Genomic DNA, 71,291 nt, shown 5'->3' on the forward strand with positions numbered 1-71,291 from the left:
CACAATCAATTAGCTGAGAGATATACATGAATACTACTCGCACATACAGGCTTGGGCAGTCACGTACTGTACACGAATACACACGAGAATGGGGGAACCTACCTTTTGTGAGCTTATAAAGCAACCAGGTGTCTATCGTCCCAAAGCAGCAGGTGCCCTCTGCTACTGCTTGACTTAACTGTGAGGGGTGAGGACATAGAGGAGAAGAAATATCACCCCCTTGTGTTCTCTTGCTCCCAATCAGTTCCCAAATAATCACATGCAAGGCTCCTAAAAGAACTGGAGGCCAGTGACTGTTCTGTTCTATAAAGACCACAATATTTCTGTATTATGATCTTATTGAAAAGCCCAGCGTGCCTTTGGGCCATTAGTGTTTGAAGTGTTACCAGGTCGGCTTTCGCCACATCTGCCATCAGTAGCCTATATAGTTAGATTTAGGTCAACAACAACTCAATGTAGGGCGATCCTAGGAAAAGTTTCTCTCCACTATTGGCCGGTGTGCCAGTGATATTATTATAGCAGTACGTCCAATCAGAGTCCATGAAGGCCAGTCCTCATATGACGTGTGTCCTGAGTCAGGGAGAACTGGGGTAGAAGTCATGTTACACAGTAAGCTGAGGAGTCAAAGTATAATACCAAAGCCCATTCATAGAGGCCCATTATTGTGTCAGACATACCGTTGATAGAAACAGCAGAGGACTTTCTGACCACAGAACGTCGTTTCTGACTACAGAACGTCGTTTCTGACTACAGAACGTCATTTCTGACTACAGAACGTCATTTCTGACTACAGAATGTGGACAAAAACCTCCCAACCCACACATTCTCCCTCTCTGTCTCACACACACTAACACCTATTTGAACAGGTGCCAAGCTCTCACACATCACACCTACCCTCCAACACACACACTCCCCCGCCACCCCCCTCCAAACACTTGAACCTCTCTGCCTCACACACACCTGTTTCCAGTGTCGAAGGGCCCAGGCCAGGCGGAAGGTGACGTGTTGGGTGGAGAAGACTATGAGGCTGGCCGCCTGAAAGCGCTTATTTTTGGACAGGAAGTGCAGCACCATCATAACGCCGTGGATCGCCTGCCATTGTCACGGACACAACACAGCCACAGTTATCATTCCTATTTTGTTTAGTTTATTTTTTAGTATAAACAGTAAGCTAAAAGACAAATTGCATATACAAAAGTACAATCCAAATCCATGTTTTGATGTGATTTGCTTTGCTAGTAATAGCATTTTGTTTGGAATAGCAAAATGCAAGGCAAGTTATCATGACTAATAATAATAATAATCGGAGCCCAAAGATAGAGGCCCCTATACTATATTATCACAAGGTCAGCTGAACTATGACCTCTCGGTGACCCCAGACTAACCTTCATGGTGCAGGAGTTGTTCCAGGACCTCACCATCTCCACTGCCCTCAAGTCCTGCCAGCTGATGAAGTTGTGAAAGGGAACTCCTGTTTTCCTGTGTGTGTGTGTGTGTGTGTGTGTGTGTGTGTGTGTGTGTGTGTGTGTGTGTGTGTGTGTGTGTGGTGTGAGAGAGAGAGGTGTGAAGTAGGATATCAACACAGATACAAACATACTGTACTGTTGTTCCATCCTGGGGATCAACAGGGGCCTGTATGAGTGCAGGCTTTTGTTCTAGCTAAGCAGTAGCAAGCTTGATTCTACTAAATCAACTAACCATAGTCTAACCACGTGTTGTTACTCCGCTGAAACAAAAGCCTGCGACCACATAGTCCCTCACAGGGTGACACTGCTGACCCCTGCTGTGTGTATTATCCTTGAATGTTCTGTGTACTCCCTAGACTGTACATTGTGATTTTAGCCTATGTGAAAATGCACCTGTCCCACGTGGTGAAGGTGCCTCTCTGAGTGGAGATGCCCAGGGTCTCCATCTGACGCATCTGTAAACCTGAGTCTAAACACCCAGGTGAGAGACAAAGAACATACACATCATTCATCAACGCTATCAGTATGTGAACATTTGTATGTTTGTGGCAGAAGTGAGGCCGTGCTAAAAACAGCTTGCCATCAAAACTACATTAGCATCAGACCTCCTTTTCTTTAAAAAAAATATGGCAGAAGAGAGAGATTCCCAGAACAAAATCCCCCTCTGGACTACCCATGGACCACCCCTGGACCACCCCTGGCCCAGCAACCTGAGCAGAAGCCAGCAGACCCTGCATCTCTACCCCAGGACCAGAATGCGTTACCACAGACAGAACAATGAGCCAGATATTTCACCGGCTGTATAAATGTGAAGCATCCGGTTGGCGTTTCCACTCACTACCAAATATGGTGATGCGAGGAAGCGAACTGGCCAATGCAATCTGGATGAAGATGGAGCGAGATGGAATTTGGGGTCGACATTCTGCTCATTTTCTCATCAATGAAACATTCGATCTCCATACAGTTTTCCGTTTCCAAAATTACAATCTGTAACAAACAGAGGGGACTGCGTTTTGAAGACTTCACCCTTTTTGTCAAAGTGTCAACAACAAAAAATGTCTTGTTTAGAAGGAGTGCATGGGAGAATTTAGTTGTTGCACACGAGCACTTCAGAGTCTGCGTTCCTGAACGTAAATAAGCAAATAAATGCTAGAACACGCCAATAGGATCTCACTAGCTCATACTTGGCTCTGCCCACCTCCTTGCTTGTTCTGCTCACTATCATTAATTTGCTTCCATTGGAAACATCTGGTGATCTATCTTGGGTTAGTTATAAAAAATCTTTGACGCTACCCTGCCTTAGCCCAATCCCCCACAGACCCTGTAGCTTTACTCCAGGAGCAGAATGTGTCACCCTGCCTTAGCCCAATCCCCCACAGACCCTGTAGCTTTACTCCAGGAGCAGAATATGTCACCCTGCCTTAGCACAAACTCCACAGAAACACGTTAACACCCCGAAGGGTTTGGAAGCCAGAGTCAGCCACAGTGCGGTGCCCCTGGAGCAGTTTTAGCTCAAGGGTACAACAAGGATACAGCATCTTGGATCTCTAGAACGCCACAAGATTGGTTTTCTGTCGGACATGATGAACTGATTCCTGTTACATCAAAACCAGTGACCCTGCCGATAAGTCTACCAATCCGTTTCCTGTGATATCCAAACCAGTGAGCCTATCTATAGATCTACCAATCTGGTTCCTTGTCAACACCAAAAGTTTATAGAACCAAGAGTTATTTTAGGACCAGGCCGTCTATACATAAGATTAGGAATATCGTCCCCATCAGGAGTGCTTGACTTCCGGGCCACACAGAAACTTAGTTCTGGAAACTAAATATAAACAGTACCAGGACCCAAAGTAAGTGACAGCACCTATTTCAGTCCACTTCATGCCCATCAGTCCGTATGTGTGATAGACAGACATAGTGTGTCAAATGTATTGAAGATAAAGGGCTCATAAAAGGGTAAATAATTTATCACAAAATTGTACAATTTAGTTACATGTTTCTTCCTCACTCTTATACCTGACTCACACTCTAGTGCCTACCCAAACCATACTGTCATTTCTAACATTATTCCAGCAACTACAGTGGATGCCTAACCTGGCCAGCCCAGTACAGCTCGACTTGGCTCGGCCTAGCAGTGTAAAAAAATATATAATAATAATAATAATAAGGTATTTGCTTATTAGTTAATGACAATGATTGACTAGAGAGATCTCCAACACCTCAGTCTCTGATTCACCTATAAGGCAAGGATGAAAACCAGAGGCGGTGCAAACCCTAGAGGACTGGAACTATATGAGAAGGGGGTTAAACATGCCATGGTGGGCCTATCAATATGGAGAGGGAAATGGTACAAACCTTGCACAGCACCATTCACCACCTTAACGAATCCTCTCCACAGCTCTTCGGGGTCCAACTCGACCAAGCCCGGTTCAGGATACAAGAGATTCACCTATAAACATATACCAGTCAAATTGACAATGTGAAGATTATGCGTGTCAGAAACAAACATTAACCAGGGTCCATAATTCATTAAATAATTATAATTCATATTATTTAGCATGCCTAATTCAGATAAACGTCATTTCAATGTATCATAGCTCTATTGAATCTAGCCTATCCAATACCTTGGTGGTGCATGATCCTCGAATCTGGGCTTCCTTGTCGAAAACGTGACATCTGATCGATGTTGTCCCCACGTCCACAGAGAGAATGTAACTTTCTCTTTTGAATCCGTTCCTCTGAATCTCCATAGTAACACGAGCTTTGTGTTCAGCAACAGTTTGACCGATTCCTCCTTCGGACCTTTGCCTCACATATCGTGAAAGCGATTGTCACAACTGTCTCCTCACCCTCTAGGCAATAGCACAGGGTGGGCTGGAGAAGGCACCTGTCCTAGTTGAAGCCTTTCGTCAATGTAGATATGTGAAAAACTGAAAGCATTTTTAGTCTTTTTGTTCGTGGAGAAAGGTGACTTTTTTTTTTTTAAATCGCGTGACTCATTGTTCAAATTCCAGTTATTCCGGTAACCATCCAATCCACGGAATATTGCGAAATACAGCATACATGACAATTTCACAACAATTTAAAAGACGCCCACCCAACCAATTCCGTTCAACCTACCAAGGTTTTGGAGAAATTATATCTTAATTAGTTCACAGCACTTTTATAATTTCATAATGGTGTAGGCCTAATAAAACAATGTTGTGGGTGTGTGTGTTTCTCAAACTCAGTAGCACAGATTTCAAACCGAGAGGCGCAACATCACAATAATTCCGGAAACAAGTCGAGAAGCAGATTCGAGAGACCAGACCGGGGTTTGGGGAGGGAAAAGTCAATATGTGTGTTCGAGCGGAACACTTTTGTCAAATCGGTGACCATCGTTGTTCACATGCTTTTCAAAGTGTGTTGCATTATAAAAAATAATCAAATTTACACCTACAAATCGACTGCATGAACTTTACAGAAATCATGTGATCAAAGGTCATGAAGTTTTGACTGCAAATTTTCTGCAACTGCCCTTCACCAACTTCATCCTGCAGCCATCGCATGCATCGGGCTCCCGACTGGCGCAGCGGTCGAAGGCACTGCATTTCGGTGCTAAACGCGTCACTACAGACATCCAAGTTCGACTCCAGGCTGTATCACAACCGGCCTTGATTGGGAGACCCATAGGGTGGCGCACAATTGGCCAAGCGTCGTCTGGGTTTGACCGGTGTAGACTGTCATTGTAAATAAGAATATGTTCTTAACTGACTTACCTAGGTTAAATAAATAAAAATATATTAAAAAACAAATTGTGGTATGCTCTATTGTCAACCGATCATTAGAGTATTTTTGTTTGGCCCACCCCACGCGAATGTGACCAGACATGAATGAAATAGGAACCGACATCATGTAGGCTATACAGTGGATAGCCTATATACAAATTAATGTTATATTTGAGGCTCTCTCTCAGTAATTGATTGTACAATGAACACACGTATGATTTCAGTGTGAAAAAAAATATATATATTAATATCGAAGGAGTGCCTATCATTTGACGGACTGCAGTCCGGAGCCACACGTCCGTTAGACCCGATGATGTATTTTGCGCATGCGCTATGCTAGCTAAATCGCATACAAGTGTGTTGGGGGATTTCTATCGAAGAAGCAGTTTCGGCATATCTTTATGCTGTACTGTCTTTGCAAGTCGTATAAACAGCTACGTCACACATCAGTCGAGAAGAAGGAGTGGACTTTAATTTAAAGGGACAGTATTACGAATTCCCATAGAACATGACCAGGACTGATATTTATCTGATATCATTCTGACTATGTATCTATTTACAAAACACAGACAGCCAGACCATAACACAAAAGGCAGTACACATTACTCCATGACTCAGTGTAGTAACAAAGCTTGTTGAGAAGAGATTATATTTGGAGAAAAAAAAGCAAACACCCCCCTTATATCAACTTTTTTTTAAACTAAATGATTTGTGAACCATTTGTTTAGTGCGTATGAAGACTTTATAATGTCCTATTAAGTTTTTATAAAGTGCTGTCTTCAACTTTAGTTTAACTTAGTTTATTACGATACACGTCAGACAACTTAAATAGTGACTCCATTACAGCTGCCTGGCCAATTGCTTGCTTTATGTACCCTAGTGATCAGAGCTATCGAGACTCAGATGAATGGAGACAGACTGCATGAATTCATTTCTACGAGGAGCCGAATTGTTATCCAATCCACTTTGCTCATCTAATGCCATATTGTTTCAAAATCAAATTGTATTGGTCACATACACACATACACATGTTTGGCAGATGTTATTGCGAGTGTAGCTAAATGCTTTGTGTTCCAGGCTCCAACAGTTCAGTAATATCTAACAATTCACAACAATACACACAAATCTAAAAGTAAAAGAAAGGAAATAAAGAAATATATAAATATAAGATCGAGCAATGTCAGAGTGGCATTGACTAAAATACAGTAGAATAGAATACAGTATATACAGTGAGTAAAGCAGTATGTAAACATTATTTAAACATTATTAAAGTGACTAGTGTTCCATTATTAAAGTGGCCAGTGATTCCAAGTCTATGTATATGGGTCAGCAGCCTCTAAGGTGCAGGGTTGCTTAACCGGGTGGAAGCCGGCTAGTGATGGCTATGTATTTAACACTATTTAACGGCTTGAGATAGAAGCTTTTTTTCAGTCTCTCTGTACCAACTTTGATACACCTGTACTAACCACGCCTTCTGGATGATAGCGGGGTGAACAGACTGTGACTCGGGTGGTTGATGTCCTTGATGATCTTTTTGGCCTTCCTGTGACATCGGGTGCTGTAGATGTCCTGGAGGGCAGGTCGTTTTCCCCCAGTGATGCGTTGGGCAGACTGCACCACCCTCTGGAGAGCCCTGCGGTTGCGGGCGGTGCAGTTGCTGTACCAGGCGGTGATACAGCCCGACAGGATACTCTCAATTGAGCATCTGTAAAAGTTTGTGAGGGTTTTAGGGGTCAAGCCAAATTGCTTCAGCCTCCTGCGGTTGAAGAGGCGCTGTTGCGCCTTCTTCACAACACTGTCTATGTGGGTGGACCATTTCAGACAGTGATGTGTACGCCGAGGAACTTGAAGCTTTCCACTTTCTCCACTGCGGTCCCATCGATGTGGATAGGAGGATCGGTGCTCCCTATGCTGTTTCCTGAAGTCCACGATCAGCTCTTTTGTTTTGCTGACATTGAGTGAGAGGTTATTAGCCTGGCACCAGTCTCCCAGGGCCCTCACCTCCTCCATGTAGGCTGTCTTGTCATTGTTGGTAATCAGGCCTACTACTGTTGTGTCGTCTGCAAACTTGATGATGGAGTTGGAGGCGTGCTTGGCCACGCAGTCATTGGTGAACAGGGAGTACAGGAGGAGGCTGAGCATGCACTCTTGTGGGGCCCCTGGATTGAGGATCAGCGAAGTGGAGGTGTCGTTTCCTACCTTCACCATTTTCACCACGACTTCATCTCAACCGCTAATATTTAATCATACAGTATGATCATCTCCCTGTCAAAATAATAAACTCTCAACCATGAGAATATATGCTCTAAAAAGTCAACAGTGAGTATACTGTACTAAAGCATATGCCATTCATTTGTTTGCATGTGTATTTTGGTTCCTTGAAAGACAACACAGTTTATCCTGGTGCTGTGTATAGCTTCCTGTCTTTACATGAGCTGTACTTCCTTATGTTGAGTGGAGGTTTACATAATATGGCTTACAGGTAAATTGGTCTCTTGTGCTCTGGGGCAATAAGGAAGCCTCTGATGAGAAGTTGCAAAGGCACATTTTAATAACACTGACCAATGTTGTTTTCTTTCTATCATTTTCCTTTAAAAAAAACAATCTAATAAATTGATCAACGTTTCCTTTAATTCATTAAAGTATGAATTTACACAGGTCTGTGTTGCCAATATACACAATTGGATTAATATTGTTGCTCACACAGCAGACAGATTTTGTTGAACTACTACATATAACATAATCACAATGCAAGAGGATTTATTTTTTTGTAGATTTAATTTCGGGTTTGCAAGATCCCAGCCAGCATTGTGTGATTTAAAGCTAGGGTCAGTCAGCAGCATGCTGTAGTGAGTTAACATTGTTCTTGAGCTGGTTGAATGATTTAGCCCCAGCTTGAATGGACGGGAAACCAGGATGTTCATTTAGATAAGAGGTAGAGAACTCAATCTTTTAATTACATGGTGCTACAGTATCCCTGACAAAGTATTGATCAACACTACAATGACACATTGTTCCCTGGACTAACAAAAGCTTACCTGTAGAGGATCAAATTACTCTTTGATGTTTCTTCCATAGTAATACGCATATATTGATTCCAATGCTGATTGATATGAGCCAATAACAGTAAATAGTTCAAATAATCTTACAACTCTGTACAACAAGGATTATATTTCGTTGAAAGTCTATGAATCTATGCTATATAGAACTGTTGAATTGAAATCTTGTGTAGTTTGACTGTTTTGAATTTCAGTTGTGAGGCATCAACAACCCAACACCAACTGACATAACCACGTTTTTGCCAAAGGTTTCATTCATAATGCACTTTATCATGTTATTTCAAAACCGAAACTCTAAAATAATTAGTTTTTTTTTTCTTCATGGCTGTTATACTGAAAACTCTGCAAGGATGAGGGCTCCATTTCTCCCACTACAGGGTGGAATACAGTTTAGACAGTGGAACACTGGTGCCATTGATAAAAACCCTAGCTATCCATCCAATGATGAGATAGATGGTTATTGGCCAATTTTCTTTGCTACCTGATAGTCAGGCTCCATATATGTAAATATCCCCCTTGATGAAGGGGTAATAAAAGCTGTGGTTATCCATACTGAGAACTGAGGCACACAGAGAGGTGAACTGTACTGCTCTGTGGACTGCTTTAATACATCTGAATTTATAAACAGACCAACATTAGCTATGGCGAAATTCCGCACAGACTGCATAGAAAAACCGATCCGCATGTGTTTTAGAATAATCGGTCACTTCATAGGAACACATCCGTGGTGGTTCTTCATCATCCCTGTCATTATCTCAACAGCATTAGGAAGTGGATTTTACTTTTTGGAAGACAGAACATCTAATGACATTGAAGAGGAGTTTACACCTCTAGAGGGACCGGCCAAGATGGAGAGAAAGTTTATTCAAGAATATTTCCCACAAAATGAATTCATGTTTTCCAGCTTGAGGTTGAACACAGATGGAATATATGCATGTTTCATCGCCACATCCAAGACAAACATTTTGACAGTGCCACATCTTGAGGACATATTAGTCTTGGACAGCAAAGTTCGGAACATGACTGTGGAGTTTGAGGATGAACTGTTGCAATATGTGGATATTTGCGCAACAGTGAATGGAAGTTGTTCCTTCAATGCCATATTGAACATTATAGACTACAATGCCAGCAATGTTGATCTTATTAATTTGACGTTTCCAACACATACTTCTACATCTGGCAGGGTTTCCTTGAGGTCAACACTTGGTAGTGTGAAAATAAACAACTCAATTGTTCAAAGTGCCAAGGCAATACAATTATTTTACTATTTAACAGAATTCAACCAATCAAGAAGCGTCCTTTGGCTGGCTGAGTTTATTAAGTTGCTCTCAGAAGAATCAACAAATGTCACAGAGGTGAGATACCATACATGTCGATCTAAACATTTCAGTGTTTTTATTTTTTTAAATGTTTTCTGCCTGGACCTGCAAAGTATTTTGTAAAATGTGTTTTATAATTGTACATTTAAAAAAATATATATATATATATATTTTTTTAACACATTTAATTTTTTTGTGTGTTTTCTAGGTGTCGTATTCTACATCCATGTCAAGACAGTGGGAATTCGAGAAAGTTCCAAAGTCTATTGTTCCTCTTTTCTCAATAACATATACTATTACCATGTCTTTTACAATTGTTTCATGTTTAAGGTTTGTAAAGCATTTATCTCCTTTATGTTACATGAAGTAGATGTACATGTGAGGGGGGGGGGGGTTGAGGGTTTGTTACATAGCACATGCCTATGACAAAATGGCGGGATCGAAGCAATGTGTCCCGCATGGACACCCTTTAAAAAAATGTCAACGTACTTTTAATTTATGCAGTGCCTGCATACAATTTGTATGGAATGACACTTAAAATGGTTTTAATTTCTTCAGGTTGGACAACGTGAGGAATAAGGTGTGGGTGGCCACCATTGGAGTCTTTTCTACAGGACTAGCAGTTCTTTCAAGTTTCGGGATGCTGTTGTTAATGGGTGCGAAGTTCGTCATGACTGTTTCTACCTGCCCATTCTTGATACTGGGTAAGGGGAAAGCTCCGCATCCTGTCTCTTCAAACCTTCATTAGTATTTGCTTTCCATTCCTCCACACCTCATCAAAGACAAACACATCTGGTAATTATTGAAGGTAAAAGAGCTTCATACCCAGAGGGTAAATAACTTCCTTATACAACCAGTATACAACCAGACCATGACGTCATTGCAACCAGTTCTGCCCACTGGTTAAGGCCTTCAAATTCATATTCTAATGTCTCACGGAACAGATTCTTCTAACATAACACAAATTCTTCATTTGAATGTCATGAATTACTTAAATGTCATGAATGTTCATGCCTTTCTCTTGTCTCAACCCACTGGGCACAGAAGTCAATTAAACATCTTTCCCAAATTGGTTCCACGTAATTTCATTGAAATGACATGGAAGCAACATTGATTCAACCAGTGTGTGCCCAGTGGGAAGTAATGTTCATGTTTGTTTACCACCTCACTCAATGGCAAACCCTTTGTGTTTAAGGTATTGGAATTGACGACATGTTCATCATGATTTCCTGTTGGCAGAAGACCAATGTCCATGATAGTGTGGTGGATCGTCTGGCCGACACCTACCAAGATGCCGCCATCTCCATCTCTATAACCACGATAACGGATGTCCTGGCGCTGTACCTGGGATACAGCTCACCCTTTCGCTCTGTTCAGACCTTCTGTCTTTACGCCGGCACAGCTATCCTTTTCTGTTACATCTACAACATCATATTCCTTGGTGCGTTTTTAGCACTGAATGGCCAGAGGGAAACTAGTAACCGGCATTGGTTCACCTGTGTGAAGATTCCAGTGGATTGTCCTCCTGGGAAGTCGAGAAGGTATGCAATCTGCTGCGTTGGTGGGGCCTATGATCATGACACCGGGACAGAGGAGGAGCAACCAATTAGCGGCTTCTTTGGGAAGTATTACGGTCCATTTCTGACCCAGAAATGGACCAAAGTGTCCATTGTGGTTCTCTACGCCGGGTATCTGGCTGTCAGCTTCTATGGATGTTTTGAACTGAAGGAAGGTATTGACCTAGGGAACCTGGCTTCAGATGATTCCTACATTTCCAAATATTACAAAGACAAAAGTACACACTTCTCTCACTATGGTCCAAACGTTATGGTGGCTGTTAATGAGCCACTTGCCTACTGGGAAGAAGACCAGCGCAAAACTCTCAGCTCCTGCATTACCGATTTTAAAAAGTTGGCATATGTTGACAAGAACTTCTTTCTTTCCTGGCTAGATTCTTTCCAAGTTTTTGCAAATGATCTTGATATAAACTCTGAAAATACCTTCAAAAGAAACCTGCTTCACTTCTTGGAAAAACGTCCAATGACCTGGCAGGACATTAATTTCGATGCAGATAACAAGATCTGCTCGTCTCGCTTCTTTCTTCAGACGCAAAACATCAGCACGACAAAGCAACAGAAGGACATGCTGATAAGCCTCAGAAAAACTGCAAAAAAATGCCCCATCGCATTAGTGGTTTATCATCCATCGTTTATCTACTTAGACCAGTACACTGTTATTGTGGATAACACCATCCAGACGATCGTGGTTGCCACAGTGTTGATGCTGGCAATCTCCTTACTCCTGATACCCAACCCGCTCTGTTCGCTGTGGGTGGCGTTCTCCATTGGGTCGGTCATTGTGGGTGTAGTTGGATTCATGGCACTATGGGACGTGTCCCTGGATTCAATCTCCATGATAAATCTGATCATCTGTATCGGTTTCTCAGTCAACTTTTCCGCCCATGTCTCGTACGCCTTTGTCTCGAGCACCAAGGCCGACTCGAACGAAAAGGCTGTGGATGCGCTGGCCCACCTCGGGTTTCCCATAGTGCAAGGAGCTGTCTCCACCCTTTTAGGGGTGTTGGCGCTCTCTTTCTCAGAAAACTACATCTTCAGGACTTTTTTCAAACTAATTTTTTTGGTTATTATGTTCGGGCTGGTTCACGGTGTTGCTTTCCTTCCTGTGTTTTTGACATTTGTTGGCATGTGCAGAAATGGGTGATGTAGATATGCAACACTAAATACATCATGTAAATAAAACATACAATACTTATTTTTTAGATGTTAGTGTGAATGAAATGTAAAATAGGTTAAAACCAACTCACGCCACTAAACTATTCATCGTCGGACATAGTCATTGGATATTGACTTGATACCACACCTGTTAACATTACAGCGTCAACCTTTTTGGTTATTACTCAGCATGGCTTCTCTTCATTTTTTCGATTGATTGGTCAGATTTTTTTTGTATCTATGTTTTTCTCTTTGTTTTAATTTGATATTTTATGTACTTATACTGTAGACTTTAAGCTGCATTGGCAAAACTTGTGTTCTATAAAAGTCGCATACTGTATTATAAATAAATGTTTAAAAAATTGCTATTTTACACATTTGATTCTGTCAGTGTATTTACACAGGTGCAAATGTTTGCAATGCCTGGTATATTTTAACATCTGGTTAAAGTTAAAGATCATTTTCTTCTTTAATTAAAAAAATATATATATATTCTTCTTTAAAAATATATATACTGTGGGCCTTTGTATATACATACATATAAACTATAGATAGTTTATCAAGTTTAGTTCATTTTTGACTTGCCTTGGGTGTTGTAACCCAAATCGTTAGCTGATGTTATTGATCAACGTCTAGAATCTTCTAGTTCAACATGCATACATTCTGATGTTCAGGTAAGGTGTGCATATCAAACTGATCATCAACAACAACATAAACAAATACTGAAGACAACCACAGGGGTTAAGATGATAATAATAGGGTTTCATTTATTTCCTTCAGCTGCACATAAAATTCCTCCCAACGTCTGTAGTCATATCATTGAGAGAATAAAAAGCGTGTCAGTCAATTGTAGAGCCAGTCAATGCATACGCTGCTCAAAAGCCTTCTAGCAGTGTTCCCGTTAAACCCCGTTCATATATACACAACTAAAGGTGGGTCAAAAGGCCAAAAATAGGAGCTCGAAATGTGTCACTTAGACAAGTAACACACTCAAATGTACAAAGCATACCAATAAGTTACGCTGGTTATATACTGTATAACCAATTGCACAGTGTATCATCATAATAATATTTGCCTCTAAAGAAAAGTTTATTCTTAAATGCTAAAAAAAAAGGTATGGTCTTTAAAACCTCCATTGTATCGCAATCTGAACGTTTTCAACTCGACATTAGAAGACATTTCAACGTTCTTTCATAAAGCGTTCATGCTAACCAAAGATGGAGATACTAGATTGTTGAAGCGATTGAGTATTGTCTACAGATGCATTCGACCGTTTCCCTTAAAAGGCTTACACATCAGCAAATGACTATGACGGTCCTTGCTTACACCACGAGGTTCTGTGCTTCTGTGTTTAAAAACATACAAGGTGAGGACATGTAAAGAAGAGATTCACAGATCTGAGGTAACGGTAGACACAGCTGGTGTTCAGATGTGAGTACACAGCAGAAGTGGGGTGAACCAGGATGAGGGGTTGTAGGGTCTTCTAGGTTTCATTGTTACTTTGACAATTGTTTAGACCTAGAAACCAGATAACTTGAGGTATTTCGTAATTAAAATGGATGAACGAATGTTGGCTGAATTGAAACCAAAAACGACAAGGATTTAATGGCCCGTCACTGCTTAATAACACCGAAGATGGGTTTGAAATAACAAAAGCATTTTTTCAAAGCACAGCAGCATTCCCTTCCGTCTATATACACAGCATATTTTATCACGTAAATACATCAAGTACATTTTCAGACTAAGAGACATTAGAATTTAGGGTTAAGTCCAAACAGTCCCTTTTTATTTGACCTTTATTTAACTAGGCAAGTCAGTTAAGAACAAATTATTTTTTTCAATGACGGCCTAGGAACAGTGGGTTAACTGCCTGTTCAGGGGCAGAACGACAGATTCGTACCTTGTCAGCTCAGGGGTTTGAACTTGCAACCTTCCGGTTGCTAGTCCACCGCTCTAACCACTAGGCTACCCTAATCCATGTACGTGTACATTCTCAAAAGGCAATTTACACACATGGCTCAGATAAACCTGGGACTATTGGTAGACTACTTAGGGAGAATCAGATTCCATATGAGAGACATGATTGGAAGTCACAGGAAGAAACAAATGTATTTTTATGGAGGATAAATGGTTTCATTGTGATTCTGGAGGTCTAGAGCAAGACATTGAATCAATGGACTTGGACTTTTACTGAGCATAAAACATTTAACACATATTTACATATACACAGTGCCTTCAGGAAGTGTTCATCACACCCTTTGACTTATTCCACATTTTGTTGTGTTACAGTCTGAATTCAAAATGGATTAAATATAATTTTTTCCTCATCCATCTTCAAACATAAAAACAAAGTGAAAACATGTAAAAAAAAAAAAAAAATCTAATTTGTATATAAGTATTCACATCAATACATGTTAGAATCACCTTTAGCAGCGATTACAGCCGAGTCTTTCTGGGTAAGTCTAACAGCTTTGCACACCTGGATTGTACAATATTTGCACATTATAATTTTTTTAAATTATTCAAGTTCTTTCAAGTTGATCATTACTAGACAGCCATTTTCTTGCCATAGCTTTTCAAGCTGATTTAAGCTAAAACTGTAACTAGGCCACCCAGGAACATTCAATGTCGTCTTGGTAAGCAACTCCAGCTAATATTTGGCCTTGTGTTTGAGGTTATTGTCCTGCTAAAATGTGAATTTGTCTCCCAGTGTCTGTTGGAAAGCAGACTGAACTGGGTTTTCCTCTAAGATTTTGCCTGTGCTTAGCTCACTTCAGTTTCTTTTTCTCCTTAAAAAAACAACTCCCTAGTCATTTCCGGTGACAAGCATACCCATAACATGATGTAGCCACCACCATGCTTGAAGATGTGAAGAGTGGTACTCTGATGTACTGTGTTGGATTTGCCACAAACATAATGCTTTGTATTCAGGAAATAAAGTTAATTTCTTGGCCCCATTTTTGCAGTATTACTTGAGTGCTTTGTTTGCCAAAAGGAGGCATGTTATGGAATATTTTTTATTCTATACAGGCTTTCTTTTCACACTGTCATTTTGGTTAGTATTGTTGAGTAACTACAATGTTGTTGATTCATCCTCAGTTCTAAAAAAGCCGTTAAACTCTGTAACCGTTTTAAAGTCACCATTGGCCTCACGGTGAAATCCCTGAGCGGTTTCCTTCCTATCCAGCAACTGAGTTGGGCAGGACACCTATATCTTTGTAGTGACTTGGTATATTGATCCAAAGTGTAATTAATAACTTCCCCATGCTCAAAGGGATATTCAATGTCTGTTTTTTTAGGTGCCCTTCTTTGAGAGGCATTGGAAAACCTCCCTGGTCTTTGTGGTTGAATCTGTGTATAAAATGTACTGCATGACTGAGGGAACGTACAGACAATTGTAGGTGTGTGGGGTACAGAGATGAGGTAGTCATTCAAAAATGACATTGAACACTATTATTGCACAGAGTGAATCTATGCAATTTATTAAGCACATGTTGACTCCTGAACTTATTTAGGCTTGCCATAACAAAGGGGTTGATTACTTATTGAGTCAAGACATTTCAGCTTTTCATTTAAAAAAATCAAATTTGTAAACATAATTCCACTTTTATATATTATGGGGTATTGTGTGTAGGCCAGTGACACAAAAACTTAATTTAATCCGTTTTAAATTCAGGCTGTGAATATTTCCTGAAGACACTGTACATACACACGTACAGCTCCGTAGCTCTGTTTGCGTAGACTGTGAAATCACCGTGGACAGTGATTTATTGTCTTCCCACCCCTCACCCGATCTCCCAAATTAAACCGTGATACCTCCACCCTTGGAAGTCTCATCTTGTCTCCAGGCCCTTGCCCTCCAGGACCATTTTGATCTCTCTGGCATCCAGCGTCTCGTATTGCAACAGGGCGTTGGCTAGGTTCTGGTGTTCTTTGGCGTGAGACTTGAGGAGAGCCCTGGCCCGCTCGTACGAATCCTGGGGACCACACAAACCAGAGGAGATAACACATGTAGGGGTTGAGTGAATTTCTGAAAAGGGCTGGTATATATTACAATGCAATTAAGGCTTACACACACACACGCAAATTGTGCCTGTTATTTCCCTAAACTGTGATACTCTGAATAAGCTCGGTTTGAGAAATGGGAAAGATAAAAAAAAAAAAAAAAAAAAAAAAAAAAATGTATTTAACAAGCCAAAGAGCACTGGGTCAGGGGCTTGGAAGGATGATGGGGGTGGAAACGTACCTTTAAAAGTTTCCTGACTTCGTGTTCGATGGCAGCCTGTGTCTCTGGGCTCTGCTTGGTTTGGTCAGTGTAGGTCATGACACCCAGCTTCAACACAGGTAGGTGTGTGTGTGTGTATGTGTGTGTGAGAGAGAGAGAGAAAGCAAGAGCGGAGAGAGAGAATATAATATATATGTTAGCGCTACAAAATTGGGTGGTTCCCGTTCATGCCAATAAAGCTAATTGAATTGAGAATCAGGGTTCCAAGGCCAACACCACATGTCCTGAAAGGTATACAGTAAAAACAGGACTTTGCTGACGCTTTATTAGACATGACTTCAATTTGTCTCTCCCGACCAAACGTCCAGCATCCATAACTTACCCTCTCACACATACCAAATCTGGTCACCATCATTTTTGCAATTCTGGTGGCAGCATCAAAGTCACTTGATGCACCTGAAGAAAAAAAAGAAGAAGTTGAACATGTTGTTTATGTAGAGTTTGTTTAGTCTTTAAAAAAAATGAAGCACTTTTGGAAGATGATTAATGCTCTAAAAGATATCAATGTCTCAGTGATATACAGCACAGTGCTGGCAACATTAATGACGTGGGTTAGTCATCAGCACAGTGCTGGCAACACTAATGACGTGGGTTAGTCATCAGCACGGTGCTGGCAACACTAATGATGTGGGTTAGTCATCAGCACGGTGCTGGCAACACTAATGACGTGGGTTAGTCATCAGCACGGTGCTGGCAACACTAATGACGTGGGTTAGTCATCAGCACGGTGCTGGCAACACTAATGACGTGGGTTAGTCATCAGCACGGTGCTGGCAACACTAATGACGTGGGTTAGTCATCAGCACGGTGCTGGCAACACTAATGACGTGGGTTAGTCATCAGCACGGCGCTGGCAACACTAATGACGTGGGTTAGTCATCAGCACGGTGCTAGCAACACTAATGACGTGGGTTAGTCATCAGCACGGTGCTGGCAACACTAATGACGTGGGTTAGTCATCAGCACGGTGCTGACAACACTAATGACGTGGGTTAGTCATCAGCACGGTGCTGGCAACACTAATGACGTGAGTTAGTCATCAGCACGGTGCTGGCAACACTAATGATGTGCGTTCGATTCCTGCATGGGCCACATAATATTGAAAATATTAATAATGCTCTTGTTTACGTGTTGCTGTGCGTTTTGTTGCCAACCTTACTTTGCTACCTGACAACTTTACGGTTTTTACTTTTTAATTACAGTTTATATTTTTGGTTTTTCCCCTCACTCTTTTTTTCATTCAACTTGTTCACTCCGGACGCTTTATCTGGACGTGGTTCGTCAGGACCTCCAACAGCCGAAGCTAAGTAGTAACATTAACATGATGCCTTCTAATTGCAGTCGCTGTACTCCTAATATACAGTAGAATGATCGCCTTACGGCGAGGATAGCTGTGCTACAAGCCCAGCTTCAGACGCAATCGTTAGGCAAGGGTAATTTCAGTGTCGGAAAGGATTTAACAGCGTCTGTGCCACCAGTAAGTACAGATAGTAATGTTAGTATAAATCCCCTGGCACGGTCCCTGCAGCCGGACAACTTCTCACGGTTTCTGGAGGGAAATGCTGTAGGAATGCTCAACCGGTGTCGCTCATTCCGCCGACAGAAACTTTCAACCGGTTTTCCCCATTAAGCAACGAGTCGGAGTCAGAGGCCGAGCCTTCTCTGGTCTCTACTCCTCCCGTTACGGGGTCTGAGACGCCGAAGCCTCCCACCATTAGCTCTGATAAATTGAGAACTGTAGTCATTGGCGACTCCATTACCCGCAGTATTAGACTTAAAATGAATCGTCCAGCGATCATACACTGTTTACGAGGGGGCAGGGCTACCGACGTTAAGGCTAATCTGAAGATGGTGCTGGCTAAAGCTAAAACTGGCGAGTGTATAGAGATATTGTTATCCACGTCGGCACCAAATATGTTAGGATGAAACAGTCAGAGGTCACCAAGCGCAACATAGCTTCAGCGTGTAAATCAGCTAGAAAGATGTGTCGGCATCGAGTAATTGTCTCTGGCCCCCTCCCAGTTAGGGGGAGTGATGAGCTCTACAGCAGAGTCTCACAACTCAATCGCCAGTTGAAAACTGTTTTTTTGCCCCTCCCAAAAGATAGAATTTGTAGATAATTGGCCCTCTTTCTGGGACTTACCCACAAACAGGACCAAGCCTGACCTGCTGAGGAGTGACGGACTCCATCCTAGCTGGAGGGGTGCTCTCATCTTATCTACCAACACAGACAGGGCTCTAGCTCCACAATGAAATAGGGTGCAGGCCAGCCAGCAGGCTGTTAGCCAGCCTGCCAGCTTAGTGGAGTCTGCCAATAGCACAGTCAGTGTAGTCAGCTCAGCTATCCCCATTGAGACCCGGTCTGTGCCTCGACCTAGGTTGGGCAAAACTAAACATGGCAGTGTTCGCCTTAGCAATCTCACTAGGATAAAGACCTCCTCCATTCCTGTCATTATTGAAAGAGATCATGATACCCCACATCTCAAAATAGGGCTACTTAATGTTAGATCCCTCACTTCAAAGGCAATTATAGTCAATGAACTAATCACGGATCATAATCTTGATGTGATTGGTCTGACTGAAACATGGCTTAAGCCTGATGAATTTACTGTGTTAAATGAGGCCTCACCTCCTGGCTACACTAGTGACCATATCCCCTGTGCATCCCGCAAAGGCGGAGGTGTTGCTAACATTTACGCTAGCAAATCTCAATTTACAATTTTTTTTTTTTTCATCTTTTGAGCTTCTAGTCATGAAATCTATGCAGCCTACTCAATCACATTTTATAGCTACTGTTTACAGGCCTACTGGGCCATATACAGCGTTCCTCATTGAGTTCCCTGAATTCCTATCGGACCTTGTAGTTATAGCAGATAATATTCTAATTTTTGGTGACTTTAATATTCACATGGAAAAGTCCACAGACCCACTCCAAAAGGCTTTCGGAGCCATCATCGACTCAGTGGGTTTTGTCCAACATGTCTCTGGACCCACTCACTGTCACAGTCATACGCTGGACCTAGTTTTGTCCCATGGAATAAATGTTGTGGATCTTAATGTTTTTCCTCATAATCCTGGACTATCGGACCACCATTTTATTATGTTTGCAATTGCAACAAATAATCTGCTCAGACCCCAACCAAGGAACATCAAAAGTCATGCTATAAATTCACAGACAACACAAAGATCCCTTGATGTCCTTCCAGACTCGCTCTGTCTACCCAAGGACGTCAGAGGACAAAAATCAGTTAACCACCTAATTGAGGAACTCAATTTAACCTTGCGCAATACCCTAGATGCAGTTGCACCCCTAAACACTAAAAACATTTCTCATAATAAACTAGCTCCTGGTACACAGAAAATACCCAAGCTCTGAAGCAAGCTTCCAGAAAATTGGAACGGAAATGGCGCCACACCAAACTGGAAGTCTTCCGACTAGCTTGGAAAGACAGTACCGTGCAGTATCGAAGAGTCCTTACTGCTGCTCGATCAGCCTATTTTTCCAACTTAATTGAGGAAAATAAGAACAATCCAAAATTCCTTTTTGATACTGTTGCAAAGCTAACTAAAAAGCAGCATTCCCCAAGAGAGGATGGCTTTCACTTCAGCAGTAATAAATTCATGAACTTCTTTGAGGAAAAGATCATGATTATTAGAAAACAAATTACGGACTCCTCTTTAAATCTGCGTATTCCTTCAAAGCTCAGTTGTCCTGAGTCTGCACAACTCTGCCAGGACCTAGGATCAAGAGAGATACCTAAGTGTTTTAGTACTATATCTCTTGACACAATGATGAAAATAATCATGGCCTCTAAACCTTCAAGCTGCATACTGGACCCTATTCCAAACTAGCTGCTTCCTGTGCTTGGCCCTCCTATGTTGAACATAATAAACGGCTCTATCCACCGGATGTGTACCAAACTCACTAAAAGTGGCAGTAATAAAGCCTCTCTTGAAAAAGCCAAACCTTGACCCAGAAAATATAAAAAACTATAGGCCTATATCGAATCTTCCATTCACCTCAATTTTTTTAAAAGGCTGTTGCGCATCATAGCACAGACTGCACTTGTGAAGGTGGTAAATTACCTTAATGGCATCAGACCGAGGCTTTGCATCTGTCCTCGTGCTCCTAGACCTTAGTGCTGCTTTTGATACCATCGATCACCACATTCTTTTGGAGAGATTGGAAACCCAAATTGATCTACACGGACAAGTTCTGGCCTGGTTTAGATCTTATCTGTCGGAAACATATCAGTTTGTGTCTGTGAATGGTTTGTCCTCTGACAAATCAACTGTAAATTTCGCTAGAAGCCTGCGTTTCAGACATAAGGAAGTGGATGGCTGCAAACTTCCTACTTTTAAACTCAGACAAAACAGAGATGCTTGTTCTAGGTCCCAAGAAACAAAAGAGATCTTCTGTTGAATCTGACAATTAATCTTAATGGTTGTACAGTCGTCTCAAATAAAACTGTGAAGGACCTCGGCGTTACTCTGGACCCTGATCTCTCTTTTGACGGACAAATCAAGACTGTCTCAAGGACAGCTTTTTTCCATCTACGTAGTAACATTGCAAAAATCAAAAACGTTCTGTCCAAAAATAATGCAGAAAAATTAATCTATGCTTTTGTTACTTCTAGGTTAGACTACTGCAATACTCTACTTTCCGGATAAAGCACTAAATAAACTTCAGTTAGTGCTAAATACGGCTGCTAGAATCCTGACTAGAACCAAAGAATTTGATCATATTACTCCAGTGCTAGCCTCCCTACACTGGCTTCCTGTCAAGGCAAGGGCTGATTTCAAGGTTTTACTGCTAACCTACAAAGCATTACATGGGCTTGCTCCTACCTCTCGCTCTGATTTGGTCCTGCCGTACATACCTACACGTACACTACGGTCACAAGACGCAGGCCTCCTAATTGTCCCTAGAATTTCTAAGCAAACAGCTGGAGGCAGGGCTTTCTCCTATAGAGCTCAATTTTTATGGAATGGTCTGCCTCCCCATGTGAGAGACGCAAACTCGGTCTCAACCTTTAAGTCTTTACTGAAGACTCCTCTTCAGTGGGTCATATGATTGAGTGTAGTCTGGCCCAGGAGTGTGAAGGTGAACGGAAAGGCTCTGGAGCAACGAACCGCCCTTGCTGTCTCTGCCTGGCCGGTTCCCCTCTTTCCACTGAGATTCTCTGCCTCTAACCCTATTACAGGGGCTGAGTCATTGGCTTACTGGTGCTCTTTCATGCCGTCCCTAGGAGGGGTGCGTCACTTGAGTGGGTTGAGTCACTGATGGGATCTTCCTGTCTGGGTTGGTGCCCCCCCTTTGGGTTGTGCCGTGGCGGAGATCTTTGTGGGCTATACTCGGCCTTGTCTCAAGATGGTAAGTTGGTGGTTGAAGATACCCCTCTAGTGGTGTGGGGGCTGTGCTTTGGCAAAGTGGGTGGGGTTATATCCTTCCTGTTTGGCCCTGTCCAGAGGTATCATCGGATGGGGCCACAGTGTCTCCTGACCCCTCCTGTCTCAGCCTCCAGTATTTATGTGTCGGGGGGCTAGGGTCAGTTTGTTATATCTGGGGTACTTCTCCCGTCTTATCCGGTGTCCTGTGTGAATTTAAGTATGCCCTCTCTAATTCTCTCTCTCAGAGGACCTGAGGCCTAGGACCATGCCTCATGCCTCAGGACTACCTGGCATGATGACTCCTTGCTGTCCCCTGTCCACCTGGCCGTGCTGCTGCTACAGTTCCAACTGTTCTGCCTGTGATTATTATTATTTGACAATGCTGGTCATTTATGAACATTTGAACATCTTGCCCATGTTCTGTTATAATCTCCACCCGACGCAGCCAGAAGAGGACTGGCCACCCCTCATAACCTGGTTCCTCTCTAGGTTTCTTCCTAGGTTTTGGCCTTTCTAGGGAGTTTTTCCTAGCCACCATGCTTCTACACCTGCATTGCTTGCTGTTTGGGGTTTTAGGCTGGGTTTCTGGATAGCACTTTGAGATATCAGCTGATGTACGAAGGGCTATATAAAGAAATTTGATTTGACGTCACTGTTAATCTCCGCAATTCTGTAAGTCAGTTTGAATAACAGATAAATTACCATATCATACCCTCAAAAACATAAATCCCCAACATTTAGATTGAATATTATACATTTGGATGACAGGATTACACACCATCCTGTTTGAGGAATATTGTTTTTACACTACATACAGTACTGCACAAGGTGTATACTGTAATTCCGGAGTCAAATGACCCTCCTACGCCCTACATCCCCCTGCATACCAGTGGTGATGAACTCATTGCCAAATATGATCTCCTCTGCCACACGGCCTCCCATGCTGACATCCATCTGGGCCAGCAGCTGAGCACGCGTCTCGCTCCAGCGGTCGTCATCTGGGAGCATGGACACCTGGAAGACAGTGGGGTGGGGAATGGAACCAACCATTTCACAACTAATGTTTTCAGAAAAACATTTTAAAAAACTATTGACAAAATCACAGGAGGACTAAGGCACTTTTCATTATATCAAAACGAGGCCTTGTGGTATTGGCTCAGTGGAATGGATTCCTAAAACACATGGAGGTCCAGATAACCTACAGCTCCTTCAGAAAGTATTCATACCCCTCGACTTATTCCACATTTTTCTGCGTTACAGGCAGCCAGAATTAAAACTTGATTAAATAGACCCCCCACCCCCCTCCCCCACACAATACCCCAAAATGACAAATTGAAAATATGTTTTTACAAATCTTGGCAAATTTGTTGCAAATTAAATAAATATCTACGTAAGTATTTACATCCTTTCACCATGACACTCCAAATTGAGCTCATTTGCATCCAATTTCACTTTGGTCATCCTTCAGATGGCACTACAACTTGATTGGATTCCACCTGTGGCCAATTCAATTGTTAGGACATGATTTAGAAAGAAAAACATTTGTCTATATACACTGAGTGTACAAAACATTAAAGAACAACTTCCTAATATTGAGTTGCACCCCATTTTACCCTCAGAATAGCCTCAATTCGTCAGGGCATGGACTCTACAAGGTGTTGAAAGTGTTCCACAGGGATGCTGGCCCATGTTGACTCCAATGCTTCCCACAGTTGTGTCAAGTTGGCTGGATGTCCTTTGGGTGGTGGACCGTTCTTGATTCACACTGGAAACTGTTGAGCATGAATAACATAGGAGCGTTGCAGTTCTCGACACACTTGAACCTGTGCGCCTGGCACCTACTACCATACCTCGTTCAATGGCACTTAAATATGGTCTTCCCCAATCACCCTCTGAATGGCACACATACACAATCCATGTCAAAGCTTAAATTATTATTTCACCTGTCTCCTCCCCTTTATCTACACTGAAGTGGATTTAACAGGTGACATCAATAAGGGATCATAGCTTTTACCAGGATTCACCTGGTCAGTCTGTCATGGAAATAGGTGTTTAATGTTTTGTACACTCAGTGAAAGGTCCCACAGTTGACAGTGCATGTCAGAGCAGAAGCTATACCATGAAGTCCAAGGAACTGTCCGTAGATTGCCAAAATATAATTGTGATGAGGGAAGGGTATAAAACAATCGCTTGAGTGTTTAAAGTTTCCAGGAGCACTGTGGTCTCCATCATTGGGAAATTGAGAAAAAAAAATATGGAACTACCCAGACTCCACCTAGAGCTGTCCGCCCGACTAAACTGAGCAGCCGGGCAAGAAGGACCTTGGTCAGCGAGATGACTGAGAACCCAATGACCACTGATAGAACTACAGAGTTCCTTGGCGGAGATGGGAGAACCTGCTAGAAGAACAACAGTCTCTACAACACTTCACCAATCTGGACATTATGGGAGAGTGGCCAGATAGAAGTCACTCCTGAGAAAAAGGCACATGACAGCATGCCTGGAGTTTGCAAAAAGTCACATGAAAGACAGATCATAAGACAAAAGATTGTGGTCTGATGACACAAAAATTTATATTTGCCCTGAATGCAAAGCATTATGTCTGGAGAAAACCAGGCACAGCTCATCACCCGTCTACCACCATCCCTACTGTGAAGCATGGTGGTGGCAGCATCATGCTACAGGGATACTTTTTAGCACCAGGGACTGGGAGACTGGTAAGGATGGAGGGAACAATGAATGAAGCCAAATTACAGGTAAATCATTGATGAGAACCTGCTTCAGAGTGCAAACGACCTTAGACTGGGTTGAATATTTATATTTCAACAGGACAATGACCCCAAGCATACAGCCAAAGCAATGCTGGAATGGCTTCAGAACAAGAATGTAAAATTCCTTGAGTGACCCAACAGAAGCCCAGACATGAATCCTATTGAAAATCTGTGGAAAGACTTGAAGATTGCTGTTCACTGAGACTTCCCATTTAACTTAACAGAGCTTGAGAAAAATCCGCAAGGAAGAGTGAGAGAAAATCCCCAAATCCAGATGTGTGAAGCCGATACAGACACACCCCCAGATGACTCAAAGCCGATACAGACACACCCCCAGACGACTCAAAGCTGATACAGACATACCCCCAGATGACGTAAAGCTGATACAGACATACCCCCAAATGACATAAAGTTGTATTCACCAAAGGTGCTTCTACAAAGTATTGACTCAGTTGTGTGAGTACTTATGTAAATTAGATATTTTTGTATTACATTCAATAAATTTGCAAAGAAATTCTTTAAAAAAAACATGTTTTGGTATTGTGTGCAGATGCTTGAGAAAAAAATATATAAAATGTAATTAATTTTTAATTTAGGCTGTAACAAAATGTGGTATAAGAATAAAATCAAAGAATAAATAAAATAAAATAATGAAAAAAAGCATGAATTACGTTCAGTTTTTCTGAACTTAAAAACTGTAATCGGGTTTTCAAGCTTTTGGGGCGTTTTCAACAATGATGTGTATAAAGCCATCCAGGGTTTATACACATCTTGGTCCTCGGTTGTAAAAAAGATTTTGGAAGCTAAAGAAATTAATTTATTAATGTCTAAATTCATTCTGACACATATTATACCTTAATGTATACATTTAAATTATATTATGTTAGAAAAACAACATTTAAATTATAAATCTTTTCTTTTATCCTGAAAGTATTCAAAGCCTCTCAAATGGCCAATACGTAGATAGCATTAGCATTAGCATCAGCAATCTAAGGTTTTACACATCATTGATTTCCAAGCTACTGTGGCAGGTAAACGCAGTCAAGAGAAGGCAATGTTTAAAATAGGCCTAGCTTGTGTATCACCATCAGTAGCTGACAACAAATCAGCTCGCTAGCTGGATTCTTCTTACAGGTATGTACTCCTAAAGTAAATAAAAAAAGCATTGGGTTGGTATAGACACGGGTGAGAGAGTTTCCTTCAACCATATTCTTTGCACCTGACTCTGTGCTATTCCTTTTAAATCCAAGTCACAACAGCCTGTTGGAATTGAGGGAAAACAGTGAGGTGAGAGGATGGGAGATGTGTGTGTGTGTGTGTGTGTGTGTGTCTATAATAACCTTAGTGCACAGGACACGGTGTAAGCACTACAGTGAAATGCTACTGGTCTGTAGCCCTCTCTTCCCATCTTGTTTTCTATAGATTTTAAAATGTCCCTATTTCCAGTCCTACTTACATGACCCAGCGTAGGTCCTCTGGGCATGATGGTGGCCTTGTTGATGGGCATGGCATCCTTGGTGTAGTACGCCACGATAGCGTGGCCAGACTCGTGGTACGCCGTGATCTCCTTGTTCTTTTTATCTATCTCCACACTCCTCCTCTCTGGGCCTGTGGGAGGTAAGCGAGACCGAAAGAAGAGTTGATTTCCAAAAACCTGCTCAAAGATCCCCGAATCCCAAATAAACTCCTACGTATTATCGACTAGATTCAGCAGCGTGACGGTTTTTCTCTTGAGTGGATTGACGGTGGGCCGGGAACATCATTTAAAATAAACTGCAAATTGATGGCAAGAAGCCCAAACAGATATAATATTTGACTAAACCATAATCATTTCAAACCTTGTTTACATTTATATATGATCACATCTCTCTATAATGGGTGGGAATACTTGGGAGATGATTTCCTGGTATAACAGTCTTTTATTCCCCCCCCAAAAAAAATACAATATATATATATATATATATATATATTTTTACATGTATACATTTCTAGCTCAGAAAACTTGGAGTGATTTTTGTTTTGTTTGAATGAGAGCGGTCAGAGAGCCTGTGGCATTCAGCACGGGCATTTGATTGTCTATAAGTAGAAATGATGTTTCTCCTCAGGAGAGGCATGTCCTTGCGTCTCGGGTTTATGCAGCATTCGTTCTGCATCTTATTCATGCTGGCTTGTTGCAAGTCAGATTTTTGTGGTTGTTGAAATGTCTCTTTGGAACTCCACCCATATTAAATATTTTATCGGTTTGATAGTGGCAAGGCGTCACTAGTTTCTACCTGGACTCCGAACTCAAGTCTGGGTATACGAGGCTCAGGTATAAGCAATATGGTGGCAATTCCACTTGGCCTATCAGAGAGCAAGATGGGTGTAAGCAATAGGGTGGTAGCCCATCTAACCCTCTCAGATCTAAACAGGTGGCTAGGAGGTTGGGGCTGGGGCATGATTTGTGAGAAAAGGGTATATATCTATTTCGTCCCCATTCCTACAGCAGAGCTCACCCATGAGGATCTTGTCCTTGGCGAACTCCAGCTCTTTGAGGGTCACCATGTCTTTGCCGTCCACCGCCGCCTTCAGAGCCGCTTGGTTGACCAGGTTCTCCAGGTCGGCCCCAGAGAAGCCCACTGTTCCCCTGGCGATGATCCCAGCCTCCACATCTGCATGAGGAAGCCAGGTCGTTAGCAGGAATAGGTACAGCTAAGCTAGGTCAACTATGGTGTGTCTTACTAGCACGTTCTTCTCTTTTAGTATGTAGCCGTAGGCTATTAACATGCAGCGATTAGCATGTTGCCACTGCAGATTCTCATATAGCCATTGTCTACAAGTATGCAGCCATTAGCATGTAGCTATTAGCAAGTAGCCATAGTCTATTAGCATACAGCCATTAGCATGTTGCCACTAAGATTCTCATATAGCCATAGTTTATTTGCAAGTACCCATTTAGCATTTAGCCCAGCAGATTCACTTGTGTGAAGCTATTACTCATCAGCAATAGACTCAAGCTATGATCAACATAGGTCACACATGTGTGTTGCTCACGTACCAGGGTCTACTTTAATCTTCCTAAGGTACCAGTTGAGGATCTCTGTGCGCCCCTTCACATCTGGCTTGGGAACGGTGACCTGCATGTCGAAACGTCCCGGTCGAATCAGAGCGCTAAGGAGGGGAGGGAAGGGAGTGACAGAGTTTCACTGACTTTAGGTTAGTTTTAACATGGCAAGTCAATATGTACTCATGACAACTAATGAAACCCTGTAACAAAAACATTTAATTTTAAGACAGACATTTCATTGAGCAACATTATTATGAGATGAATAAAGCTTAACATACTTATCCAAAGCCTCGGGGAAGTTTGTCGCTCCAATGATAATGACCCCTTCGTTTGGTTTGAACCTGCGGGCGACAATTGTGACACGTTCAGGGAAGTCGGTGTATCCATCCTACTGGGGGGGGAAAAAACAGATTGAATCAACGTTGTTTCCACATCATAAAAAAAAAAAGAAGAAAGTTGAATCAATGTGGAAAACTGATTTGCATAAAGTCAACAGGAATTCTGGGATTTTTTTCTTCCAACATTTAACCTAAATCCAATGACTGACATTTGTTGTTGAACTAGATGTTGAAATGACATCTGTGCCCACTGGGATGTCACGTTTCTCCACACAGAAAGTAGGGTCGTGTTTTCTACGGGAAACATTTTGCAACTTAAAAAAAAATAAAAAAAACGTGTTCTTGTTGGACAATCTCACGTAGATCCTCGATTTGGCTTTGTTTTATAAAATGTTTCTCCTCACCGAACACAACCCAGGAGAACCCGTTGGAAACATACCCGTCCATCTCAGCCAGTAGCTGGTTGATGGTCTGTCTGGAGTAGGGGTGCATGGGAGACTCGATCCTCTTCCCTCCAACGCTGTCCAACTCGTCAATGAAGATCACGCACGGCGTGTTTGCTTTGGCTTCCTCTGCAGATGTAACGTATAGAGAGGGTGGGTTGAAGTCTAGGGCCTCAGATATACGGTTGATAAATTATGACAAATCAATCGTTGCGACCAGGTTTGGGTTAAAAAAAAAATGTTAAAAGACAGTGAAAATTACAATATTAGGTTCAGGGTTGGAAGCCAGGAATGAATGGAGACTAGAAGAGGAGATGGGACTCACTGAAGAGGTTCCTGATGCGACTGGCTCCAACCCCCACAAACATCTCATCAAACTCAGAGCCAGAGGCATAATAAAATGGTACGTTGGCTTCTCCAGCCACAGCTCTGGCCAACAGAGTCTTCCCAGTACCAGGAGGGCCAACCAGCAAGATCCCTGCACACACACAGACAGACAGACGTAGAGAGAGCGAGAGTGATAAGAACAACTGTAATAGGTAATATACAGTAATACAATATTCACCTAACAAAGTAGACCTTTTTATGAATATTGACTCTAAAATATTAGATTGAAATTCAATGTGGAAGTAAATAATAAGATATGTAACTAACTGTAAGAAATAGCCAATTAAAGTGGCAACAAAGTTAATGGCACCATTTTCATCTTCCATGAGGGGAAGATTGTGTTCCTGCCTAAACAACTTCTATAATTCAGAATTGTTCAGTCTACACCTGGGTTGTGTTCATTAGGGCACCAAAATGGTTACATTTTTTTATAAATGTTTTGAAACAGAAAACAAAAATGAACGTTTCTTACTGGACAAATCCACATAGTCCTTCTTCTTCCAGTCAGTCTTTTTGTTCTATTTGGTGCCTAATGAACACAACCCTGATCAACTAAAGGCCATAAAAAGAGCTTGACGGTCTACTGCACCTCTCGGCAGTTTCCCTCCGAGGACGGTGAACTTCTCTGGGCTCCGGAGGAACTCCACCACCTCCTGCAGCTCGTTCTTGGCCTCCTCCACCCCTTTGACGTGCTCAAACGTCACGTTCTTCATGTGGACAGGGTCCACCGCTGAGTCCAGGCCTGATGTGGTTCGGAATCGTACTGTCCAGAACGGTTAGATTAAGGTTCGAAATCACACTGCTCGGAAATCACACTGCAAAAGCGTTCTTAGCTATGGTTAGATTTATTTTAGTTTGGCAACAAATCACCGTCTTTAAGAAGCATTCGGTAAAAAAAAAAAAAAAAAACTATATTATCATCAATTTATCTTGATTACTCAAACTTGCTAGATTCTGAGCGCATCAGCAAAGAGGTAAAGGCTCAATCTGGGATGCTGTTCAACTGTCATTTGAATGAATGAATTACATAGGCTACCCATTGACTTATAAAGAATGTTACTTTAAACCAGACAATATACAGCTTCAAAAACTGGTCACTCATGGACTGTGTATGAATTTAACACTGGTTACGTTTCTCCTAGCCCAACCCTCTGCAGCGAAGAGTGAAGTTTGACTAAAATGCGAGCTACAGATTGCGGCTTTAAAAAGTACACGCCAAGCTGCATGCTAGAGCGAAGGACTTCAAGCTTGATTAGAGAGATGGACAAAATGAAAAGGAGCCTTTACCCGATAGGAAGGGGGTCTTGGAGAGGCCGTAGAGTCCCAGGAGCAGCAGGACCAGCAGGACCAGCCTCGTCCTCCTCAGAGAGTCTGCAGAGAAGATGAGAGTTTCAATCCACTTTCATTCAATACGGGAAAGCTGCAAGCTGAAACCGTGGTCATTTAATGCTCACTGCAAGAAGAGTAGAGCTGGTGACTTTCATTTTTCTGGAAGATAACGTACACCTAGGTAATGTTTAGTAGGCAGTAGAAACATTAGACAATGTTGTGAAACGAAGGAGGTACTACCTGAGCTGTTCCGTTAAGAACACCCGTTTTGGTTTTCCGTTTCGCCATGTGTCTTACTGAGCATGACCCTGGTCTTGTAGTGTAGTGTTGTATAGTGTACACTTGCCTTGTGTGCGCTGTGTCAGAGCTTGGGATTTCAGGAAGCCCTCAGCAAACCCGGTCTTGAAAGAATCTTGCTGCCCATCAGGAATATTCTTGTTCTTCATAAGCTTGTCCAAGGTTTCCACCTCCATCCCCTTATCACGCGTCAGGAAGCCCTGCATGAGACAACAGTCAGATATGTTTACAATAAAACCAGGAGCATGTTCAGTAGGAAAACATCTGGAAGATAACATTCATCTTTGTCAAATAAGATATAAAAATACACCCCCCCCCATTTTAAAACATTTCCAAACATTTTTCTATGGTGTGGCCTAATGAACAAGAGCCAGGTACTCTATCCAGAGAATGACAGAGTACAGACAAACCAGTGGTCTCACCTTCATAAAGGAGGGTGTAAAGCCATCTGATTCAATGGGACGCTCAAAGCCTGCCTGCAGTCGCTTGTGTTTCCCTAGTGTTTTAAAGCCTCTGTTCTGGATCCACACTGGAAACAAGTACACATACTGTATGTTCAACACATATAAAATCAAAACTACACATTTCTAAGTAGAAAGATGTTTGGTAAATATGAATGCAGTTTAGGTGTTCATGATAGCACTCAAATATGGGTGAGTGATTGTCAAAAACAGCAGACAAACGCCATGCCCTCCATTTCATTGAACGAACTCTTACATTTACATTTACATTTAAGTCATTTAGCAGACGCTCTTATCCAGAGCGACTTACAAATTGGTGCGTTCACCTTATGACATCCAGTGGAACAGCCACTTTACAATAGAGCATCTAAATCTTTTAAGGGGGGGTGAGAAGGATTACTTTATCCTATCCTAGGTATTCCTTAAAGAGGTGGGGTTTCAGGTGTCTCCGGAAGGTGGTGATTGACTCCGCTGTCCTGGCGTCGTGAGGGAGTTTGTTCCACCATTGGGGGGGCCAGAGCAGCGAACAGTTTTGACTGGGCTGAGCGGGAACTGTACTTCCTCAGTGGTAGGGAGGCGAGCAGGCCAGAGGTGGATGAACGCAGTGCCCTTGTTTGGGTGTAGGGCCTGATCAGAGCCTGGAGGTACTGAGGTGCCGTTCCCCTCACAGCTCCGTAGGCAAGCACCATGGTCTTGTAGCGGATGCGAGCTTCAACTGGAAGCCAGTGGAGGGAGCGGAGGAGCGGGGTGACGTGAGAGAACTTGGGAAGGTTGAACACCAGACGGGCTGCGGCGTTCTGGATGAGTTGTAGGGGTTTAACCTCTTACCTCTACCTGGGACGCTTGCGTCCCAACTAGAGCTCTGGAAATGCAAATGCGCTACGCTAAATGCTAATAGTATTAGTTAAAACTCAAAAGTTCATTAAAATACACATGCAGGGTATCAAATTAAAGCTACACTCGTTGTGAATCCAGGCAACAAGTCAGATTTTTAAAATGCTTTTCGGCGACAGCATGAGAAGCTATTATCTGATAGCATGCACCAATACACTACAACACAAAAGCACAGCAGGGGACGTAAACAAAATAATTAGCATTTCGGCGTTACACAAACCGCACAATAAAATAGAAAACAGTCATTACCTTTCACCATCTTCTTTGTTGGCACTCCTAGATGTCCCATAAACACTATTGGGTCTTTATTTCGATTAAATCGGGCCATATAAAGCCAAGATATCGTTATATGTAGACTGTGTGATAAACGAAAAAAACAGCGATTTCACAACGTAACGTCATTTTTTAAAATTCAAAAAGTAGACGATAAACTTTCACAAAACACTTCGAAATACGTTTGTAATGCTACTTTAGGTATTAGTAAACATTAATAAGCGATAAAAATCATCCGTAGGCGATGTACATATCATTCATTAGCTGTCGTCTTGGAAAAAATTTCAGGAGAGAGCTCTTCCGGAATGATCTGGGCGGAGACCGGAGGTACGTCGTGCCCCTCTTTCGGTTCAACCAAGAATCAAAGAGGATTAAATTCACAAGATACTCGACTACATGGGGATGCTGTGGGAGTTGAATGCTCGGTCTTATCTAATTCGGCTCACTGTTAACAATTGCTGGAAGTGGCGCAAGGATATTTATTTCCATTTTCTGTGATCAGGTTTTCCTGCGCTTTCCGATGTAACGCACGTTATGTAATAGCCACAGTCGTGATTTAACCAGTTTTAAAAACGTCCGAGGGTTTCCTATACACACATTCTAACCATATGAACGTACTATATTCCTGGCATGAGTAGCAGGGCGCTGAAATGTTGCGCGATTTTTAACAAAATGTTCAAAAAAGTAGAGGGTAGGAGCAACTAGTTAATGGCACAGGCAGGGAGCCCAGCCAACAGCGAGTTGCAGTAATCCAGACGGGAGATGACAAGTGCCTGGATTAGGACCTGCGCCGCTTCCTGTGTGAGGCAGGGTCGTACTCTGCGGATGTTGTAGAGCATGAACCTACAGGAACGGTCTACCGCCTTGATGTTAGTTGAGAACGACAGGGTGTTGTCCAGGATCACGCCAAGGTTCTTAGCGCTCTGGGAGGAGGACACAATGGAGTTGTCAACCGTGATGGCGAGATCATGGAACGGGCAGTCCTTCCCCGGGAGGAAGAGCAGCTCAGTCTTGCCGAGGTTCAGCTTGAGGTGGTGATCCGTCATCCACACTGATATGTCTGCCAGACATGCAGAGATGCGATTCGCCACCTGGTCATCAGAAGGGGGAAAGGAGAAGATTAATTGTGTGTCGTCTGCATAGCAATGATAGGAGAGACCATGTGAGGTTATGACAGAGCCAAGTGACTTGGTGTATAGCGAGAATAGGAGAGGGCCTAGAACAGAGCCCTGGGGGACGCCAGTGGTGAGAGCGCGTGGTGAGGAGACAGATTCTCGCCACGCCACCTGGTAGGAGCGACCTGTCAGGTAGGACGCAATCAAGCGTGGGCCGCGCCGGAGATGCCCAACTCGGAGAGGGTGGAGAGGAGGATCTGATGGTTCACAGTATCGAAGGCAGCCGATAGGTCTAGAAGGATGAGAGCAGAGGAGAGAGAGTTAGCTTTAGCAGTGCGGAGCGCCTCCGTGATACAGAGAAGAGCAGTCTCAGTTGAATGACTAGTCTTGAAACCTGACTGATTTGGATCAAGAAGGTCATTCTGAGAGAGATAGCGGGAGAGCTGGCCAAGGACGGCACGTTCAAGAGTTTTGGAGAGAAAAGAAAGAAGGGATACTGGTCTGTAGTTGTTGACATCGGAGGGATCGAGTGTAGGTTTTTTCAGAAGGGGTGCAACTCTCGCTCTCTTGAAGACGGAAGGGACGTAGCCAGCGGTCAGGGATGAGTTGATGAGCAAGGTGAGGTAAGGGAGAAGGTCTCCGGAAATGGTCTGGAGAAGAGAGGAGGGGATAGGGTCAAGCGGGCAGGTTGTTGGGCGGCCGGCCGTCACAAGACGCGAGATTTCATCTGGAGAGAGAGGGGAGAAAGAGGTCAGAGCACAGGGTAGGGCAGTGTGAGCAGAACCAGCGGTGTCGTTTGACTTAGCAAACGAGGATCGGATGTCGTCGACCTTCTTTTCAAAATGGTTGACGAAGTCATCTGCAGAGAGGGAGGAGGGGGAGGAGGATTCAGGAGGGAGGAGAAGGTGGCAAAGAGCTTCCTAGGGTTAGAGGCAGATGCTTGGAATTTAGAGTGGTAGAAAGTGGCTTTAGCAGCAGAGACAGAAGAGGAAAATGTAGAGAGGAGGGAGTGAAAGGATGCCAGGTCCACAGGGAGGCGAGTTTTCCTCCATTTCCGCTCGGCTGCCCGGAGCCCTGTTCTGTGAGCTCGCAATGAGTCGTCGAGCCACGGAGCGGGAGGGGAGGACCGAGCCGGCCTGGAGGATAGGGGACATAGAGAGTCAAAGGATGCAGAAAGGGAGGAGAGGAGGGTTGAGGAGGCAGAATCAGGAGATAGGTTGGAGAAGGTTTGAGCAGAGGGAAGAGATGATAGGATGGAAGAGGAGAGAGTAGCGGGGGAGAGAGAGCGAAGGTTGGGACGGCGCGATACCATCCGAGTAGGGGCAGTGTGGGAAGTGTTGGATGAGAGCGAGAGGGAAAAGGATACAAGGTAGTGGTCGGAGACTTGGAGGGGAGTTGCAATGAGGTTAGTGGAAGAACAGCATCTAGTAAAGATGAGGTCGAGCGTATTGCCTGCCTTGTGAGTAGGGGGAAGGTGAGAGGGTGAGGTCAAAAGAGGAGAGGAGTGGAAAGAAGGAGGCAGAGAGGAATGAGTCAAAGGTAGACGTGGGGAGGTTAAAGTCGCCCAGAACTGTGAGAGGTGAGCCGTCCTCAGGAAAGGAGCTTATCAAGGCATCAAGCTCATTGATGAACTCTCCGAGGGAACCTGGAGGGCGATAAATGATAAGGATGTTAAGCTTGAAAGGGCTGGTAACTGTGACAGCATGGAATTTAAAGGAGGCGATAGACAGATGGGTAAGGGGAGAAAGAGAGAATGACCACTTGGGAGAGATGAGGATCCGGTGCCACCACCCCGCTGACCAGAAGCTCTCGGGGTGTGCGAGAACACGTGGGCGGACGAAGAGAGCAGTAGGAGTAGCAGTGTTATCTGTGGTGATCCATGTTTCCGTCAGTGCCAAGAAGTCGAGGGACTGGAGGGAGGCATAGGCTGAGATGAACTCTGCCTTGTTGGCCGCAGATCGGCAGTTCCAGAGGCTACCGGAGACCTGGAACTCCACGTGGGTCGTGCGCGCTGGGACCACCAGATTAGGTGGCGCGGCCACGCGGTGTGGAGCGTTTGTATGGTCTGTGCAGAGAGGAGAGAACAGGGATAGACAGACACATAGTTGACAGGCTACAGAAGAGGCTACGCTAATGCAAAGGAGATTGGAATGACAAGTGGACTACACGTCTCGAATGTTCAGAAAGTTAAGCTTATGTAGCAAGAATCTTATTGACTAAAATGATTAAAATGATACAGTACTGCTGAAGTAGGCTAGCTGGCAGTGGCTGCGTTGTTGACACTACACTAATCAAGTCGTTATTCGGGGGCTAGCTGGCTAGCTAGCAGTGTTGATTACGTTACGTTGCGTTAAAAGAACGACAATAGCTGGCTAGCTAACCTAGAAAATCGCTCTAGACTACACAATTATCTTTGATACAAAGACGGCTATGTAGCTAGCTATGTAGCTAGCTACGATCAAACAAATCAAACCGTTGTACTGTAATGAAATGAAATGAAAATGTGATACTACCTGTGGAGCGAAGCGGAATGCGACCGGGTTGTTGAGTGAGGAAGTTCAATTCGGTGGACGTTGGCTAGCTGTTGGCTAGCTAGCAGTGTCTCCTACGTTAAGGACGACAAATAGCTGGCTAGCTAACCTCGGTAAATTAAGATAATCACTCTAAGACTACACACTCTAAACTACACAATTATCTCTTCCTCTACAATAGACCAATAGCAACGGTAGAATAGGCTCCCATTTAAAATGGATGTCACAAGCATATGCCACTGTTGACATGCATTTGCAGGAGAACTGCGCTGGGATTTTTGCTGGATATTTATTAGTCACTTAATTACAAAATAATATAATAAAATTATCTTTGATTACCTGGCCAATAGCGGAGCTCTGTACAAACTGCCTGAAGAGGGGAAGGGATCTGTTTGCAGAAAACAGGGTAGGAGGTGCCCATTTTACCACCAGAGAACCCTACAAAGACAATGGAAGGAGGGTTGGATGTGCATATTCCACCCAATAGTTAGGATTTAATTAGTGATTTTGTCTCAAAAATCAACTCATTCATTGAAATACGATACTAAATTAATTCTATAATAGACATCAATCAGTGCTATACAAAAAAAACACAAAAACAAACACTTATCATAAGCGAATCATATGTCATATATCATATCTATACTGCAATAACATGCAGTCAACCCCCCACACACCCTTTGATATGGGCCCTACACAAAAGGCGATTTAAACTCAGATAAATCTGAAATCGGGTTACAGCTAATTGTTCAATTACCGGGTGAGTTTCCCAAAAACAAAAAGATCATGTTTAGCATTAAGCTCATCATTTGTACAAGATTAATTTAGTTTTTGGGAAACACATCAACCAGCAGTAGGGTTACTACTCACCAACCAGCAGTAGGGTTACTACTCACCAACCAGCAGTAGGGTTACTACTCACCAACCAGCAGTAGGGTTACTACTCACCAACCAGCAGTAGGGTTACTACTCACCAACCAGCAGTAGGGTTACTACTCACTAACCAGCAGTAGGGTTACTACTCACTAACCAGCAGTAGGGTTACTACTCACTAACCAGCAGTAGGGTTACTACTCACTAACCAGCAGTAGGGTTACTATAGTCATTATCTATATACAGTGGAAGTCGGAAGTTTACATACACCTTAGCCAAATACATTTAAACTCAGTTTTTCACAATTCCTGACGTTTATTCCTAGTAAAAATGCCCTGTCTTTAGGTAAATTAGGATCACCACTTTATTTTAAAAAATGTGAAATGTCAGAATAATAGGAGAGAGAATGATCTATTTCAGCATGTATTTATTTCATCACATTCCCAGTGGGTCAGAAGTTTACATGCACTCAATTAGTATTTGGTAGCATTGCCTTTAAATTGTTTAACTTGGGTCAAATGTTTCAGCTAGCCTCCCACAAGCTACCCACAATAAGTTGGGTGAATTTTGGCCCATTTCTCCTGACAGAGCTGGTTTAACTGAGTCAGGTTTGTAGGCCTCCTTGCTCGCACACGCTTATTCAGTTCTGCCCACAACTTTTCTATAGGATGAGGTCAGGGCTTTGTGATGGCCACTCCAATACCTTGACTTTGTTGTCCTTAAGCCATTTTGCCACAACTTTGGAAGTATACTTGGGGGTCATTGTCCAGTTGGAAGAACCATTTGCGACCAAGCTTTAACTTCCTGACTGATGTCGTGAGATGTTGCTTCAATATATCCACATCATTTTCCAACCTCATGATGCCATCTATTTTGTGAAGTGGACCAGTCCCTCCTGAAGCAAAGCACCCCCACAACATGATGCTGCCACCCCTGTGCTTCACGGTTGGGATGGTGTTCTTCAGCTTGCAAGCCTCCCCCTTTTTCCTCCAAACATAATGGTCATTATGGCCAAATCGTTCCATTTCGGTTTCATCAGACTAGAAGACATTTCTCCATGAAGTACGATCTTTGTCCCCATGTGCAGCTGCAAACCGTAGTCTGGCTTTTTTATGGAAGTTTTAGAGCAGTAGCTTCTTCCTTGCTGAGCGGCCTTTCAGGTTATGTCGATATAGGACTCATTTAACTGTGGATATAGATACTTTTGTACCCGTTTCCTCCAGCATCTTCACAAGGTCCTTTGCTGTTGTTCTGTGATTCTTCCCAGAAGAGTCTCCTTCCTGAGCGGTATGATGGCTGCGTGGTCCCATGGTGTTTATACTTGCGTACTATTGCTTGTACAGATGAACGTGGTACATTCAGGCGTTTGGAAATTGCTCCCAAGGATGAACCAGACTTGTGGAGGTCTACAATTTTTTTTCTGAGATCTTGACTGATTTCTTTTGATTTTCACATGATGTCAAGCAAAGAGGCACTGAGTTTGAAGGTAGGCCTTGAAATACATCTACAGGTACACCTCCAATTGACTCAAATGATGTCAATTAGCCTATCAGAAGCTTCTAAAGCCATGACATCATTTTCTGGAAATTTTCCAAGCTGTTTAAAGGCACAGTCAATTTAGTGTATGTAAACTTCTGACCCACTGGAATTATGATACAGTGAATTATAAGTGACAATCTGTCTGTAAACAATTGTTGGAAAAATGACTTGTCATGGACAAAGTAGATGTCCTAACCGACTTCCAAACTATAGTTTGTTAACAAGAAATTTGCGGAGTGGTTGAAAAAAAAGATTTAATGACTCCAACCAAAGTGTATGTAAACTTCCGACTTCAACTGTAGATGTGTCCTTTGCCTCACCATGCTTGTTGTGGAAGAAGGAATGTGAGGAGAGGTGAGAGGTCCCCCAGGCCTGTTGGCTGGGGCTGGATGAGGACAGCGCCCCCTGTTGACTCAGACGTGGTACCATAGCGCTTATTAGCTCATCCAGCTGCCCCACGCCCAGGTCAGACAGGCCCAGGTCCCTCAGGCTCCACGTGGGCTACGCATACAAATCAAATGTTATTTGTCACATTCTTCATAAACAACAAATGTAGACTAACAGTGAAATGCATACTTATGAGTCCTTTCAAACGATGTAGAGAGATTTATTTTAGAAATAGAAAAATAATAACAAGTAATAAATCCACATGATAACTTGGCTACACACACAGGTTAGTGTTGGACTAGTAACCGAAAGGTTGCAAGATCGAATACCCGAGTTGACAAGGTAAAAATCTGTCGTTCTGCCCCTGAACAAGGCAGTTAACCCACTGTTCCTAGGCAGTCATTGAAAATAAGAATTTGTTCTTAACTGACCTGCCAAGTTAAATAAAAAGGTCAAATAAAATAAAAACTTGTCTATATACAAAAGGATACCAGTACAGTACTGGTATATATAAAGTACAGGTACACACACAGAACACACTTTAAAATGCTTTATTTGAATCCACAAATTATACTAAATTTTAAAAGGATTCAAACATTTCAAAAGGTTACATACAGTGCATTCTGACCCCTTGATTTTTAACACATTTGGTTACGTTACAGCCTTATTCTAAAATTGATTAAATCCCCCCCCCCTTCAATCTACACACAATACACCATAATAACAAAGCAAAAACAGGTTTAGAAATTTTTGCAAATTTACTACAAATAAAAAACACTGAAATATCACATCTATGTAAGTACTCAGACCAGTCACTCAGTACTTTGTTAAAGCACCGTCGGCAGCGTTTACAGTCTCAAGTCTTCTATGACGCTACAAGCTTGGCTCACCTGTATTTGGGGTTCTCCCAAGTTTGAGCGCTCTGGAGCAGGTTTGCATCAACGATCTCTGTACTTTGCTCCATTCATCTTTCCGTCGATTATGATCATCCCAGTCCCTGAAAAATATCCCCACAGCATGATGCTGCCACCACCAAGCTTCACTGTAGAGATGGTGCCAGGTTTCCTCCAGATGTGACGCTTGGCATTCAGGCCAAAGAGTTCAATCTTGGTTTCATCAGACCAGAGAATCTTGTTTCTCATCGTCTGAGAGTCTTTAGGTGCCTTTTGGCAAACTCCAAGGGGGCTGTCATGTGCCTTTTACTGAGGTATGGATTCCATCTGGTCACTCTTCCATAAAGGCCTGATTGTGGAGATGGGAGAACCTTCCAGAAGGACAACCATCTCTGCAGCACTCCACCAGAGGAAGTCTAGAGCTCTGTCAGAGTGACCATCAGGTTCTTGATCACCTCCCCAACCAAGGCCCTTCTCCCCCAATTGCTCAGTTTGGCCGGCCGGCCGCTTCTTGGAAGAGTCTTGGTGGTTCCAAATTTCTTCCATTTAAGATTGATGGAGGTCACAGTGTTCTTGGGAACATTCAATGCTGCAGAAATGTTGGGGTACCCTTCCCCAGATCTGTGCCTCAACACAATCCTGTCGTGGAGCTCTACGGAAAATTCCTTTGACCTCATGGCTTGGTTTTTGTTCTGACATGCACTGTCAACTGTGGGACATTATATATAGACAGGTGTGTGCCTTTCCAAATCATGTCCAATCAATTTAATTGGACTCCAAGTTGTAGAAACAACTCAAGGATGCACCTGAGCTCAATTTCGAGTCTCATAGCAAAGGATCTGAATACTTATGTAAATAAGGCATTTCTGTTTTTTAAAATTTGTAATAAATTAGCAAAAATGTCTTAAAACCTACTTCAAATTGTCATTCTGGGGTTTTGTGTGTCGATTGAGGGGAAAAAATATATTTTATCCATTTTGGAATAAGGCTGTAATGTAACAAAATGTGGAAAGTCAAGAGGTCTGAATACTTCCCGAAAGCAATGTATATGGCCACTTATGGATACAGAAATCCCCTTGTTTTCCATATAGCTAGGCTGCCCATGACAGTTGGACAGAACAGTATTGCCAGCTGCTTTGCAGATCTGCAAGCTGTAGGCCGTGTGCATGTGCATTTACCTCCGTGCTCTGCAAGTCCTGTTCCAAGGCATGCTCTCTATGCTGAGGTTTAGCAGCGGCATTGCTGCTGCCCACTGCAGTCTTCAGGTATTGGACGGCATTGATCAGGTGACTCAGGGGGACAGTGACCTGACAGGCAACACACAACAGGAATACATCAGCTCACACACGCTAATTGCTGTTTAGTATGAAACCCTTTTAAACTGTCCCACAACACACAGTCATGCACAATGTGGGACTCTCCCAAAGTATAACCAGTAAACACTAATGCTTCATTTCTAAATTACGTCAGTGTTGGAATGTATCCCGACTATACGTACATTAAAAAAAAATGTTTTTGAAAATGGTGCCTTCTGGTTTGCTTCATATAAGGAATTTGAAATTATGTATACTTTTACTTTTGATACTAAAGTATATTTAAAACCAACTCTTTTTAGACTTCTCAAGTAGTATTTTTATGGGTGAGTCATTTCCTATTAAGGTATCATTACTTTTACTCAAGTATGACAATTGGGTACTTTTACCATCAGTGATAATGATATATATATCTCATATAAAGTAATAATGGCTAGTATCCTATAGTAAATACTGTGAGCAGAACAAAATCACGCCAATCGTCATGAAACCCCACAGAAGAACAAAGTAGAAGAAAAATATACTGATAACGAAGCCATTTTATCTGTGGTAGATTCGGAAATGACAATATTTATTTTTACTTTTTTTTTTTAAGAGTATAATTTGCATTTAGTTCGATGAACCTGGGGTGGACCGGAAGCGGTTGCAAATTCAAATTCGGTTGTAAAGATTAAGCTTTTTTTTTTTTTGTCTCCTCAGACGTGGTGGCTAACAACAACGACAGAGAACCATTTATAGAGCTTCATGTGGTGAAACGAAGGATTTTCCCAAGGTAATGCATGAATGCCGTATATATATATATTTTTTTTAACTCAACTAACGTTAGCAAATCAAGGAGCTAAATAAAAGGTTACATTAAAAAAACAGTAATCAAGAAGCACCGGAAGCGGTTGCAAATTCAAATTCGGTTGTAAAGATTTTAAGCTTCTTTTTTTTTGTCTCCTCAGACGTGGTGGCTAACAACAACGACAGAGAACCATTTATAGAGCTTCATGTGGTGAAACGAAGGATTTTCCCAAGGTAATGCATGAATGCCGTATATATATATTTTTTTAAACTCAACTAACGTTAGCAAATCAAGGAGCTAAATAAAAGGTTACATAAAAAAACATAGTAATCAAGAAGCTAATGTAACTAGCAAACAAAGCTAACGCTAGCTAGCATAATTGATTATCCAACCTGGCTACAGCTAGCTTTACTACCATGCACTTGTGTGTAATCTACAATTCTGGCGGCACTGTTGAGGTTAAAAACGCTATACGATCTGGCTAGCCTGCTAACGTCGGTCACAAATGTTTCTCCTTGCAGCTGTAGTGTTGCTAGCTAACATTAGCTACTCGCTAACATCAGTAGCGTTAACGTTGGAGACACTTGCGTTTTTTTTTTGTGCAAACCGAGCTTGTGCATAATATATGCATTTTCTCATCATACTGCTTTGTTGCTTGTGTAATACCTGTGTTGTGGGGGTAGAATAACACAATGTGGACATTTATGCCATGCAAAATAATTTGATATCCTAAAAACGTTCAATGTCATAATTAACAATCAACATGGTGTAACGTCAGCTACCGTGCTAATGTTCAGAGTGCGAATTACATTGTGCAAATCGTGGTTTTATGGGCCTAATAAAGACGTCAATTACTTTATTATTTTTTAAATTTTGCATAAACAACAAGTCTTCTTAATGTTTGTCAAACAAAAAAACTGCGTGTTCGTACACTCAAATAACCCCAGCGTCAAATCAGTTTCATTGCATGTATATTCGCGCCATTTCATATGAATAGAAAGACATCTGTTTACGAAACACAAAGAAGTGTCCCTAATGACATTCTCGGCGATTGCCATTGATTATGCTCATATTGATTAGGTCTACAGCAATGGATGTGTTTTGCTTAAATTTTTTACTTGTTTTGTTACTTGTAAATTCGGGCGACCTGAAATGAGGCTGAAACTGTCCCGGGAAAACAGGATGGTCACCATAACACACACACGGTCAATTCATTAGACTAGATTATAATGTGTATTACCATGAACGTCAAAATATGCCTACTGGTGACGAAGTGGTTAAACGTTTAGTTTTTTTGGTGGGTAACAATTTCTAAACTTTAGCCCCGGGACTGCCGATCACGAATATTATTCCGCAGAGAAACACGAAGATTGAACTTCACTCAGAGCAGCGGTTGATCTCCAACGCATTCATAGTCGATTGCCAAACATTCCTGTAAAAAAAAAAAAAACGATAAAGCCTTGTTCCTATTTACTTATTTGATTAATCTCGGGCTGTTTTTGGTAGGTGCACCCGATTCAGCGAACTGTTGCCATTATGAAACATTTTATGTGTCTGGAAGTACAAACTCTGCCTTCCCGGTGGGCCCTAGGAATACTAATGCATTTTATTTTGTAAAGTGGTTTCTTGCATCTTAACATTTTCAGTCACCTCCTTGTCTGAAGGATTAATGTCAAGCCCTGCATGTTTTCTTTTAAGTTCAGTCTCATGTAATGTAGGCCTCATTGAACATCACACATTGGCTGCTACTGTAGGCTAAATGATGTTCTATGTTAAAATGTTATGGGATGCATTTTTCTCCATTGTTTTTGATGGTAGGCCTACATTATGATCAAATAGCCACAGTAGCCTACTTGGCCACTGTTAGTTGTAACTTAACGCGGGTACAACCTCAGTTGTTCACAGTAAAATGTGCAGAATTTTCAATGTTCAGGTTTGCTCTCAGCAGACCTGAAATTTGCTCAGTGCCTGAAAAAACGAGGGAACATTGATGGGTAAACTGAATACTGGTCGTGGAAAAAAGTAACGCTCCCTATTTTTCTGAAAAAGATGGGTAAATGGAGTTTACCCTCCTAGTCCTACACCACTGCCGGTGTAGCCTGCCCTCAGACTAGACAATTTTACACAAACAGGTAGTCTACATTCAATATAATAGGCATACAACAGTTGAATAAAAACACGTTTACACCCTAGTTGATAAGTTGTCCATAATTCATTCATTGAATGCTACCTTTCTTTCCTTACATTAATGAGTGTTGTCATTATTAAGCATTTAACAATTGAACTTAAACCCTGTACAAAATTCTGGATCTTGGAGATCTCGGGGAAAGTGCACTATACCTATGAAACATTTCATCGTGGGTGCACAAATCCAAAATAATGAAGGCCCATGTCATTGCAAAATTGAATGGTTCTAACGGAAAGAGTCAACTACTATAGGCCTACTGTCGTTAATATATACTTGTTGAATGGATTGGATGCGTGTTGGAGTCTAGTTGTCTAAATATCTACTTCAGAACATTATCTGTTGCGCACCTGAATAACAAAGCAATGAGTTCTCTAAAACAGCTGACTGACAAAAGCAAACGATGATGAATCAACGGATTAATCTAATGCATTGGAATAAACTTTTTTAAATTTTTTTTATCATTTACATTTTACATTTAAGTCATTTAGCAGACGCTCTTATCCAGAGCGACTTACAAATTGGTGCTTTCACCTTATGACATCCAGTGGAACAGCCACTTTACAATAGTGCATCTAAGTCTTTTAAGGGGGGTGAGAAGGATTACTTTATCCTAGGTATTCCTTAAAGAGGTGGGGTTTCAGGTGTCTCCGGAAGGTGGTGATTGACTCCGCTGTCCTGGCGTCGTGAGGGAGTTTGTTCCACCATTGGGGGGCCAGAGCAGCGAACAGTTTTGACTGGGCTGAGCGGGAACTGGACTTCCTCAGTGGTAGGGAGGCGAGCAGGCCAGAGGTGGATGAACGCAGTGCCCTTGTTTGGGTGTAGGGCCTGATCAGAGCCTGGAGGTACTGAGGTGCCGTTCCCCTCACAGCTCCGTAGGCAAGCACCATGGTCTTGTAGCGGATGCGAGCTTCAACTGGAAGCCAGTGGGGAGAGCGGAGGAGCGAGGTGACGTGAGAGAACTTGGGAAGGTTGAACACCAGACGGGCTGCGGCGTTCTGGATGAGTTGTAGGGGTTTAATGGCACAGGCAGGGAGCCCAGCCAACAGCGAGTTGCAGTAATCCAGACGGGAGATGACAAGTGCCTGGATTAGGACCTGCGCCGCTTCCTGTATGAGGCAGGGTCGTACTCTGCGGATGTTGTAGAGCATGAACCTACAGGAACGGGCCACCGCCTTGATGTTAGTTGAGAACGACAGGGTGTTGTCCAGGATCACGCCAAGGTTCTTAGCGCTCTGGGAGGAGGACACGATGGAGTTGTCAACCGTGATGGCGAGATCATGGAACGGGCAGTCCTTCCCCGGGAGGAAGAGCAGCTCCGTCTTGCCGAGGTTCAGCTTGAGGTGGTGATCCGTCATCCACACTGATATGTCTGCCAGACATGCAGAGATGCGATTCGCCACCTGGTCATCAGAGGGGGGAAAGGAGAATATTAATTGTGTGTCGTCTGCATAGCAATGATAGGAGAGACCATGTGAGGTTATGACAGAGCCAAGTGACTTGGTGTATAGCGAGAATAGGAGAGGGCCTAGAACAGAGCCCTGGGGGACACCAGTGGTGAGGAGACAGATTCTCGCCACGCCACCTGGTAGGAGCGACCTGTCAGGTAGGACGCAATCCAAGCATGGGCCGCGCCGGAGATGCCCAACTCGGAGAGGGTGGAGAGGAGGATCTGATGGTTCACAGTATCGAAGGCAGCCGATAGGTCTAGAAGGATGAGAGCAGAGGAGAGAGAGTTAGCTTTAGCAGTGCGGAGTGCCTCCGTGATACAGAGAAGAGCAGTCTCAGTTGAATGACTAGTCTTGAAACCTGACTGATTTGGATCAAGAAGGTCATTCTGAGAGAGAGGGGAGAAAGAGGTCAGAGCACAGGGTAGGGCAGTGTGAGCAGAACCAGCGGTGTCGTTTGACTTAGCAAACGAGGATCGGATGTCGTCAACCTTCTTTTCAAAATGGTTGACGAAGTCATCTGCAGAGAGGGGGGGGGAGGAGGATTCAGGAGGGAGGAGAAGGTGGCAAAGAGCTTCCTAGGGTTAGAGGCAGATGCTTGGAATTTAGAGTGGTAGAAAGTGGCTTTAGCAGCAGAGACAGAGGAGGAAAATGTAGAGAGGAGGGAGTGAAAGGATGCCAGGTCCGCAGGGAGGCGAGTTTTCCTCCATTTCCGCTCGGCTGCCCGGAGCCCTGTTCTGTGAGCTCGCAATGAGTCGTCGAGCCACGGAGCGGGAGGGGAGGACCGAGCCGGCCTGGAGGATAGGGGACATAGAGAGTCAAATGATGCAGAAAGGGAGGAGAGGAGGGTTGAGGAGAGAATCAGGAGATAGGTTGGAGAAGGTTTGAGCAGAGGGAAGAGATGATAGGATGGAAGAGGAGAGAGTAGCGGGGGAGAGAGAGCGAAGGTTGGGACGGCGCGATACCATCCGAGTAGGGGCAGTGTGGGAAGTGTTGGATGAGAGCGAGAGGGAAAAGGATACAAGGTAGTGGTCGGAGACTTGGAGGGAGTTGCAACGAGGTTAGTGGAAGAACAGCATCTAGTAAAGATGAGGTCGAGCGTATTGCCTGCCTTGTGAGTAGGGGGAAGGTGAGAGGGTGAGGTCAAAAGAGGAGAGGAGTGGAAAGAAGGAGGCAGAGAGGAATGAGTCAAAGGTAGACGTGGGGAGGTTAAAGTCGCCCAGAACTGTGAGAGGTGAGCCGTCCTCAGGAAAGGAGCTTATCAAGGCATCAAGCTCATTGATGAACTCTCAGAGGGAACCTGGAGGGCGATAAATGATAAGGATGTTAAGCTTGAAAGGGCTGGTAACTGTGACAGCATGGAATTTAAAGGAGGCGATAGACAGATGGGTAAGGGGAGAAAGAGAGAATGACCACTTGGGAGAGATGAGGATCCCGGTGCCACCACCCCGCTGACCAGAAGCTCTCGGGGTGTGCGAGAACACGTGGGCGGACGAAGAGAGAGCAGTAGGAGTAGCGGTGTTGTCTGTGGTGATCCATGTTTCCGTCAGTGCCAAGAAGTCGAGGGACTGGAGGGAGGCATAGGCTGAGATGAACTCTGCCTTGTTGGCCGCAGATCGGCAGTTCCAGAGGCTACCGGAGACCTGGAACTCCACGTGGGTCGTGCGCGCTGGGACCACCAGATTAGGGTGGCCGCGGCCACGCGGTGTGCAGCGTTTGTATGGTCTGTGCAGAGAGGAGAGAACAGGGATAGACAGACACATAGTTGACAGGCTAGAGAAGAGGCTACGCTAATGCAAAGGAGATTGGAATGACAAGTGGACTACACGTCTCGAATGTTCAGAAAGTTAAGCTTACGTAGCAAGAATCTAATTGAGTAAAATGATTAAAATGATACAGTACTGCTGAGGTAGGCTAGCTGGCAGTGGCTGTGTTGTTGACTTTGTAGGCTAGCTGGCAGTGGCTGCGTTGTTGACACTACACTAATCAAGTCGTTCCGTTGAGTGTAATAGTTTCTACTGTGCTGCTATTCGGGGCTAGCTGGCTAGCTAGCAGTGTTGATTACGTTACGTTGCGTTAAAAGAACGACAATAGCTGGCTAGCTAACCTAGGAAATCGCTCTAGACTACACAATTATCTTTGATACAAAGACGGCTATGTAGCTAGCTATGTAGCTAGCTACGATCAAACAAATCAAGCCGTTGTACTGTAATGAAATGAAATGAAAAATGTGATACTACCTGTGGAGCGAAGCGAAATGCGACCGGATTGTTGAGTGCAGAAGTTCTGTTCGGTAGACGTTGGCTAGCTGTTGGCTAGCTAGCAGAGTCTCCTATGTTAAGGACGACATAAAACTACACACTCTAAACTACACAATTATCTTGGGTACGAAGACAGCAAAGACAACTATGTAGCTAGCTAACACTACACTAATCAAGTCGTTCAGTTGAGTGTAATAGTTGTGCTGCTAATCGGTAGACGGTGGACTAGCTAACGGTGGACGTTAGCTAGCTGGCTAGCTGCAGGGCAGTGTAGACTGCGTTAGGACGACGAAATACGATAATTACGCAATTATCTTTGAAACAAAGACTGCTATGTAGCTAGCTATGTAGCTAGCTACGATCAAACAAATCACACCGTTGGGACTGTAATGAAATGAAATGAAAATGTGATACTACCTGTGGAGCGAAGCGGAATGCGACCGGAATGCGAAAGTTCTATTCAGTAGACGTTGGCTAGCTGTTGGCTAGCTAGGAGTGACTCCTACGTTAAGGACGACAAATAGCTGGCTAGCTAACCTCGGTAAATTAAGATAATCACTCTAAGACTACACACTCTAAACTACACAATTATCTTGGATACGAAGACAGCAAAGACAACTATGTAGCTAGCTAACACTACACTAATCAAGTCGTTCAGTTGAGTGTGATAGTTACTACAGTGCTACGGTAGACGGTGAACGTTAGCTAGCTGGCTAGCTGCTGGGCAGATAGGAGGACGACGGAATACGATAATTACGCAATTATCTTTGATACAAAGACGGCTATGTAGCTAGCTAAGAAGAAATTGCTAAGATTAGACAAATCAAACCGTTGTACTATAATGAAATGTAATGAAAAGTTATACAACCTGCAGACCGAAGCCTGGGAATTCCTATTTTCTATGTAGAAGAACCCCTTGCCTTCGAACTACTCTTGTGTAGTTTCTGGGCGTCATAGATCAAAACATGTTACATGTGCATGTCCAGCTTTTAATAGTTTTAGCTCAAACCATTCGGACTACAGATGTTTGTTTTTTTAAGCCCCGGGCCCTTTCATGATCCATCCACCCTTGTCTCACAAACGCAGCTCTAGCTCGGCTCCCATTAATGGCAAACAAATGGCAAATTAGGAAGTACAAAGGAAAATCTATGCATTTTTAAAAAGGAGCTCAGCACCAAGTGGACAGTGCCGCTTCCTAGCCAGCGATAGAATTCTACAGTACCATTCATGGACAGGAAGTGTGCAGCCACGTGGATATAAATGGTTTAAACCACGTTTTTCTCCATATTTACAACTAAAATATTTACCACTGCATTTTAAACAAATAGAATGGTTCAAATTAGCATTATTTAGAGCCCCCTCAAGTTTGACTTTTGTTGCATTCAGGGGAGCTGAGCCCACCCTAAACGTTACACCTTACATGTTCTGTTTAGAGGCGAATTAGCTCTGGCAGCCAAAACAACCAAATACTCCCATCTAAACGTGAATCGATTCTCAATTGCTGTACGGTTCTAGAAACAAAGCCCTCTACTTTCATACCACAAAATAACAAGCAAATGCTAAATATACAGTTACTGTACACTGTTAACACAGTTGCAGCCAATGGCATCGTGCTTCCATTTAAACACAGGTGTTCGGAGAAGCAGATAGCCAATTAGCACATGTCTGCCTGTTTTCCGCAAACAAGCTCTGTAACATGGAAATATGACCGTGTGGGAACCCTAACCCTATAAAAAGTGTAGTTATTTAATCTAACTATGGTTAGGTCAGCCTTTACCACAAACCGTATCGGTCGACCAGCTTAATGATATCCGATTTCAAATCACTGACCTTATTGCTGTCCTAATAGAATTGTATGGAATCAGAAGAAAAAAATCTTTGGGTAGATTTGTCTTTCATTTCAGGGCAATTTACATGTTTTTTTTATAAGTAACCATGTCAATGTCTTTTACAGTGGGTTGCACCTGAAGATCACAGGTCCATCGGAGAATGGCACTGAACCAGGATGAAATAATAGAAGGAATGGAGATTAAAATGGAAGTGGAAGAAGTGGCAACCAATTCTGAAGTGCAGGTAGATGTTGCTGGCAGTGAAGAGTCAGATAAAGCCTTGTCCAATAGTAACCTCGCAACACCTAAAAGGGGGCGGGGTAGGCCACCCAAATATGGATCAGTCTCCAAGTCCGATAAAGCCTTGTCCAATAGTAACCTCGCAACATCTAAAAGGGGGCGGGGTAGGCCACCCAAATATGGATCAGTCTCCAAGTCAGATAAAGCCTTGTCCAATAGTAACCTCGCAACACCTAAAAGGGGGCGGGGTAGGCCACCCAAATATGGATCAGTCTCCAAGTCAGATAATGCCTTGTCTAATTGTAACCCCTCAACACCTAAGAGAGGTAGACCTAAAGGATCAGTGTTTATGAAAACCAAGATGCTGAAGGTGATCGGCCTCGCGGCGGCTTGCCTACCCCGAACACCAGATGACCCCTCCCCAAAGAAGCGTGGCCGACCCCAAAAAAAGAAGCGTGGCCCGCCCAGTAAAGTTGAATCGACAAGGAAGAGCCTAACACCCAAGGGGGAAGAGGATGGAAAACTGGAAAGCCAAGCAAGGCGGTCCCCCGGAAGGCCGCGTATCTATCCACTCATTGATTCTCCAGTCACTGAGCCCAGGGGAAGAGGTCGCCCACGCAAGACGGAGGATGCCACCAAGTCCCCCATCTATGATGGTCCCCCACGGAAAAGGGGCCGTCCCCCTGGTGCAGCAAACAAAGTTAAGGGGGCAGAGCAGGATAAGGACAACGGTGAACCTCCAGTCAAACGCTCCTTCCACGCCAAAGAAAAAAGCAAGGAAGCAGGATTTCCACCAGTCGAAGAATGTGATCAGGAAGATGAAACGGGGAGGGTGGATCAAGAAAGTGAAAAGTGGAAGGTGGAATATAGAGAAGACCCCAAGAAGCCAGTTACCCCCAGTGACCCCACTAGCTTTCTCTGGGCAAGTCACATAACACCTAACAGAGGTAGGCCGAAAGGATCGGTCTCCAAGTTACTGGGTAGCCCCATAACACCTAAGAGAGGTAGACCTAAAGGATTAGTGTTTACACAACCCAAGATACTGAAGGCGACGGGCGAGCCGCCGCGAGGCCAACCTCGAGAAGTGGTTGACCTCTCCCTTGATAAGCATGGCCGGCCCAGTATAGTTCAATTGAAAAGGGGAAGGCCAAAGAAAAGGGGAAGGCCAAAGAAGATACTAACACCCGATGAGGAAGAAGAGCTAAAGAAACTGGAAAGCCAACCAAGAAGACCATGCGGAAGGCCACGTATCTATCCCTGCGATGATTCTCCAGTCACTGAGCCCAGGGGAAGAGGTCCCCCACGGAAAAGGGGCCGTCCCCCTGGTGCAGCAAACAAAGTTAAGAGGGGGGCAGAGCAGAATAAGAACAACAGTGAACCTCCAGTCAAACGCTCCTTCCACGCCAAAGAAAAAAGCGAGGAAGCAGGATTTCCACCAGTGGAAGAAAGTGATCAGGAAGATGAAACCGGGAGGGTGGATCAAGAAAGTGAAAAGTGGAAGGTGGAATATAGAGAAGACCCCAAGAATCCAGTTACCCCCAGTGATCCCACTAGCTTTCTCTGGGCAAGTCACATAACACCTAACAGAGGTAGGCCGAAAGGATCGGTCTCCAAGTTACTGGGTAGCCCCATAACACCTAACAGAGGTAGGCCAAAAGGATCGGTCTCCAAGTTACTGGGTAGCCCCATAACACCTAACAGAGGTAGGCCAAAAGGATCAGTCTCCAAGTTACTGGGTAGCCCCATAACACCTAACAGAGGTAGGCCAAAAGGATCAGTCTCCAAGTTACTGGGTAGCCCCATAACACCTAACAGAGGTAGGCCAAAAGGATCGGTCTCCAAGTTACTGGGTAGCCCCATAACACCTAACAGAGGTAGGCCTAAAGGATCAGTCTCCAAGTTACTGGGTAGCCCCATAACACCTAACAGAGGTAGGCCAAAAGGATCGGTCTCCAAGTTACTGGGTAGCCCCATAACACCTAACAGAGGTAGGCCTAAAGGATCAGTCTCCAAGTTACTGGGTAGCCCCATAACACCTAACAGAGGTAGGCCAAAAGGATCAGTCTCCAAGTTACTGGGTAGCCCCATAACACCTAACAGAGGTAGGCCTAAAGGATCAGTCTCCAAGTTACTGGGTAGCCCCATAACACCCAATAGAGGTAGGCCGAAAGGATCAGTCTCCAAGTTACTGGGTAGCCCCATAACACCTAACAGAGGTAGGCCAAAAGGATCCGTCTCCAAGTTATTGGGTAGCCCCATAACACCTAACAGAGGTAGGCCGAAAGGATCGGTCTCCAAGTTACTGGGTAGCCCCATAACACCTAACAGAGGTAGGCCGAAAGGATCAGTATTTACACAACCCAAGATACTTAAGTTGATCGGCCTCGCGGCAGCTTGCCTACCCCGAAAACCAGATGACCCCTCCCCAAAGAAGCGTGGCCCGCCCAGTAAAGTTGAATCGACAAGGAAGAGCCTAACACCCAAGGGGGAAGAGGATAGAAAACTGGAAAGCCAAGCAAGGCGCCCCCCCGGAAGGCCGCATATCTATCCACGCATTGATTCTCCAGTCACTGAGCCCAGGGGAAGAGGTCGCCCACGCAAGACGGAGGATGCCACCAAGTCCCCCATCTATGATGGTCCCCCACGGAAAAGGGGCCGTCCCCCTGGTGCAGCAAACAAAGTTAAGGGGGCAGAGCAGGATAAGGACAACGGTGAACCTCCAGTCAAATGCAACTTTCACTCCAAAGACAAAACAGACGAAGCAGGATTTCCACCAGTAGAAGAAAGTGATCAGGAAGATGAAACGGGGAGGGTGGATGAAGAAAGTGAAACGGGGAAGAATATAGAGAAGTCACCACGAAGCCAGTTACCCCCAGTGACTGTAATAGCTTTATCGGTGCCATAAGCAGGATAATGTTTGGCGACAGCTCAGCCAGCGACGGTACCCCTTTATCTAGTTTGTAAAAATGTGTGTGCCAGTATAGCCTGATTTTTGATAGAAAACTACATGATCAGATGAGGGTGGCCTGTTAGGGTGATCACTGTCATGAACATACACAGAAAAAAAGAAAAAAACGCAGCTTGTAAAGTGTTGCTCCCATGTTTCATGAGCTGAAATAAAAGATCCCAGACATTTTAAATACGCACAAAAAGCAACTCAAATTGTGCAAAATGTGTGTTTTACATTCCTGATAGTGAGCATTTCTCCTTTGCTAAGATAAATCCATCCACCAGACAGGTGTGCCATATCAAGAAGCTGATTAAACAGCATGATCATTACACAGCACAACCTTGTGCTGGGGACATAAACGGCCACTAAAATGTGCGGTTGTCGTCACACAAGTTGAGTGTGCAATGTTGACTGCAGCAATGTTCACCAGAGCTATTGCCACAATTTCATTTTATCGATGGAAATTTGAACGCACAGAGATAGTGTGACAACATCCTGAGGCCCATTGTTATGCCATGTATCTGCCGCCATCACCTCATGTTTCGGCATGAAAATGCACAGCCCCAAGTCACAAAGAAATGTACACAATTCCTGGAAGCTGTAAATGTACCAGTTATTCCATGGCCGGCATACTCACCAGACATGTCACCCATTGAGCACGTTTGGGATCCTCTGGATCAACAGCATGTTCCAGGTCCCGCCAATATCCAGCAACTTCACACAGCCATTTAAGAGGAGTGGGACAACATTCCACAGGCCACAATCAACAGCCTGATCAACTATACGAAGGAGATGTCACGCTGCATGAGGCAAATACTGACTGGTTATGAGCCACACCCCCTGCTTGTTTTAAAGGTATCTGTGACCAAAAGATGCTTATCTATTCCTAGTCATGTGAAATCCATAGATAAAAAAGGTCTAATTCATTTATTTCAATTGACTAATTTCCTTATATGAACTGCACTTCATGTTGAATTTTTATTTTTGTTCAGTGTAGATATTGCATTCACCTTTTTATGGGGTTAAAATGGTTGTCATTTGGACTGTGCAACTTTCAATTCAACATCCCTAAAAATGTATCCCTTAAGACATACAGATATTCACTTCTGTGAGGGTTTTGTTCACTAATATTATCCTTGTAGTTTTCTTAACATTACTCAGATCTTTAGGATTTAGACTTCTGTACTTTGTCGGATGTCATAAGGTGAATGCACCAATTTGTAAGTCGCTCTGGATAAGAGCGTCCGCTGAATGACTTAAATGTAATGTAAATGTCAGTCCTGATAACTACTTTTTGATTGTACCTGGGCCCGGTTTCCCAAAAGCATCTTAAGGCTAAGTTCGTAGTTAGAGCCATAGGATCCTATGGTTCTCATGAACGTAGCCTTAAAATGCTTTTGGAAAACTGGGCCCAGAGGAGTAACATTTCAAACGGGGACAGCTTGTGTGAGATTTTTCTAGGTTAGTCTCAATTGAGTCTTCACATTTTAGTCAACATTTTCTATAATCATGTTATCGTCTGCCGGTGACATTTTAATGTCTGAGGGGTAGTATGAATGAGTTGTTTTCAGTGACTAAATTGTGTAAGTTTACTGCAGTAAAATGTCAGACGTATTACATTTGGTTTTTTAAATCTCAATAAAAAGCAAAAAAAAGTCAATTATTCTGTTCTTATTCAGTACATGGCTTTCGAGTGTATCGAACATGTTTGAAAGTCAGATTGTGGTCAGTTGGCTAATATCAGCTCATCCAGCCGCCCCTGGAGCTTTATATGAGTAAAATACTTTGCTCAAGGGCACACCGGCAGGAGACGGTACCTGGGATTTGACACCAGCAGCCCTCTAGGTGACAGTGTCTACTCATGAGCATCAGAACAGACTACACAGGTGCCTCCAAACCAACAACTGTCTAGCTACATTATTTCACAAATCAGTCATCAAGTTCAGCCAGCTAGCTATTATAGCTTCCTACAGCACTGCTCTACTAAAATAAAGGCTCTTGGGATACTATTCTACAGACCCCTGACTGCCTCTCCATCATGATCCATGTCGGGTCCAGACCTCGCTGCAATGTAGCAAGCTGTCCACCTGCCATTCCGTAATAGTAGCATAAACTAGCTAATTTACATTTCAGGAGTTTCTTCTCAGTTGTGAAGTAAGGTTGGCTTGACGTAACGTTAATAGCTAATTTAGCTGTGAGATTGAGCTAGATTGCTGCAACTACCCCAAGGAGACCACAAACAAACCCTGGGTCAAGTTAACTCATCTAGCTAAACAATGACCTTTTACAGATGAAAAGTATATTTTAAAACCTTTTGAAAATGTACAAGATATCCCTGAAAACTTCACAATAACTATATATATATATATATATATATATATTTGTGGGGGGGGGTCATTAGCATTACTCAATGTTATATAGACATCACTACTTGCGAAGAAATGATTGACAGCTAGCTAAGGTTAATTTAGTATTTAACTATGACTTAACTAGTTACTGTAACGTTAACTGGCCAACAACACTTCGCTACTGCTAACTAGCTACTTATTTTGTTGTTTACCTGTGGTTGGACGGATGTTGACAATGAAAACATTCCCAATGTCCCTCTCTAGACAGGCCAACAATGTGTTTAGAGGATCCTTTCCGATATGCCCTTTGATTCTCGTTCCTTCTATCCGGTCCAGCCGTCCACTCAGTTTGTTCGCGAAATGAAAGCGGCTAATTATACAGGTCAACCGGATATGTTACATTAACAACCGGGGTAAATGCTTAGCTGTAAGAATGAATGCAATGATTCCGTGAGATAAAACATATTTTGAAGTTATATAGCTAGCCTGAATCAATGGATCATTTATATTGTTATTTAGGCCGATGTATGCCACATCAAAAAAAAAGAAGGCAAGATTGCATATCAATGACACACCAATCCAAATTATATAGTTGCCGAAATACAAATAAAGCTTATCACAACATTTGTGGAAAATATAAATCTCCCTAAATATGACTAAATATTAATAATAATATTTGACCAGTCCATATAAAACGTTTGGTCCCCACAGGCTCTTGCAAAAAGCACATTTCATTTGGCAACAATACACAGAGTAATGTTGATCAATCTTACACAAGAAATAAGGAACATATTATTTTCCTTAAAAAAATTCCTCAAACTTTATTCATGCTCCTAATAGATTTGTATCAACATGCTATTGATTTATTTTGGTGCGGCAGGTAGCCTAGAGGTTCGAGTGATGGACTAGTAACGAAAAGTCGCAAGATTGAATCCCCGAGCTGTCGTTCTGCCCTTCAACAAGGCATTTAACCCACTGTTCCTAGGCCGTCATTGTAAATAAGAATTTGTTCTTAACTGACTTGCCTGGTTTAGTAAAGGTAAAAAAAAGATCTCGTCCTTAGTGAATGGGAATGATAGTGCGACATTAGATTCAAGAGGCACTATCTGTAAATTCATATCCCTGCTAACAATCGGAAATAAAATACGGTAGACCTCAAATTGATCTTATGCCAATTACTGAACTTGTTCCTATTTTTCGGTTTTAATGAGCAGATATAATCGTAGAGACCCTCCTGTCGCTAGTTATGGATAATGCTTTAGTAACATAAGCAACCATAAGGTTGGCTATATAGCAGGGGCAGACTGGGACATAACCCCCCCCCTCCCCCCCACACACAAGACTGTAATACTACTGACACAACATAGGCAACTATAGTACAGCGTTTCTCATCTTTTACTGTACCAGGGACGGTGACAGTGTCTGTCTGTCTGTCTGTCTCTTATTAAATACTATTAAATACAGTGCCTTTGGACAGTATTCAGACCCCTTGACTTTTTCCACATTTGGTTAAGTTAGCCTTATTCTTAAATTGACTAAATAAATAAACAAAATCCTCATCAATCTACACACAATACCCCTTAATGACGAAGCAAAAACAGGTTTTTAGAAATGTTTGCAAATGTATAAAAAACAAAAACAGAAATGTCTTATTTACATAAGTATTCAGCCCCTTTGCTATGTGACTTGAAATTGAGCTCAAGTGCATCCTGTTTCCATTGATCATCCTTGAGATGTTTCCACAACTTGATTGGAGTCCACCTGTGGTAAATTCAATTGATTGGACATGATTTGGAAAGGCACCCGCCTGTCTAAGGTCCCACAGTTGACAGTGCATGTCAGAGAAAAAGCCAAGACATGAGGTTAAAGGAACTGTCCTTAGAGCGCCGAGACAGGATTGTGTTGAGGCACAGATCTGGGGGAAGGGTACCTCAACATTTCTGCGGCATTGAAGGTCCCCAAGAACACAGTGGCCTCCATCATTCTTAAATGGAAGATGTTTGGAATCACCAAGACTCTTCCGAAAGCTGGTTGCCCAGCCAAACTGAACAATCGGGGGAGAGAGGTGTCAGAGAGGTGACTAAGAACCTGATGGTCACTCTGATAGAGCTCTAGAGTTCCTCTGTGGAGATGGGAGAACCTTCCAGAAGGACAACCATCTCTGCAGCACTCCACCAATCAGGCCTTTATGGTAAGGTGGCCAGACAGAAATGACCCCTCAGTAAAAGGCACATGACAGCCCGCTTGGCATTTGCCAAAAGGCACCTAAATACTCTCAGACCATGAGAAACAAGAATCTCTGGTCTGATGAAACCATGTTTGAACTCTTTGGCGTGAATGCCATGCTGAGCGCTCTGGAGGAAACCTACGGTGAAGCTCCAGAGCGCTCGGGACCTCAGACTGGGGCAAAGGTTTACCTTCCAAAAGGACAACAACCCTAAGCACACAGCCAAGACAACGCAGGAGTGGCTTCGGGACAAGTCTTTGAATGTCCTTGATTGGCCCAGCCAGAGCCCGGACTTCAACCATATTGAACATCTCTGGAGAGACCTGAAAATAGCTGTGCAGCAACACTCCTCATCCAACCTGACAGAGCTTGAGATGATCTGCAGAGAATAATGGGAGTAACTCCCCAAATACAGGTGTGCCAAGCTTGTAGCATCATACCCAAGAAGACTCGAAGCTGTAATAACTGCCAAAGGTACTTCAACAAAGTACTGAGTAAAGGGTCTGAATACTTATGTAAATGTGATTTTATATATATATATATATATATATATATATACACACTACTATTCAAACGTTTGGGGTCACTTAGAAATGTCCCTTGTTTTTGAAAGAAAAGCAACAAAAAAAATTGTCCATTAAAATAACGTCAAATTGATCAGAAATACAGTGTAGACCTTGTTAATGTTGTAAGTGACTGTTGTAGCTGGAAACAGCAGATTTTTTATGGAATAACTACATAGGCGCACAGAGGTCTATTATCATCAACCATCACTCCAGTGTTCCAATGGCATGTTGTGTTAGCTAATACAAGTTTATCATTTTAAAAGGCTAATTGTTAATTAGAAAATCCTTTTGCAATTATGTTAGCACAGCTGAAAACTATTGTTCTGATTAAACAAGCAATAAAACGGGCCTTCTTTAGACTAGTTGAGTATCTGGAGCATCAGCATTTGTGGATTCGATTACAGGCTCAAAATTGCCAGAAACAAAGTACTTTCTTCTGAAACTTAAACTTATACTTTTTCTGAGAAATGAAGGCTATTCTATGTGAGAAATGGACAAGAAACTGAAGATCTTGTACAACACTGTATACTACTCCCTTCACAGAACAGTGCAAACTGGCTTGAACCAGAATATAAAGAGGAATGGGAGGCCCCGGTACACACTGCGCAAGAGGACAAGTACATTAGAGTGTCTAGTTTGAGGAACAGACACCTCACAAGTCCTCAACTGGCAGCTTCATTAAATAGTACCCGCAAAACACCAGTCTCAACGTCAACAGTAAAGAGGCGACTCTGGGATGCTCTGTCCAGTGTCTGTGTTATTTTGCCCATCTTAATATTTTCTTTTTATTGGCCAGTCTGAGATATGGCTTTTTCTGTGCCTAAAGACGTGGATGTCGATTAAGGCAGCCCCCCGCACCTCTCTGATTCAGAGGGGTTGGGTTAAATGCGGAAGACACATTTCAGTTGGAGGCATTCAGTTGTTCAACTGACTAGGTACCCCCATCTCCCCTGCTGTATTTCAAGGATAATTGCATGTCACATGATCAAGCAAGAAAATGCATCAATTCTATGAATCAGTATCTAGTACAATATAATGCATGATCTAGATTATATACAAAATGCACTAATGCAGACAGAAAAATATCATCAATTATTGCGTTTACATATTCCATGTGAACATTTCTTCAGTATAAAAAACTACGGGATTGTAATAGAGAAGTGAGATATTGAGACCACTAGATGGGGGTATCGAACACCAATAAGATGCAATATACAAGTTACAGAAAACATTTCAATAGCAATTATTCATTCATTCCTGATGGGCGGAGAGTTTTTAAATATAACATCCACCTGCATTCTGTCTGGAGAAGAATAAATTCAAGATTACCACCCCTACGCGAACGTTGTATTGTATAGCGGTTTTGTAGTAGCCAGGTTTCCATCCAATTGGCGACTGAGTTTCATGCGAATATGATCAAATATGCACATTTTCCCAGCAGTCGGTTACATGCACATAATAATGCGATTATTGTGTATAGACAGATTTATATAATAGTTCGATTAAAACGTTTACATGATTTGCAAGAAGAACGATCCTCTTACACTTCCATGGGACACATCTGAAATCGGGTTACCTGATTGGCACTGATAAATGCAGAAAATCGCCGATCAAAATAAACGTTCAAGGAATGAACATGTTATTTTTGGGAAGCATATTTGATTCTGATTTCGGATTTATAACGTTTGTATTTGAAAACGACTTCTACTACGCTTACATTCAGTAATTCCGAGGTAAGGAGAGGCTCGCTCGGCTGCTGGGACACGCGCAGATCAGATACACCGCTGTAACACCGGTCAAGGCGTTTACTTGTCCTAATAATTCGAAAGATTGCTCAGAAAACCCGGTGTTTTAATCGGCGTACGTTTACTTCGATTTTGACTTTACGCCGGTAAAAATAAACAGTGTAAGGTGTTTACAAGACTATTGCATAATCTGCCTACTACCATAAACAGTTTAATATCGAATTATTAGTGTCCATGTAAAGGTAGTGGTGTGTTTCCACCAAATGTACTTGTTGTGGATAAAAATAAGTACATAATTACGCGGTGCACACAAAATGGAGAAAAATGTAATATTCAATCTGTTTCCATCTCATGTTCAACTGCACCGATGGTTTTGTCACAAACTCTTGCATTAAATAGCAAATGTGCCTCATCTGGATTTGGCACGTGCACTCTAGCCAACGGCTCGCAGATACCGTGTGGGTAGACTCTGCAGGTAGGATAGTCTACCATGATTAGATTATCATGGATAAGAGCGAGAATATTTGTATTTGTCAAACGACAGTCAAGCATCGATCATCATGTCACCAGATGACCCTCGACATTTATTGGCTAGGAGCATCAAACTCATTCCGTGGGAGGACCACACACCATGTCATCGCTTGACTCCCAAGTTTACTTCGATATTATGGTTATTATATCAATATTAGCATATAAATGCGTTTTCACCGCCATTTCTCGCATAATTCATTTTACCGACACAAAAATATCTCACCATGTCGAATGAATAAATTATCTGTCGGAATTTATAAAATTGTATTGACACTTCCTGTTTCCATTACAGCTGTTGGGATTTATTTGAATGACTTTTACTTGCATAATAACTGTGGATGAGAACGTGGTTAACGTGCGTGAGTGGTGCGGTGCGTCTCTCTGTTTTCTTCCTACCTCTACTGCACCCACAGACACGGACTTGGACTAGCAGAACCAGAAGTTTTAGCAAATAATTCTGTTAATTTTACACATTTAGCAGCGTAGGCTACTATGGCCCTTTTTTGGTTTCTGCTTTTTCGGCACCACCATTCTGTTTTGACTGAGTGACTGACAAGAGTCAGAGCGGGTCTCACATTTGCGCGTTTGACTTTGAATGGAAATTTGCGCCACATAAACTCAGCCAATTAGAAAACCGGGCCGGCCCATCTTGGTAGGGGGACCGGACATTGCCCAGTGGTCAGCAAAAATGCTCAATATATACTGAACAAAAATATAAACTCAACATGTAAAGTGTTGGTCCCATTTTTCACGAGCTGAAATAAAAGATCCCAGAAATGTTCCATATGCTCAAAAATGTATTGCGCTCAGATTGTGTGCACAGATTTGTTAATATCCCTGTTAGTGAGCATTTCTCCTTTGCCAAGATAATCCATCCATTTGACAGGTGTGGCATATCAACACGCTTATTAAACAGCATTATCATTACACAAGTGCACCTTGTGCCGGGGACAATAAAATACCACTCTAAAATATGCAGTTTTGTCTCACAACACAATGCCACAGATGTATGGAGCCAGATAGCTGCTAAAATGTCGAACGTACATATCGTTACGATCGTAAGAAAATCCATACTTAAATTGTTGGATTGGATACTGGCCATTATTACTTTATATGATATATATATACCATATATATACCAAAATCACTGATGGAAAAAGTACCCAGTTGTCTGAAATTGTCATACTTGAGTAAAAGTAATGATACCTTAATAGAAAATGACTCAAGTGAAAGTCACCCAGAAAAATACTATTTGAGAAAAGTTTAAAATAATTTGGTTTTAAATATACTTTAGTATCAAAAGTAAAAGTATACATCATTTCAAATTCCTTATATGAAGCAAACCAGAAGGCACCATTTTCACATTCCAACACTTTGACGTAATTTACAAATGAAGCATTAGTGTTTACTGGTTATGATTGATTATTCCTGGTAGATACTACTGGTTATGATTCATTATTCCTGGTAGATACTACTGGTTATGATTCATTATTCCTGGTAGATACTACTGGTTATGATTGATTATTCCTGGTAGATACTACTGGTTATGATTCATTATTCCTGGTAGATACTACTGGTTATGATTCATTATTCCTGGTAGATACTACTGGTTATGATTCATTATTTCTGGTGGATACTATTGGATATGATTCATGATTCCTGGTGGATACTATTGGATATGATTCATTATTCCTGGTGGATACTACTGGTTATGATTCATTATTCCTGGTAGATACTACTGGTTATGATTCATTATTCCTGGTAGATACTACTGGATATGATTAATTATTTATGGTAGATACTACTGGTCATGATTCATTATTCCTGGTAGATACTACTGGTTATGATTCATTATTTCTGGTAGATACTACTGGTTATGATTGCAGACAGAGCCCAGAGAATGGGATGGTGTAATACTGAATGAGTCATATGTTGATAAGGTGCATGCATGGGGATGTCCACGTCACCCAGAGACATGCCCATGCTCTAGAGAGACACCTAGCGGACTGAAACTTCATAGTTGTAGGTATAATTACAGCTAGTGCTGTCTAGACTTACGCTGGTTAACACATCCATTACATTAGCTACCTAAATGTGAAGTAAACTCAACTGGCGAGTATTCGAGAATGGGGACTTTTAATTTGAAAACGTGCAGGATACCTCTTTCCGGTTTCCCTGACTTCTGTTTTTTTAATACTGTGTTATTCTTGTTCGGGTAGCACCCCTCACAGGCCGTTTGGTGTACGTTTTTTTTTGTTGGTGAGATGAAACTGCCAAAAACTCAGAAAGGTCATATTGTAGGTCAGAATTGCAACACAAGATTTGTTCAAGCCTAAAATGTTAGTCCGTAACTGTAACATGGTGGTTGTATGTTCACAGATTAAATTTCATGTATGTTTTTTTCTTACGATCCTAACAATTTACGTATGGATTTTCTTACGATCCTAACGTTTGGTATATTCAACCTTTTGGCAGCTATCAGGATCCATAGTGGAGAGACGCAGCGCAGCTTCTCTCCAACAGCACCATGGGGAGGCGTGCTGGGCATCGACATAATACATATTTTGGGCCTGTGACTTTCCGCAAAGTGGGCGCTGCTTATCAAGGGGCGACATCAGCGCTCTGCTTAATAGCTCATATGCAACTGGGTGAGAAGTGTTCATTGTTTTTGGGGGCAGAATTATGTGAGTGATTCTTGGAGGTGCGTCTTGGTCAGTTTATGTCGGGAAAACGACGTTCTCGTTAATCTACCGCTCTAGGCTGCCCCTCACTTAGGTATAATGACACCACTGCGCACACACTAGTGGTTACTATGACAACTAGTATAGCCATGTCAGTAAATGACTGCTGTCTGAACACACAAATCCAATTTGGTCACTTTTAACTTGCTGTTTGGACAGTCAGTATTCCAAAACAGATTTGAAGAAATAAAAAACTGATTTGAGCATTAAGGTCTGCAGTGTGAACAAGGCTTTATTGCAACTTGCAAGTGCATCTCTGGTTATAATTGTATAATCATCAATTGGCTACTTAGATACATTCTTTGTAATTGAATTAAATACTACAAATACAATATTTTGCACAATAGTGTTGTTTTCTATCATTCATTTCTCATAAATTACACAATGTGTTCACAGGAAGAAAAAAACCTACAATCTCTACATAAGATTAGGAAAATTAACCATTCCTACAAACCCTAAAGGATTTCTTTCTGGAAGTGAATGATTTGGGCTCATTGCAAATGATAATAGACAGCAGATATTGTACAATAATGTTCAGCCTTTGATCCACACAGAAACCTTCCTCATCCCTCCGTATTAATGAATGTTGTATGTTCTTCTGGGATTTCTTTGATAAATATTCTGAAATATTTAGCTATATTGGGAATAAAATATTAATATATAATCCATTGGTGTTAGTTGGAAGGTTATTCATCAACATCAATGTCAAGTAGGAGTACGCTTAAGTATATACTATAATATGGTTAATAAATACTGTATAAAATCTAGTTCTGTTCATGGACCTCAACACCACATCAATAGATCTATTGTGTCTTGATCGCCCTCAGGCAGTGCCATGTAAAACTTGTGACATTTTGTTTGGAGGCCAATGTACACTACTTTTATGGGTATACATTTGACAAACATTCATGTATTGCCTATTTTTGAGAAACAGAAACCATAATGTAATTCTAGGTGACAAAGTTGTGATATATCTTGCGCCGCTGCACCCTGTTTTAAATTAGAGCAAATGGTCAAGCAAGTTAGTGGTTCACTATGTCATGTGGTAAGAAAATATTAAGCTATAAGAGCCCAGCTCTTGGACTTCAATGGAGAATCCCCATTGAAAGTGGTTTTTAGTCCAATAGGAATCCGGGAAACCGATCCATGAAGTTACAATATTGTATGGCATTAGTGGGGTATCAAAATAATATTACACATTTTTCAAGTGGTAAGCAAACCTTGTATTGTGCCCGTAAATCCAGACCATGTTTAAATAAAAAATTAATTGTGAATGATGTATTACAAATCACCTCTCTGTACAATTACAGCTGGCGTCCAGTGCCAAACAGTGCCATTTAGAGAATTTAAATGAAAAGTACAATTTCTATACAAATGTAGAGGCAATTCTCCCTGGAGTTTGGCTTGCTTGAATAACAACACTCGATCCTCAGCTTATCTTTCTGAAAAGAGGCAATTCTCCCTGGAGTTTGGCTTGCTTGAATAACAACACTCGATCCTCAGCTTATCTTTCTGAAAAGAGGCAATTCTCCCTGGAGTTTGGCTTGCTTGAATAACAACACTCGATCCTCAGCTTATCTTTCTGAAAAGACAAACGTTGGACAACACATTAGTATAATGACCTGATTTGTTTTGATCAATGTGACAAACTGATAACATATATAGTACACGTCCCTGAACCTAAAGGTGCACATATTCTGCACAAGGTTAGAATACCTATGACATAGATAGAACACTGATAGAACACTGATAGAACACAAAATATAAGCACCTCTACAGTAAAGACATACACCAGAGATATTTTCTATATATTTATACATGGCTCTGATTCACAGGGAACAGATGACATACAGTATAGAACACACAGTACACTCACTTCCTCTTTCGTTGCAGGTAAATATGAACCAGCCAATGAGAAATCAAAGGCCAGACTGTAGCAAACACCACTGTGGTAGGAGACAGGTGCAAAGGCCACCACGAAGGACTCTGGAAAACCAAAAAAAGACAACTCTCTCAACCATGCTGACATTAAAGAGTAAATCTCTTGTTGAAGAGACTTCTCTTGTTTAGCATTGCACATTTTTAAACGACTCCTCTTTCGTGTATACGTTTTAAGATATTCAATGAAAAAAAAAACGGTATGATTCTGGCATTGTGAATCCTATTTTTTTTACTATTATTTAATAGTTAGACAGAAGATTGAAAACCTTACATAGACTTGTTTCTACTGTATTATTGACTGTATGTTTGTTTTACTCCATGTGTAACTCTGTGTTGTTGTATGTGTCGAACTGCTTTGCTTTATCTTGGCCAGGTCACAATTGTAAATGAGAACTTGTTCTCAACTTGCCTACCTGGTTAAATAAAGGTTTAAATATATATATATTTTTTAAACATATTCCTTATGCTTTATTTTTTGAATGTCTTTTTTTGCCATTTATGAATGTGTTATTCAATGCATTTCTATGGGCGATAGTAATAAAGGCCAAATTAAATATTTGTTCAAATATTGTTGTTTATATGTATTTGTTTTATACCTAAAGGGGTCGTCAAATTCAAAATCAAATAGCTAAATGACCCATGGTATGACAATCTTAAAACATATGTCAGCTTAGACTTCTAAGAATTAATACACTGAACAAAAAATATAAATGCAACATTTAAAGTGATGGGATAAAAGACCCCAGAAATGTTCCATATGCACAAACAGCTTATTTCACTCACATTTTATACACCATTTTGTTTACATCCCTGTCAGTGAGCATTTCTCCTTTGCCAAGATAATCTATCCACCTGACAGGTGTGGCATATCAAGAAGCTGATTAAACAGATTGATCATTACACAGATGCACCTTGTGCTGGGGGACAATAAAATACCACTCTAAAATGTGCAGTTTTGACACACAACACAATGCCACAGATGTCTCAAACTTTTAGGGAGCATGAAATTGGCATGCTGACTGCAGAAATGTACAACAGAGCTGTTGTCAGAGAATTTAATGCCTCCAGTGTTGTTTTAGAGAATTTGGCAGTAAGTACAACCGGCCTCGCACCCTCAGACCACGTGTATGACTGATGTCATTTTTGTGAACAGAGTGCCCCATGGTGGCGGTGGGGTTATGGCATGGGCAGGCATAAACTATGGACAATTAAAACAATTTCATTCTATCGATGGCAATTTCAATGCATAGAAATACCGTGACGAGATCCAGAGGCCCATTGTGAGGCCCCTTTTTTTTAAGGTATCTGTGACTAACAGACACATATATCTGTTTTTTTTAAATATAGATATTTTTTATTGAATATTAAAACATACAATCTACCTGCAGTGAAGCCGTTCAACATTTACATCACATTCAGTCATCTAGCAGATACTCCCATCCAGAGAGACCCACAGGGACAACCAGGTTCAAGCACCCCGCCCAAGGGCAAGTCAACAGATCTCCCACCATGTCAAATCGGGGACCCGATCCAGGGACCTATTGGCCACCGGCACAACTGGTAGGCCACCAACCAACAGTCATGTGAAAGCCATAGAGTAGGACCTAATGAATTTATTTTAATTGACCCAATTTCCTTGCATGATCTGTAACTCAGTAAAATCTTTGAAATTGTTGTATGTTGCGTTTATATTTTTGTTCCGTATCGTTAGACAGAAGCACATACCTTTCTTGCCAGGGATAAGGAGTCATCTTGTCTAGCCTGAGAAAGTGATCTAGTCTGAAAATGAACACACACAAAATGTAGACTATGGTGGTCTCACTTATGATTCAGATATAATTTTAGACTGTATTGTGACACAGTTTTATAAAAATAAAAAGTACTGTTTTATCTCTATGGTTTTTAGACCGGGGTCTCACCTGTAATGTGGTCAGGGCCTCCAGAGTGTTAAGCCTCTGAAGCACGTTAGCCATGTCCCCCTGCAGCCTGGTCAGCGCCATGGCGATGTGCTCGTTAAGGTTACCACTGGCAACAGCCTCAGTCCTGATCTGCATAACCCAGCCCTCTGCAGCATTTCCACTGGTAAAAATCTGTGACCCGCAACCTAGCCCCGATGACCTGGAACCTATACCACAAACAATGGACAGTGAGCCAGCATCACTCTATGGACGTCATGGCCTGTAGTTACAAAACGTCACATGCGTCTCGGAGTAGAAGTGCTGATCTCGGATCAGTTTGGCCTTTTAGAACATAAAACATGGACCGGGTGGAGCTGATCCTCGACAACACTTCAACTCTGAGACGCTTTATGAATAAAAGCCCAGAAGCACAGGAAAAAGGTTTCAAGTCAATCAAGGGATCAAATGCTATTGATTTATACTTTTTTTCATGATTTATTTTAAACAGTAAGACCATACAGACCCCACCTATTCCACTCATTGACCAGCAACTGTCACGTCGTTCTGTATGAAGCCCCTCCCTGTGAGGGGAGTCTTCCTGGAGACTCAGGTCCTCATCCAGGGTCTCTCCCTGAAGACTCCTCCTCTTAGCTTGACTTGCCCTTGTCCCGGAGGAGTGTACCCTGGGTATTCCCGATTCCTGTGAAGACAACCAATCATAATCATGCAGAGATGGCCAATGGGAGCGCTCCTTTTGCATTGTCATTACCCAAAACGCAAACCAATCCAATAAATAGAAGGGCAGGAGCGAGTTCTGATTTACTGGAGCAAACACACCACATTTCTTAAGAGAGAACTTCTCACCTCCTCCATGGCTAAATGTTCCATTGAATCACAGAATTCCTCATTGTCCGAGTCGTTGACTCGAAGACGCTCTGTGTGGAGGGGACGAAGCACACCACATCATTGTCAGGTTATTGACACGTCAAGCATTGATCTGCATATATGAAGTGTACAGATCCAGTCCTTGATGACCACAGACCTGCATATTTCCTTTTTTACTAGGGACTGATTCTACCTGGTGTGTTCTCTACAGCCAATCAGTAACACAAAGAAATGAAAACCAGCAGGAATGCTGGAATTTGAGGGCCTGAGCTGTTTACCCCTGGATAGATCCATGCTTAATGAAAGCACTTCCCACGGGAAGATGTTTTGGGTTGCGGGTGCTGTCGACAGGGGGTAGACCCCTGGAACACGGTTGGAGAGCCTACAGAGTGAAATGTGTTATTTTAAGCCCAGTCATAGCGCAATCGCGTGTGAAAACAGAGGCCATTATTGAAAAAAGAGAATCCCAGCTTTCTCGTCCTGCTATATTTATCGCTCAATTCTTGAAATGAAGCATATCTAATCTGCTTTACAACCGGTGTAGCCTACCTGGCATTCATAGGCGGCGTGTGAGTTTCAAGCTTAAGGAAGATCAATTTAACCATATAAATTCTCCTTTATAATAACACGTTCCATGAATAATCACATTTACAGACTTATGTAAGATAGCCTACTATTCATAATGTGATGAGTAGATTGGATAGTGATAATTTAGGCTAATAATATAATTCAATCACTGTTCGCAAAAAAAAAAATGAGTTCAAAGCAGGGCTGAATGCGTACAGCGTAGAGTAGACCTAGGCTATATCAGATGTTTCTTCTTCTTTTTTGCACAGGAACAATGTGGTCTAAACACATTTCATGTAATTCTACTACACTTTATGACAGGACACATTAGCAGAATATTTTTTTAATATGATAAATTACAGGGCAGCCTACTCTGCTCCAGTGGCGACCTGTCATTCTGTTCTTCTGGGCGGCAGGGTAGCCTAGTGGTTAGAGCATTGGACTAGAGAATCCCTGAGCTGACAAGGTACACATCTGTCGTTCTGCCCCTGAACATCTCCACTGCTGCTGACACTGACAAACATATCAATAAATTCTACGCTGTCCAAAAAATAGGCCTATGAGGGGGAGACACAAATAGAATATGACGTCCATCTAAACTGGAGGAGGAAATGATTGTCCAAAAACAAACTTTAAAGTAGCACTGACCCAACAATGATAAATAGTACATATGTGCGCATTCACGTGTTATTTCATAGTTTTGATGTCTTCACTATTATTCTACAATGTAAAAAATAAAATAAAACCCTTGAATGAATAGGTGTGTCCAAACTTTTGACTGGTACTGTATATTAGTAGTATATATTAGTATGTAAAGATCAGATTAAAGTAACAATAGTCTGATGGGTGAGAATATTGTCAAATCAAATTGTGAATGAGAGACTGATGAAGTGTGTACAACCTGCGTAAGAAACAGAGCAGAGCTCATGCTTTATTATAGTGTAGTCCAGACTTTATTCAAATCCTCATTAGAGTTGCATCATGCAGCCTTAGAATGTATTAAAAATCTAAACATATAGCCTGATGTTTGTATCCCAACTGAAGTTGCATAAATAACTCTAAATGAAGCATATAGGAGGACCTGTTTCTTTGTTAACAGTTCAACACAGAATGTGCTCACTCTAGTGTAGCCCACAGCCATTTTGCATAGCCAGATCGGGGCCTAACATAAAGACAACTCAGAATATGCTATTATGTTCTTCTGAAATAGACTACATTTTCTTCATGTCATGTTTCATTTAACGAGGCAAGTCAGTTAAGAACAAAGTCTTATTTACAATGACAGCCTAAGGAACAGTGGGTTAACAGCCCTGTTCAGGGGAAGAACAACATATGTTTTACCTCGTCAGTTCAGGGATTTGATCTAGCAACCTTTCGATTACTGGCCCAATGCTCTAACCACTAGGCCACCTGCTTACCTGTCTAAAATAAATAATGGATTTGGTGTAGGCTATATTAAATGGATTTATTAGACTTTTTAAAATGTAGATGTTCCAAAGGTCTGCATCAGTGGCTTGAAGGCTATGTGTGGAAGCCAGGAGATGCTAAATGTGTTTATGTCAATTAAACTGACAATTACTGTGAGACCAGCAGTTAATTGCATGACAATTACCGGCTGACAAAATGTCATGACCGCCACAGCCCTAGTTTCGTCTCTCCTACAGGTGCTCTCAAATACAGTACCTATAGTTGGGTCCTACTAACTAACCCACCTACTGGAGGTGGTGCTTACCACTGAGGTGTCTGTTCAGATGCCTGTAGCGGTTCTCCGGTAGGGGATCTTTGGAGTAGGCCAGTTCCTCTTCCTCCACCTCACTGTTGAGGGAGCTCTGTGTCCCATTGGTCATGGAGGAGACGCTGGGCTCCACACTGCCGTTGGACGAGCTGACCTCTGACCTCCACCTGCGGTCCTTCACCCTGAGCAGATTCATGTCAGGGCCTGGGGACTTCCTCTCTAACAGACAGTATGACAATTAGTGTCATTTTAATAAGCATATTATAGTTATAAACCTGACATGACACAACACTGACATAACAATGCTCCTCCCGGTCCTTTGTTTCATAGTGATATAGAGAGGTTATGGTTTAAATTGTGACAAACTGATGTAACCACGGCCTAGGGACATTTTATCTCCGAAATAAAAGTCCTGAAGTCTCTTTTATGGTAACATACAGAACCATGTCAAATTCAGTCCTCATCTTCCACTTGAACTGCTTTATAGCTACCCATAGTTATAGCACTGTCGTAAGTATAACCATGTTTGGCTTGTTAATACGTTATGCTACATAGTATTCATAACTAAGTTGTTGTGTAGAGAAACAGCTCAAAATATGATATGTACAATTTGCGGTACCTCTCTCCTCCTCCGCTTCATCATCTGCATCTTCCTCCTCATCACTGTCCACTTTCTCCTCCTCCTTCTCCTCTTCCTCCTCCTCATCACTGTCCACTTTCTCCTCTTCCTCCTCCTCATCACTGTCCACTTTCTCCTCCTCCTTCTCCTCTTCCTCCTCCTCATCACTGTCCACTTTCTCCTCTTCCTCCTCCTCATCACTGTCCACTTTCTCCTCCTCCTCCTCTTCCTCCTTATCAGTGCTTTTGCTTTCCTCCTTGTCAGTCATAGTCATGCCATTTATTTTGCTTTCTGGGACTTTGGTTTGAATATCCTTCCAGATTTCCAGACTCCCAAAGCCTGAGCAGTGCAATAAAATGTACAAGACACCGTATTATAACCTCTTTATAATTATAATGAGCTACTCTAGATAACACTGACTGCATCTACACTAGATAACAACTGTATCTACTCTAGATAACACCGACTGTATCTACTCTAGATAACAGCGACTGTGTCTACTCTAGATAACACCGACTGTATCTACTCTAGGTAACACCGACTGTATCTACTCTAGATAACACCGACTGTATCCACACTAGATAACACCGACTGTATCTACTCTAGATAACACCGACTGTATCTACTCTAGATAACACCGACTGTGTCTACTCTAGGTAACACCGACTGTATCTACTCTAGATAACACCGACTGTATCTACTCTAGATAACACCGACTGTATCTACTCTAGATAACACCGACTGCATCTACATTGCCACAACATTTAGCATTCTATGCATCACAACCACCGTTCACAAAGCTCAGCACAAGTTACACAACTACACAGCTAACACCAACAGGCTGCTATTTATTAGCAACAGACTTGTCTACTATTG

General features: G+C 42.4%; 5 protein-coding genes across 11 annotated transcripts in view; 2 read left to right on the forward strand and 3 right to left on the reverse strand.

Moving 5' to 3' along the window:
• The window catches only part of gk5 (glycerol kinase 5), a 37,873-nt gene extending 32,732 nt beyond the window's left edge, over positions 1-5,141 (reverse strand). For 2 of the 3 annotated variants that reach the window (XM_065005943.1, XM_065005942.1), the window contains exons 1-6: positions 4,094-4,964; positions 3,825-3,918; positions 1,860-1,935; positions 1,386-1,479; positions 961-1,092; positions 103-178 (exon numbers count right to left, since the gene is read on the reverse strand). In XM_065005943.1, the coding sequence (XP_064862015.1) occupies positions 103-178; positions 961-1,092; positions 1,386-1,479; positions 1,860-1,935; positions 3,825-3,918; positions 4,094-4,219 (598 nt within the window). In that variant the 5' untranslated portion in view covers positions 4,220-4,964. Of the gene's footprint in view, positions 1-102; positions 179-960; positions 1,093-1,385; positions 1,480-1,859; positions 1,936-3,824; positions 3,919-4,093 lie in introns of all 3 variants that reach the window. The other variant, XM_065005944.1, reaches the window with a different exon arrangement.
• A 3,688-nt stretch (positions 5,142-8,829) lies between these two features.
• LOC115115262 (patched domain-containing protein 3) lies at positions 8,830-12,710 on the forward strand. Of its 2 annotated transcripts, XM_029643755.2 has the most exons (4): positions 8,830-9,650; positions 9,823-9,944; positions 10,173-10,318; positions 10,810-12,710. In XM_029643755.2, the coding sequence occupies exons 1-4, from the start codon at positions 8,937-8,939 to the stop codon at positions 12,333-12,335; spliced, it is 2,508 nt and encodes an 835-aa protein (XP_029499615.2). In that variant the 5' UTR covers positions 8,830-8,936; the 3' UTR covers positions 12,336-12,710. The 2 variants fall into 2 exon arrangements, with proteins under 2 accessions (XP_029499615.2, XP_029499617.2); XM_029643757.2 differs by lacking the exons at positions 8,830-9,650; positions 9,823-9,944 and having other exon boundaries at positions 10,004-10,318.
• Positions 12,711-13,087: 377 nt separating this feature from the next.
• LOC115115263 (ATP-dependent zinc metalloprotease YME1L1-like) lies at positions 13,088-55,334 on the reverse strand. 3 transcript variants are annotated; one of them, XM_029643759.2, is made up of 18 exons: positions 55,173-55,334; positions 40,778-40,906; positions 38,640-38,820; positions 36,247-36,345; positions 31,056-31,162; positions 30,683-30,833; positions 30,295-30,378; positions 29,597-29,749; positions 28,946-29,098; positions 28,617-28,749; positions 28,118-28,180; positions 27,831-27,943; positions 27,289-27,444; positions 26,250-26,401; positions 22,910-23,036; positions 16,954-17,027; positions 16,593-16,679; positions 13,088-16,323 (listed from the first exon to the last, which is right to left on the reverse strand). In XM_029643759.2, the coding sequence occupies exons 1-18, from the start codon at positions 55,203-55,205 to the stop codon at positions 16,180-16,182; spliced, it is 2,139 nt and encodes a 712-aa protein (XP_029499619.1). In that variant the 5' UTR covers positions 55,206-55,334; the 3' UTR covers positions 13,088-16,179. The 3 variants fall into 3 exon arrangements, with proteins under 3 accessions (XP_029499619.1, XP_029499618.1, XP_029499620.1); XM_029643758.2 differs by having other exon boundaries at positions 29,597-29,770; XM_029643760.2 differs by lacking the exons at positions 13,088-16,323; positions 16,593-16,679; positions 16,954-17,027; positions 22,910-23,036 and adding an exon at positions 23,361-25,937 and having other exon boundaries at positions 29,597-29,770.
• Positions 41,588-54,272, forward strand: LOC115115264 (serine/arginine repetitive matrix protein 2-like). 2 transcript variants are annotated; one of them, XM_065005945.1, is made up of 4 exons: positions 41,588-41,684; positions 41,860-41,932; positions 49,548-50,657; positions 51,243-54,272. In XM_065005945.1, exons 3-4 carry the CDS (start codon positions 49,583-49,585, stop codon positions 52,565-52,567), a joined length of 2,400 nt encoding a protein of 799 aa, XP_064862017.1. In that variant the 5' UTR covers positions 41,588-41,684; positions 41,860-41,932; positions 49,548-49,582; the 3' UTR covers positions 52,568-54,272. The 2 variants fall into 2 exon arrangements, with proteins under 2 accessions (XP_064862017.1, XP_029499623.2); XM_029643763.2 differs by having other exon boundaries at positions 49,548-54,272.
• A 9,308-nt stretch (positions 55,335-64,642) lies between the features above and the next one.
• The window catches only part of LOC115115269 (acyl-CoA-binding domain-containing protein 5A-like), a 10,292-nt gene continuing 3,643 nt past the window's right edge, over positions 64,643-71,291 (reverse strand). Inside the window, exons 7-13 of the mRNA XM_065005946.1 lie at positions 70,416-70,754; positions 69,794-70,015; positions 67,474-67,544; positions 67,138-67,309; positions 66,631-66,836; positions 66,437-66,490; positions 64,643-64,756 (exon numbers count right to left, since the gene is read on the reverse strand). Coding sequence (XP_064862018.1) covers positions 64,643-64,756; positions 66,437-66,490; positions 66,631-66,836; positions 67,138-67,309; positions 67,474-67,544; positions 69,794-70,015; positions 70,416-70,754 — 1,178 coding nt within the window. The remainder of the gene's footprint in view (positions 64,757-66,436; positions 66,491-66,630; positions 66,837-67,137; positions 67,310-67,473; positions 67,545-69,793; positions 70,016-70,415; positions 70,755-71,291) is intronic.

The sequence above is a fragment of the Oncorhynchus nerka genome, linkage group LG20, assembly GCF_034236695.1.
Source record: "Oncorhynchus nerka isolate Pitt River linkage group LG20, Oner_Uvic_2.0, whole genome shotgun sequence".
Classification (NCBI taxonomy): Eukaryota; Metazoa; Chordata; class Actinopteri; order Salmoniformes; family Salmonidae; genus Oncorhynchus; species Oncorhynchus nerka.

Excerpts from the sequence above, each read along its gene's own strand:
- LOC115115262 (XM_029643755.2), top strand. The coding sequence starts at position 8,937 with ATGGCGAAATTCCGCACAGACTGCATAGAAAAACCGATCCGCATGTGT. Across the intron at positions 9,651-9,822 it reads AATCAACAAATGTCACAGAG|GTGTCGTATTCTACATCCAT; the intron begins GTGAGATACCAT and ends TGTGTTTTCTAG. Across the intron at positions 10,319-10,809 it reads CTGCCCATTCTTGATACTGG|GTATTGGAATTGACGACATG; the intron begins GTAAGGGGAAAG and ends TTTGTGTTTAAG.
- LOC115115264 (XM_029643763.2), top strand. The coding sequence starts at position 49,583 with ATGGCACTGAACCAGGATGAAATAATAGAAGGAATGGAGATTAAAATG.
- LOC115115263 (XM_029643758.2), bottom strand. The coding sequence starts at position 55,205 with ATGTTTTCATTGTCAACATCCGTCCAACCACAG. Across the intron at positions 40,907-55,172 it reads CAACATCCGTCCAACCACAG|GTCACTGTCCCCCTGAGTCA; the intron begins GTAAACAACAAA and ends GTTGCCTGTCAG. Across the intron at positions 27,445-27,830 it reads GAAGATTAAAGTAGACCCTG|ATGTGGAGGCTGGGATCATC; the intron begins GTACGTGAGCAA and ends TTCCTCATGCAG.